Source organism: Oncorhynchus clarkii, chromosome 4, assembly GCF_045791955.1.
Source record: "Oncorhynchus clarkii lewisi isolate Uvic-CL-2024 chromosome 4, UVic_Ocla_1.0, whole genome shotgun sequence".
NCBI classification, from domain to species: Eukaryota; Metazoa; Chordata; class Actinopteri; order Salmoniformes; family Salmonidae; genus Oncorhynchus; species Oncorhynchus clarkii.
The window spans coordinates 82,298,304-82,370,392 of record NC_092150.1 but is presented as its reverse complement, the minus strand read 5'-3'; the positions used below and the strand labels follow the sequence as shown (position 1 = coordinate 82,370,392).

General features: G+C 44.8%; 2 protein-coding genes across 2 annotated transcripts; one reads left to right on the top strand and one right to left on the bottom strand.

Annotated features, from left to right (window-relative positions):
- Positions 1–11,550: 11,550 nt before the first annotated feature.
- On the top strand, positions 11,551–13,297 carry LOC139407875 (transmembrane protein 121-like). The gene has a single exon (XM_071151748.1). It carries the CDS (start codon positions 11,614–11,616, stop codon positions 12,577–12,579), a length of 966 nt encoding a protein of 321 aa, XP_071007849.1. The 5' UTR covers positions 11,551–11,613; the 3' UTR covers positions 12,580–13,297.
- A 15,342-nt stretch (positions 13,298–28,639) lies between these two features.
- LOC139407370 (sodium/potassium/calcium exchanger 4-like) lies at positions 28,640–71,143 on the bottom strand. The gene is made up of 17 exons (XM_071151090.1): positions 70,324–71,143; positions 66,650–66,766; positions 50,337–50,413; positions 49,543–49,617; positions 49,115–49,199; positions 48,534–48,637; positions 44,733–44,807; positions 44,590–44,615; positions 44,391–44,444; positions 39,878–39,975; positions 36,632–36,801; positions 36,036–36,180; positions 35,077–35,243; positions 34,873–34,987; positions 34,562–34,674; positions 33,456–33,521; positions 28,640–32,948 (listed from the first exon to the last, which is right to left on the bottom strand). Exons 1-17 carry the CDS (start codon positions 70,478–70,480, stop codon positions 32,799–32,801), a joined length of 1,794 nt encoding a protein of 597 aa, XP_071007191.1. The 5' UTR covers positions 70,481–71,143; the 3' UTR covers positions 28,640–32,798.
- Between the last annotated feature and the right edge of the window lie 946 nt (positions 71,144–72,089).

Sequence of the window (72,089 nt, the reverse complement as noted above, 5' to 3'; positions counted from 1 at the left end):
GGTTACACCTGTCCTCTCTTCCCTTCTCCAGGCTGTAGGGTTACACCTGTCCTCTCTTCCCTTCTCCAGGCTGTAGGGTTACACCTGTCCTCTCTTCCCTTCTCCAGGCTGTAGGGTTACACCTGTCCTCTCTTCCCTTCTCCAGGCTGTGGTGTTACACCTGTCCTCTCTTCCCTTCTCCAGGCTGTGGTGTTACACCTGTCCTCTCTTCCCTTCTCCAGGCTGTAGGAATACACCTGTCCTCTCTTCCCTTCTCCAGGCTGTGGGGTTACACCTGTCCTCTCTTCCCTTCTCCAGGCTGTGGGGTTACACCTGTCCTCTCTTCCCTTCTCCAGGCTGTGGGGTTACACCTGTCCTCTCTTCCCTTCTCCAGGCTGTGGTGTTACAGCTGTCCTCTCTTCCCTTCTCCAGGCTGTGGGGTTTTATAGCAGTTGGCAAAGCAACAAATTGGTGCATTACTGCCACTGCCTTCCCCGACCTCTGTCCTTGGTGTGATTCATGGCTGGGCCTGACGGAAAGTCTGGATAGAACCCTGGACGTCTAGAACAACAAGACAGCAAGACTGCCATATAAATATAATAGGTAGAGTAGATATTATGGTCCATAGTGTTGTTGTTGCATGTAGAACGTGTCATTCTGAGATGTTAAGTGATAAGCAGAGAGATAATTGATTGCATATCAATTCCTAAAGTGACAAGGGTTAATTCATCACACACTGTAAACAGTACATCCAGTATGACTGCCAATCCACTTAATGGATCATTGTCCTGGAATGTCCATTATACTTAGTCTAACTCTATGCTAAACCCCAACGTGGATCTACAGAGGATGAGCTACACATTACGGATGTGCTAATAGAATTGATATGCAAAGCGCTGCAACGCACTCCAGGTTTCCGCTTACTAAGGCGATTTCACAGGAAACCTGACAGAATGGATTAACAATCATCCCTTACTGGCAAAATGAGTCACATCTTTCAGTCTTCACTTCACCACGTGCTACGTAGCACTGAACCATTGATGACATCTCACGATTCCCCATTTTACGGCTAAAGTTTTCATTCCCGAAGAGGTCCAAGTTGTCCAATTTACTGGGCTCATGTTATCACGGGTGTAAAGCCACTAATCCATTCATTAGCGAAACCATCTCTGACGACATTTATAATTCATGTCATTTAAATTATGATGTGATGTATATGTGGGTACATTCCTCTGTATACCATGCTAATGATCCACAGCCTTCAGCTAATCAGTCAATTAATCACCATCTCATGAATGTAATCTCTCACTTAGGCCCTGTTCTACATAATAGGTTTTAACCATTCCAATATTCAACGGGATTATGAAAGAGGCTCATGGTGCCACCTCTAAAAACTCATAGATGGTTTTTGCTATAAATTCTGTTGTCCAAAATCTATCGTGTTCCATTCCTTCTCGTACCACGTTCCATTCCATCTCTTACCACGTTCCATTCCATCTCTTACCATGTTCCAGTCCTTCTCTTAACACGTTCCATTCCATCTCTTACCATGTTCCAGTCCTTCTCTTAACACGTTCCATTCCATCTCTTACCATGTTCCAGTCCTTCTCTTACCACGTTCCAGTCCTTCTCGTACCACGTTCCATTCCATCTCTTACCATGTTCCAGTCCTTCTCTTACCACGTTCCATTCCTCTCTTACCACGTTCCATTCCTTCTCTTACTACGTTCCATTCCTTCTCTTACCACGTTCCATTCCTCTCTTACCACGTTCCATTCCTTCTCTTACTACGTTCCATTCCTTCTCTTACCACGTTCCATTCCTCTCTTACCACGTTCCATTCCTTCTCTTACCACGCGGTATTTGAGTCATAAAAAAACTGACCCTGTTCATGGTTTCCTCACGCATGAAGGTGGTGGAATTGTGAGTGAATTAAGTCAAGGTCATAATATGGAGTTTCTGTAGACACACCTTCATTTCTTTGATCTACACCCTGAACAAATAGCAGGTGAATAACATGATATTATCATGCATAATTCAAGGTCAGAATACGTGTAGAGAGAAATGTGCAGAAATGTTTACTTACGTTCCATTTAGGAGCTCTTAACTCGGGTCGGAATCAGGCCCTTGTGAATAGTACTGTCAGAGCCAGCTTTCCAAAGAGCAAATCCACAAGGTAAATGGTCCTACCAGAACCTCTGGTTGAGTCTTCGGGTCCAATGAAAATGGAAAAAAGATTAATTAACATGTCTCGTTTACTTTTTCCCTTTATCCTTTCATGGCAACATGATACAGAGTCAGCTCCATAAAGCACAAATCTGTCTGACGCAATGTGTCCCTCATGATTTACAGATCAATGTTGATTAATGCTGCTCATTTGTACCAAATCCCTTCAGCATTAACATGAGGCTATTGAAAAGGGACATGGCAGTGTGGTCTTGTGTTCCCTCTTCAACAGAAGTGAAACAGTCTGTATAACTATGTGTATGTTCAGTGCACCTCTGAGTCTCAGTGGCCTTGGCATACATCTCATACATACATCTCATACATACATCTCAACATACATCTCATACATACATCTCAACATACATCTCATACATATATCTCATACATACATCTCAACATACATCTCATACATACATCTCATACATACATCTCATACATACAGCTCAACATACATCTCATACATACATCTCAACATACATCTCATACATACATCTCATACATAAATCTCAACATACAGAGCATTCGGAAAGTTTTCAGACCCTTTCACTTTTTCTACATTTTGTTATGTTGCAACCTTATTCTAAAATGGGATTAAATCGGGGGGTTTTCCCTGATCAATCTACATACACCCAATACCGCATAATGACAAAGCTAAAACAGGTTTTTAGATTGTTTTTTTTACAAAAAAATGAAATGTCACATTTACATCAGTATTCAGACCCTTTACTCAGTACTTTGTTGAATCAAATCAAATCAAATGTCACATGCTCCAAATACAACCTTACAGTGAAATGCTAATGTACAGGCCCTTAACCAACAATGCTTTAAAAAGTGTTCTTTTTTATTAAGTGTTAAGTGAAAAATAGATAAGTAAAAAATAGAAAATAAAAGTGACAAATAATTCAACAGCATCAGTAAAATAATAATAATGAGACTATATACAGGGGGTACCGGTGCAGAGTTAATGTGGAGGCTATATACAGGGGGTACCGGTGCAGAGTCAATGTGGAGGCTATATACAGGGGGTACCGGTGCAGAGTTAATGTGGAGGCTGTATACAGGGGGTACCGGTACAGAGTCAATGTGGAGGCTATATACAGGGGGTACCGGTGCAGAGTCAATGTGGAGGCTATATACAGGGGGTACTGATACAGAGTCAATGTGGAGGCTATATACAGGGGGTACCGGTGCAGAGTCAATGTGGAGACTATATACAGGGGGTACCGGTGCAGAGTTAATGTGGAGGCTGTATACAGGGGGTACCGGTACAGAGTCAATGTGGAGGCTATATACAGGGGGTACCGGTGCAGAGTTAATGTGGAGGCTGTATACAGGGGGTACCGGTACAGAGTCAATGTGGAGGCTATATACAGGGAGTACTGGTACAGAGTCAATGTGGAGGCTGTATACAGGGGGTACCGGTACAGAGTCAATGTGGAGGCTATATACAGGGAGTACTGGTACAGAGTCAATGTGGAGGCTGTATACAGGGGGTACCGGTACAGAGTCAATGTGGAGGCTATATACAGGGGGTACCGGTGCAGAGTCAATGTGGAGGCTATATACAGGGGGTACTGATACAGAGTCAATGTGGAGGCTATATACAGGGGGTACCGGTACAGAGTCAATGTGGAGGCTATATACAGGGGGTACTGGTACAGAATCAATGTGGAGGCTATATACAGGGGGTACCGGTACAGAGTCAATGTGGAGGCTATATACAGGGGGTACCGGTACAGAGTCAATGTGGAGGCTATATACAGGGGGTACCGGTGCAGAGTCAATGTGGAGGCTATATACAGGGGGTACCGGTACAGAGTTAATGTGGAGGCTATATACAGGCAGAGGTGGAGGCCGGTACCGGCAGAGTCAATGTGGAGGCTATATACAGGGGCTGTATACAGGGGGTACCGGTACAGAGTCAATGTGGAGGCTATATACGGTAGGCTATATACAGGGGGTACTGATACAGAGTCAATGTGGAGGCTATATACAGGGGGTACCGGTACAGTCAATGTGGAGGCTATATAAGGGGGTACTGGTACAGAATCAATGTGGAGGCTATATACAGGGGGTGGAGGCTATATACAGGGGGTACCGGTACACCGGTGCAGAGTCAATGTGGAGGCTATATACAGGGGGTCAATGTGGAGGCTATATACAGGGGGTACGTGGAGGCTATATACAGGGGGTACCGGTACAGAGTCAATGTGGAGGCTATATACAGGGGGTACCGGTGCAGAGTCAATGTGGAGGCTAAATACAGGGGGTACCGGTGCAGAGTTAATGTGGAGGCTGTATACAGGGGGTACCGGTACAGAGTCAATGTGGAGGCTATATACAGGGGGTACCGGTGCAGAGTCAATGTGGAGGCTATATACAGGGGGTACTGATACAGAGTCAATGTGGAGGCTATATACAGTACCGGTGCAGAGTCAATGTGGAGACTATATACAGGGGGAGGCTATATACAGGGAGTACTGGTACAGAGTCAATGGAGGTGGAGGCTGTATACAGGGGGTACCGGTACAGAGTCAATGTGGAGGCTATATACAGGGAGTACTGGTACAGAGTCAATGTGGAGGCTGTATACAGGGGGTACCGGTACAGAGTCAATGTGGAGGCTATATACAGGGGGTACCGGTGCAGAGTCAATGTGGAGGCTATATACAGGGGGTACTGATACAGAGTCAATGTGGAGGCTATATACAGGGGGTACCGGTACAGAGTCAATGTGGAGGCTATATACAGGGGGTACTGGTACAGAATCAATGTGGAGGCTATATACAGGGGGTACCGGTACAGAGTCAATGTGGAGGCTATATACAGGGGGTACCGGTACAGAGTCAATGTGGAGGCTATATACAGGGGGTACCGGTGCAGAGTCAATGTGGAGGCTATATACAGGGGGTACCGGTACAGAGTTAATGTGGAGGCTATATACAGGGGGTACCGGTGCAGAGTCAATGTGGAGGCTATATACAGGGGGTACCGGTACAGAGTTAATGTGGAGGCTATATACAGGGGGTACCGGTGCAGAGTCAATGTGGAAGCTATATACAGGGGGTACCGGTACAGAGTCAACGTGGAGGCTATATACAGGGGGTACCGGTACAGAGTCAATGTGGAGGCTATATACAGGGGGTACCGGTGCAGAGTCAATGTGGAGGCTAAATACAGGGGGTACCGGTACAGAATCAATGTGGAGGCTGTATACAGGGGGTACCGGTACAGAGTTAATATGGAGGCTATATACAGGGGGTACCGGTACAGAGTCAATGTGGAGGCTATATACAGGGGGTACCGGTGCAGAGTTAATGTGGAGGCTGTATACAGGGGGTACCGGTACAGAGTCAATGTGGAGGCTATATACAGGGGGTACCGGTGCAGAGTCAATGTGGAGGCTATATACAGGGGGTACCGGTACAGAGTCAATGTGGAGGCTATATACAGGGGGTACCGGTACAGAGTCAATGTGGAGGCTATATACAGGGGGTACCGGTACAGAGTCAATGTGGAGGCTATATACAGGGGGTACCGGTGCAGAGTCAATGTGGAGGCTATATACAGGGGGTACCGGTACAGAGTCAATGTGGAGGCTGTATACAGGGGGTACCGGTGCAGAGTCAATGTGGAGGCTATATACAGGGGGGTACCGGTACAGAGTCAATGTGGAGGCTATATACAGGGGGTACTGGTACAGAATCAATGTGGAGGCTATATACAGGGGGTACCGGTACAGAGTCAATGTGGAGGCTATATACAGGGGGTACCAATGTGGAGGCTATATACAGGGGGAGTGCAGAATGTGGAGGCTATATACAGGGGGTACCGGTGCAGAGTCAATGTGGAGGCTATATACAGGGGGTACCGGTGCAGAGTCAATGTGGAGGCTATATACACAGAATCAATGTGGAGGCTATATACAGGGGGTACCGGTACAGAGTCAATGTGGAGGCTATATACAGGGGGTACCGGTACAGAGTCAATGTGGAGGCTATATACAGGGGGTACCGGTGCAGAGTCAATGTGGAGGCTATATACAGGGGGTACCGGTGCAGAGTCAATGTGGAGGCTATATACAGGGGTACCGGTACAGAATCAATGTGGAGGCTATATACAGGGGGTACCGGTGCAGAGTCAATGTGGAGGCTATATACAGGGGGTACCGGTACAGAGTCAATGTGGAGGCTATATACAGGGGGTACCGGTGCAGAGTCAATGTGGAGGCTATATACAGGGGGTACCGGTGCAGAGTCAATGTGGAGGCTATATACAGGGGGTACCGGTGCAGAGTCAATGTGGAGGCTATATACAGGGGGTACCGGTGCAGAGTCAATGTGGAGACTATATACAGGGGGTACCGGTGCAGAGTCAATGTGGAGACTATATACAGGGGGTACCGGTACAGAATCAATGTGGAGGCTATATACAGGGGGTACCGGTACAGAGTCAATGTGGAGGCTATATACAGGGGGTACCGGTACAGAATCAATGTGCGGGGGCACCGGTTAGTTGAGGTAATTCAGGTAATATGTACATGTAGGTAGATTTAAAGTGACTATGCATAGATAATAAACAGAGAGTATCAGCAGCGTAAAAGAGGGGTCTGGGTAGCCATTTGATTAGCTGTTCAGGAGTCTTATGGCTTGGTGGTAGAACCTGTTAAGAACCTGTTAGACTTGGAGCTCCGGTACCGCTTGCTGTGCGGTAGCAGAGAGAACAGTCTATGACTAGGGTGGCTGGAGTCTTTGAACATTTTTAGAGCCTTCCTCTGACACCGCCTGGTATAGAGGTCTTGGATGGCAGGAAGCTTGGCTCCAGTGATGTACTGGGCCGTACGCACTACCCTCTGTATATTGAAGCAACATCTCATTACATCAGTCAGTAAGTTAAAGCTTGGTCGGGGTCAGGGTCCAGAGTAACGCCGAGGTCCTTCACAGTTTTATTTGAGACGACTGTACAACCATTAAGATTAATTGTCAGATTCAACAGAAGATCAAGAGAAGGTCAAACCATTTGAAGGCACTGCTACCAAATACTAATTGAGTGTATGTAAACTTCTGACCCACTGGGAATGTGATGAAAGAAATATGAGATGAAATAAATAATTCTCTCTACAATTAATCTGACATTTCACATTCTTCAAATAAAGTGGTGATCCTAACTGACCTAAAACAGGGAATTTGTACTAGGATTAAATGTCAGGAATTGTGAAAAAAATCATTTAAATGTATTTGGCTAAGGTGTATGTAAACTTCAACTGTACGTATATAAGGTTTCTGTTTTTTATTTTTAATACATTTGCAAAGATTTTGAAAAACTTGTTATTACGGAGTATTGTGTGGAGATTGCTGAGGATCTTTCTTTATTTACTACATTTTAGAATAAGGCTGTAACAACAGAATGTGGAAAAAGTCAAGGGGTCTGAATACTATCCGAATGCACTGTATTTGTAGCTCAGTGGCCTCGGCAAACATCTCAACATATATTTAGCTCTGAGTCTTCTTGGGTCCGGGAACAATGGTGGACATCTTGAAGCAAGTGAGGACAGCAGATTGGGATAGGGTGAGATTGAATATGTCCGTAAACACTCCATGCAGCTGGTCTGCGCATGCTCTGAGGACGCGGCTAGGGATGCCGCCTTGCGAGGGTTAACATGCTTAAATGTCTTACTCACGTCGGCCACGGAGAAAGAGAGCCCACAGTCCTTGGGAGCGGGCCTCGTCGGTGATATTGTGTTATCCTCAAAGCGGGTGAAGAAGGTGTTTAGCTTCTCTGGGAGCAGGACGTCGGTGTCCGTAATGTGGCTGCTTTTCCCTTTGTAATCCCTGATTGTCTATAGACTTGTCTGTAGACCCTGCCACATATGTCTCGTGTCTGAGCCATTGAATTGCGACTCCACTTTGTCTCTGTACTGACGTTTTGCTTGTTTGATTGCCTTGCGGAGGGCAACATATCTCTGAGACAAAAAGAGTATGCAGTATGCTCTCTCGTGATTAGTGGTACAGTTGGGCTATGTGTGGTTGTTGATGGATGAAAAATATAAAAATATTTACAGTACATAGTACATATAGTCACTATATTCACTTTATTCATTTTCTTGATAGTTTGAAAACCAAATAATTTAGGATGGTCACTAGCGGGCTGAGACTTCAATGTTAAACAGCTTTGTGCAAGAGCAGTCAGGTACATTTGAAATGCTCCATGGTACATGAAATTCAAATGCTACATAACCTGATATGTTGATTGACAACATAAATTGATATGCTGACATTTCAATGTTAAACAATGTATTTCTTTAATATTTAATGCATATTTTAAGTTCTGCATGCTGCATAACGACAGGTAGTGGGGTGGCAGGTAGCCCAGTGGGGCGGCAGGTAGCCCAGTGGGGCGGCAGGTAGCCCAATGGGGCGGCAGGTAGCCCAATGGGGCAGCAGGTAGCCCAGTGGGGCGGCAGGTAGCCCAGTGGGGCGGCAGGTAGCCTAATGTGGTGGCAGATAGCCTAATGGGGTGGCAGATAGCCTAGTGGTTCGAGCAGCAGTTAACCCACTGTTCCAAGGCCTTCGTAGAATAAGAATTTGTTTCTAAACCGACTTGCCTAGTTAAATAAAAAAACATATAAATGTATATATAGATTTTAGAATGTAGACGAGGTGACAGGGTTAATGCGTGATTCATTCTCTCTCTTTATGACTGATCCCAACGACTGTCTATAGTGACAGATAGGCCAACCTACTATGACAGGATGTACGGCAGAAAGTTAGCCCTCATGGCTGTCGAATGTGAGAACTTGACATTGTGATGACTGATGCTCAAATTACAATTGAAGGTGACATTTCTGCTCATTTAACTCCTTTCACTTCCCCTCTGTTTTGTTCCTTCTCCGTGCTAATATGTATACGTAGGGTGTGAAACGTGCTGGGTGTGAAACGTGTTATTTATGGATGACGCGAGCGAGTGACGTGTGGCTGGAGCCTGCGGGCACCGTTTCACACCCAGCATCCATTATATATAACAAAGTGCAGCAAATGTCGGAGCAGAAGCTTGAGGAGTGCGCCCGTGAATTCACCTGTCATAGCGCTCAACATGCACGTCAACATGAATACTCAGCAGGTCAAACCTCACGCACCTTGAAACACCATTCAAGAGTCAGAGAGGAAACCTGACACCTAATCGATGGTGTCTACTGTAAGAGAACTAACGTTCTCTGTAGGACGGGTAGATGCTCCATCTTTATTGACTGATGTTGAGACTTCCGTTTTTATTGAGAATATATGTTGTCTCCCACCTGTGGAGACATTATTGGACATACAGTAGATAGACTGTCTGATATAGGAGTGAATGTACTGTAGGAGTAAATGAGGAAAACGTCCAAACAGTTGAAGTTATTCTAGTACGAGCCACCATCTTTTACTGGCATGCTAGGTTAACATGGACCAAGTCTTCTGCTACTCCCCATTACACAGTGAGATAGGGATGACAGACGGTTTAAAACGGTCCTGAGTGGTGCAACGTATTCCTCCTTCCCTAAAGTGTAAGAGACAAGACTACAGCTTAACCACACTGACACATTGCCTGGCTCCTGGCACGAGGACTGCCTGCTGCCTTTGGCAATGAGCACAGAGTTATAAAGTCCAGTTATGCTGACAGTTCTCTTTCTGTATCCCTCCCTCCCTCTCTCCCTCCCTTCCCCGCTCTTGTTTTCTCCCCCAGGCCGTGACGAAGCCCAGCACGTGGCAGAGGGGAGAGAGGATGCTGGGTCTCTGGTCCAGTGTTAGAACCTCCCCCTTGGGAAGCCGGCATTGGACGCAGGGCCCCACGGGGCGCTGATCCCTCTTCCGTGTCTCTGTGATTTATGGCTACTGGGGATCTGGCCATTGCAGACTCCTCTCTCACTTTCACATTCACAAATACACACACACTGCACCACTGGACAAAGCCACACACACTGTACACCATAGAGTGACTCCAACACACACTGAACAAAATAATCTCTCTCAGCCTCCACACTCACTGAGGGACTGAGCCACACACACTGAGGGACTGAGTCACACACACTGAGGGACTGAGTCACACACACTGAGGGACTGAGTCACACACACTGAGGGACTGAGCCACACACACTGAGGGACTGAGTCACACACACTGAGGGACTGAGTCACACACACTGAGGGACTGAGCCACACACACTGAGGGACTGAGCCACACACACTGAGGGACTGAGCCACACACACTGAGGGACTGAGTCACACACACTGAGGGACTGAGTCACACACACTGAGGGACTGAGCCACACACACTGAGGGACTGAGTTCTCACACACTGAGGGACTGAGTCACACACACTGAGGGACTGAGCCACACACACTGAGGGACTGAGTCACATACACTGAGGGACTGAGTCACACACACTGAGGGACTGAGCCACACACACTGAGGGACAGAGCCACACACACTGCTTTTCTCTGCCCCATATAACCTCCCATTGCACCACTGTGTCCTTTACACACCCCTCTGTGTATCCTCCACTCCCCCTGAGTGTGTAGATTAGCATCCCAGTATGAGTCATGGATTGTCAGCCTAAGAGGCGCCTGCTTTACTAGCAGAGGTGGATCAATGGAACTGCACTGAGTGATGAGATGATATTCCTGAATTCGCATGGCTTGAGAAAAATCACCTGACAGCAGCCGTGCAAAGACTGACCCCCCCTAACTTCACTGTTTTTAATCACTGGACTGACTCTCACAGAACTGACTCTCACAGAACTGACTCTTCCTGGACTGACTCTCACAGAACTGACTCTTCCTGGACTGTCTCTCACTGGACTGACTCTCACAGAACTGACTCTTCCTGGACTGACTCTCACAGAACTGACTCTTCCTGGACTGTCTCTCCCTGGACTGTCTCTCACTGGACTGTCTCTCACAGAACTGACTCTCACAGAACTGACTCTCACAGAACTGACTCTTCCTGGACTGACTCTCACAGAACTGACTCTTCCTGGACTGACTCTCACAGAACTGACTCTCTCTGGACTGTCTCTCACTGGACTGACTCACACAGAACTGACTCTTCCTGGACTGACTCTCACAGAACTGACTCTTCCTGGACTGACTCTCACAGAACGGACTCTCCCTGGACTGTCTCTCCCTGGACTGACTCTCCCTGGACTGACTCTCCCTGGACTGACTCTTCCTGGACTGACACTCACTGGACTGACTCTCAAAGGACTGACTATGACTCACTGGCATCCCCCAGGGATAACCGTCATCCCCCTTAACCGTCAACCGTCATCCCCCGACATTTACGACATGGCCATGTCCCTTTTTCTGAAGCCGTTCTTTTTCTAAACTCGGAAGCCGTGAACTGGAGGTGAGAGCCAGCGGGCGGTCAGCTCCTCACCATGGTGTTGCCGCCCCCTGACAAACGCCACGTGTGCCTGACCACCATCGTCATCATGACCAGTATGGCCTTCATGGACGCCTACCTGGTGGAGCAGAACCAGGGGCCCAGGAAGATTGGCGTGTGCATCATTGTGCTGGTCGGGGACATCTGCTTCCTCATCGTGCTGCGCTACGTGGCCGTGTGGGTGGGCGCCGAGGTGCGCACGGCCCGCCGCGGCTACGCAATGATTCTCTGGTTCCTCTACATCTTTGTACTGGAGATCAAGCTCTACTTCATCTTCCAGAACTGCAAGGCCGATAGGAAGTCCCTGGAGACGGTGGCCCGGAAAGCCTTGACTCTGCTACTGTCTGTGTGTGTCCCGGGGCTTTACTTGGTTCTAGTGGCTCTGGACAGCATGGAGTATGTGAGGACCTTCAGGAAGAAGGAGGACATGCGGGGGAGGATCTTCTGGGTGGCTCTAGATCTTCTGGATCTTCTGGACATCCAGGCCAACCTGTGGGAGCCTCAGCGGACAGGCCTGCCCATCTGGGCCGAGGGGCTGATGTTCTTCTACTGCTACGTCCTCCTCCTCACCCTGCCCTGCGTCTCCCTCAGCGAGATCTCCACGCAAGGAGAACACGTGTCGCTCCAGAAGATGATGCTCTACCCTGTCCTCAGCCTGATTACCATCAACGTGGTCACTATCCTGATCCGCGGGGTCAACATGGTGCTGTTCCAGGACAGTAGAGTTTCCACCATCTTCGTCGGCAAGAACGTGGTGGCGATCGCCACAAAGGCATCCACCTTCCTGGAGTACCGACGTCAAGTGAAGGAGTTCCCTCAACCACAGAACGCCATGGCGTTGGAACTGCAGCAGAACTCTGTGGGCCACGGACATACACCCCACACGTCGCACTCGCAGCCTCTGGCCAACTCCACAAATCTGCCCCACGAACCCTCGCCAGCGCGACACATGGAAACATGACCGCCAGCACTGGACTGTCTGGACACCAGCGGAGCATCGCCACCACTGCCGTCAGTGACTAACTACAGTGACTAACCATAGTGACTCGTTCTGTCTATCCAGTCTCTGAGAGTTTGGTGTTAAGAGAGATGTGGGTTTCATGACAGGATGGTATTCTCCTGCCTATCAAGCCCACTTGAACAACAGAGGATATAACAACTAGAGGGATATTTTCAGCCTCTGTCTGCCTGTCTATTGGACAAGGATAAAAATTCACCTTCTTGATTCTGACAGGAGCGAACTGATGTGGTTTTATTTGTTTTTAAATGAACTATTTTATTCTGCAGCTGAGTAATGTATGTTGTGTAACAGTACATTTTACAATTTGTTCCTCTCTGAATATCTGTGATTTTCTAAAACCACTTTCGACTGTCCGTTGCGTGGCTTTTTTCTTTGTAGTCCTTAAAAAGGAGGTATACCACTCGCCCTACAGAAACACTAAGTTGAAGTGGTGAAAGAGAGGATGGAGAGGAAGGGAAGGAGAAAGGGTCAATAAGAAGGGTGGCAGTAGAAGATTGAAATTCAGCCTCTGCTTTAATTCTGCTGAGAAAGGAGCTAACTGAAGTCTGCTGCCTCGGCCTGTGTGAAGCTTTACGACCAAATGGTCTGCTGCCTCGGTCAGTGTGACGTTTTACGACCAAATGGTCTGCTGCCTCGGTCAGTGTGACGTTGTACGACCAAATGGTCTGCTGCCTCGGTCAGTGTGACGTTTTACGACCAAATGGTCTGCTGCCTCGGTCAGTGTGACGTTGTACGACCAAATGGTCTGCTGCCTCGAGTCAGTGTGATGCTTTATGACCAAATGGTCTGCTGCCTCGGTCAGTGTGACGTTGTACGACCAAATGGTCTGCTGCCTCGGTCAGTGTGACATTTTACGACCAAATTGTCTGCTGCCTCGGTCAGTGTGATGCTTTACGACCAAATGGTCTGCTGCCTCGGTCAGTGTGATGCTTTACGACCAAATGGTCTGCTGCCTCGGTCAGTGTGACATTTTACGAAGAAATGGTCTGCTGCCTCGGTCAGTGTGACGTTGTACGACCAAATGTATGCTAAAAGCACCAGAGCTCAGCACTATACACTCTATTTGAGGCAGCCAACCGTGTGTGTGATTCTGCGTGTGTGTGTGTGTGTGTGTGTGTGTGTGTGTGTGCACGTGTGAGGGGGCAGAGGGGTGCTCGTGTGAAACTGTATTTCAAGTTCAAGTCTTGTCACATGCACAAGTACAGTGAAATGCTTCACTTCCAAATGTACCCAGCAGCGCTGTAATCAATATCAAAATATTATAACTAAAAATAATTTTTTTTTAACAAATGATAATAATAATTATTATATAAATAAAACATGGGAAATAAGAAAGGAAGCTCTATACAGGGTCAGTGCCAATACCAAATGTACAATGTGCAGGATACTGAAGTATTTGAGGTAGATTTGTACATGTAGGTGGGGTTTAGGAAAAAGGTGACTGGTAGCAGGATTCGTAATAATAATAATAGTAATCAGTGGGTGTGAAAGAAACCTTCCTGTACTTTCCTCCACAAGTAAAGCCTTGAAGTCAAAGAATGCAGAGTGCAGACAGCCTCATTGACAAACGTATGTATAGAAATGTACAATCCAACCTGAAAACTATTTCTACTTAATTGATGAAGTGAGTATTAAAGTATTATTATTATTATCGTTATTACTACATGTACATTATTTATTAAATGTGTATGTTTTAATAAAAGTATTCAAAGAATGTGAGCGCTTTGTCTTACTCTTACCTCCACAATCTCTGATTGGAGGCTACATGACAGAGACTTGTCTTGTTGTAGGACTCAGCATTATACGGAAGAGGAATGGAACTTTAAAAAACCCAAGTTCAAATGGTTGACAGAATATTTATCCATTCTGAGCAGATTGTACTTCCGTCTACAACAAAATGGCTTCCCTCTCATTTCTCTCTTTCTAAAGAAAATGGATTTACATTTTTTTTGCAGACCAACTCACTTGAATCCACTTTTTTCCAAAGACACCTTTTTTTATTTTCTCTTGTCTGAACACTTCCATGGTGGTTGGTGGGCTATTTGCTGTTGCCATGGAAACATTGTTTCATTGGCCAACCCTGGCATTATGGAGAGAGAAGAAAAGTTCAGCCACGTGAACAATGTACCATTGTGTACCCAGAATGACCCATGCAAAGATCAACCACAGGTACCAGCATTCTGATGATTCTCCAGTGTGTTTCAGTGGCACCATCAACATCAACTGACTGGTCTGAAGGTGACAGTAACCTTTAACCTAACATAATAAAACACAGAGAGAGAGAGAAATAGAGACAGATGGGAAGAGAGAATGTGAGAGAGCAAGACCGAGAGTGGGCGAGAGAGAGAAGAGAAGAGGGAGAGAGAGATGTGAGAGAGAGAGAGAGATGAGAGTTATGAGAAACATCAGCGCCACAGGTAACTTCCACAAAGCTGTGAACGATCTGAGAGACAAGGCAAGAAGGGCATTCTATCAAAAGGAACATAAAATTCAACATACCAATTAGGATCTGGCTAAAAATACTTGAATCAGTCATAGAGCCCATTGCCCTTTATGGTTGTGAGGTCTGGGGTCCGCTCACCAACCAAGATTTAACAAAATGGGAGAAACACCAAATTGAGACTCTGCATGCAGAATTCTGCAAATATATCCTCCGTGTACAACGTAGAACACCAAATAATGCATGCAGAGCAGAATTAGGCCGACTAATTATCAAAATCCAGAAAAGAGACGTTAAATTCTATAACCACCTAAAAGGAAGCGATTCCCAAACCTTCCACAACAAAGCCATCACCTACAGAGAGATGAACCTGAAGAAGAGTCCCCTAAGCAAGCTGGTCCTGGGGCTCTGTTCACAAACACAAACACACCCCACAGAGCCCCAGGACAGCTGCACAATTAGACCCAATCAAATCATGAGAAAACAAAAAGATAATTACTTGACACATTGGAAAGAATTGACAAAAAAACAGAGCAAACTAGAATGTTTTTGGCCCTAAACAGAGAGGACACAGCGGCAGAATACCTGACCACTGTGACTGACCCAAACTTAAGGAAAGCTTTGAGTATGTACAGACTCAGTGAGCATAGCTTTGCTATTGAGAAAGGCCGCCGTAGGCAGACATGGCTCTCAAGAGAAGACAGGCTATGTGCACACTGCCCACAAAATGAGATGGAAACTGAGCTGCACTTCCTAACCTCCTGTCCAATGTATGGCCATATTAGAGACACATAATTCCCTCAGATTACACAGATCCACAAAGAATTCGAAAACAAACCCAATTTTGATAAACTCCCATATCTACTGGGTGAAATTCCACAGTGTGCGATCACAGCAGCAAGATTTGTGATCTGTTACCACAAGAAAAGGGCAACCAGTGAAGAACAAACACCATTGTAAATACAACCCATATTTATGCTTATTTATTTTATCTTGTGTCCTTTAAACATGTGTACATTGTTACAACACTGTATATATATAATATGACATTTGTAATGTTTACTGTTAATTTTTATTTCACTTTTGTATATAATCTACCTCACTTGCTTTGGCAATGTTAACATATTTTCCCGACGTCCACAGGTGGGGGTTGTGCTTACAGCCCAACACCGTGCAGGACGTTTGGCATTTGCCAGAGAACAACAAGATTGGCAAATTCGCCACTGGCGCCCTGTACTCTTCACAGATGAAAGCTGGTTCACGCTGAGCACATGTGACAGACGTGACAGAGTCTGGAGACGCAGTGGAGAACGTTCTGCTGCCTGCAACGTCCTCCAGCATGACCGGTTTGGCGGTGGGTCAGTCATGGTGTGGGGTGGCATTACTTTGGGGGGCCGCACAGCCCTCCATGTGCTCGCAAGAGGTAGCCTGATTGCCATTAGGTACCGAGATGAGATCCTCAGACCCCTTGTGAGACCATATGCTGGTGCGGTTGGCACTGGGTTCCTCCTAATGCAAGACAATGCTAGACCTCATGTGGCTGGAGTGTGTCAGCAGTTCCTGCAAGAGGAAGGCATTGATGCTATGAACTGGCCCGCCCGTTCCCCAGACCTGAATCCAATTGAGCACATCTGCATCCACCACAGACTGTCCAGGAGTTGGCGGATGCTTTAGTCCAGGTCTGGAAGGAGATCCCTCAGGAGACCATCCGCCACCTCATCAGGTGCATGCCCAGGCGTTGTAGGGAGGTCATACAAGCACGTGGAGGCCACACACACTACTGAGCCTCATTTTGACTTGTTTTAAGGACATTACATCAAAGTTGGATCAGCCTGTAGTGTGGTTTTCCACTTTAATTTTGAGTGTGACTCCAAATCCAGACCTCCATGGGTTGATAAATTAGATTTCCATTGATAATTTTTGTGTGATTTTGTTGTCAGCACATTCAACTATGTAAAGACAAAAGTATTTAATAAGAATATTTCATTCATTCAGATCTAGGATGTGTTATTTTAGTGTTCCCTTTATTTTTTTGTGCAGTGTAAGAGAGAGAGAGAGATATGAGAGAGAGAGAGAGAGAGAGATATGAGAGAGAGGGCGAGAGATATGACAGAGAGATATGACAGAGAGAGAGAGAGATATGACAGAGAGAGAGAGATATGACAGAGAGAGCAAGAGAGAGAGATATGACAGAGAGAGCAAGCGAGAGAGAGATATGAGAGAGAGAGATATGACAGAGAGAGAGAGACATGACACAAAGAGAGAGAGAGAGAGAGAGAGAGAGAGAGAGAGATGACAGAGAGAGCAAGAGAGAGAACCAGATAACAGCAATTGGAAGAATGCCAATTCTCTTTTTAGCAGTGGCCTTTCAAATGTAGACTTTAGCTTTAGGATTAGAGAGGAAACATGCCAGACTACCATTGTCAAGATCACTGGCCTTACTAGATGGCATAAATATGGGTTTGTTACATCTAAGCCTTGCTCTCGGTAGGTCTCTATCTCACGACCCAGCTGTCCCGATAAGACACCACGGTGTTAGATGAACACTTTTGTTTGAATAAATCTTGCCAGCCCAGTGGATAAAGGAGAGAGGAAGTAAATGGCAAACTTGGGAAAGGGAATAAATTACCTGTAGCCGCCTCAGCAGGAGCTCACCTTAGCGAGACCCCTTCTCAGCGCCAGACACATTCATAAATCAACCAGAGCTTGTGCATCAGGAAGTTAATTGTGCTCTCTCCATACGTAATAGGGTCGTGAAAGCGCTTTCCTCTCTCCACCTACCTGTGATTTATTTAGCATCTCTAACTTTTGTGAAATATTCAATTTCGACAACATTAATTCAGCACGGCATGCATAGAGGTGCCTCAGGAGAGTGAGCAAGTGCGGGTGTTGTGGGTGTTGACCAACCTGCTGACTTGACGGCTTCTCTGATCTCCATCCGGCTGCTCCATCCTCTGCTCTACCCTGAGCACAATACTACTTCCCAACGTGAGCATCCTCTACTCTACTACGCTCCAAACCTTTAAATCACTTAGTTAGCCACGCTAGCTGCCCTGAGCACAATACCACTTCCCAACGTGAGCAAGAGTCCCATCTATATGAACATACAGGTACTGGAGCGCTGCCTTTGGTGGGTACATGTCATTCACACCTTCGCCACTAGAGGCCTCGTCAACAACGAGAGAGAGCGAGATGATCATCCCAAATGGCACCCTATTCCCGTCTTTGTGCACTACATTTGACCAGGGCCCGTAGGGCTTGAACACGACTTCGTTATTATCCCAAAATGACTTTACAAATACAAAAGACACACTTACTGTGCACCGTTTTACTACAGATCTCTACAGAGGTTTTTTGTGGTGTAACAACATTTTAGTTCAGGAAGTGTCATAGCCTCGTTCAGGTAAATGTGCAACACAAAACGCCTCAGTGGGAATCTGTGTTAAAATGGTGTATCTTTTGTATTTGTAAAACTATTTTGGGTGGTGTGAAAGCAGAGTTTGAACAAGGATAATTAACGGTTAGACAGAGCGTTGGGACTGTTGCAGGCCTACACGTTGGCTGCACTGTGACCAGTAGTCGACTAGGGACGGCCCATTGGATTCTCAACACTAGACACAACCCAGTAACAGGTCTCGGCATTACAATATGAAGCTAATATAACAGTGTTAACAGGTCTCTCTCTAAAGCAGTAAAACACTTTGTCTAAATTATGGATCATATCATGACAGTGCCAAAATATCCATTGAGACCTATGCCATCCATTTAGGCCTCTCGCTCCCAAATTCAGTTTTTGCCTTACCATTTCTCTCTCTCTAAGACAGAGTCGAAGACACAATGCTCTGAGCACACAATTCATTAATCTATATTTCAGCAGCAAATGTATGTCTTGGACCCTGACCAACACTTATGCGTCTGTGTGCTTGGTCATTACTCATGACTGAGGTGTGTGGCCCTATTAAACCGAACAAACCCGAAGCGTGCTAAAAGCATCCTGCCCGGACATCCCATCTACCCGCTGGGATTCATGGTTTAAGATGAGTTTTTCTTTCTTGTTTCCCAACTCCATACCCAGTGACTTGGTGAAGTGCTGTGGTCCTATAGCAGTGAGACTCATCAATCCTCACCTCTACAGCTCATTGTAAAGCTTTCCTGACCAAATAACTGTCTAGATATGGGTTGTGTTTATTAGTCACCAAAAGGAAGAAAATGGACTGAAACAGGGACTACAAGGACTAGCCAACAAGAAAGGCTGATTTGTTTTATAATGGTCAGTCAGGACTAAACCCATTACAAAAACATGGGAGGGAACGAACGTCATATAAAACATATATATATAATCACAAATGAATCAGATGTCATGCAGTATCAAACTGGAATCCTCCTAACTCAACTACAAAAGGCGTACTCTCTGAAACACAGATGGAAATGCAAAATAACTTCTCCGTCCTTTAACGTAGAGCAATAACGTCTCCGTCCTTTAACGTAGAGCAATAACGTCTCCGTCCTTTAACGTAGAGCAATAACGTCTCCGTCCTTTAACGTAGAGCAATAACGTCTCCGTCCTTTAACGTAGAGCAATAACGTCTCAGTCCTTTAACGTAGAGCAATAACGTCTCCGTCCTTTAACGTAGAGCAATAACGTCTCAGTCCTTTAACGTAGAGCAATAACGTCTCCTTCCTTTAACGTAGAGCAATAACGTCTCAGTCCTTTAACGTAGAGCAATAGCGTCTCCTTCCTTTAACGTAGAGCAATAACGTCTCAGTCCTTTAACGTAGAGCAATAACGTCTCAGTCCTTTAACGTAGAGCAATAACGTCTCCGTCCTTTAACGTAGAGCAATAACGTCTCAGTCCTTTAACGTAGAGCAATAACGTCTCCGTCCTTTAACGTAGAGCAATAACGTCTCCTTCCTTTAACGTAGAGCAATAACGTCTCAGTCCTTTAACGTAGAGCAATAACGTCTCAGTCCTTTAACGTAGAGCAATAACGTCTCAGTCCTTTAACGTAGAGCAATAACGTCTCAGTCCTTTAACGTAGAGCAATAACGTCTCCGTCCTTTAACGTAGAGCAATAACGTCTCAGTCCTTTAACGTAGAGCAATAACGTCTCAGTCCTTTAACGTAGAGCAATAACGTCTCAGTCCTTTAACGTAGAGCAATAACGTATTAGTCCTTGAACGTAGAGCAATAACGTCTCAGTCCTTTAACGTAGAGCAATAACGTCTCCGTCCTTTAACGTAGAGCAATAACGTCTCAGTCCTTTAACGTAGAGCAATAACGTCTCCGTCCTTTAACGTAGAGCAATAACGTCTCCTTCCTTTAACGTAGAGCAATAACGTCTCCTTCCTTTAACGTAGAGCAATAACGTCTCCGTCCTTTAACGTAGAGCTTTAACGTAGAGCAATAACGTCTCCGTCCTTTAACGTAGAGCAATAACGTCTCAGTCCTTTAACGTAGAGCAATAACGTCGGTCCTTTAACGTAGAGCAATAACGTCTCCGACCTTTAACGTAGAGCAATAACGTCTCTGACCTTTAACGTAGAGCAATAACGTCTCAGTCCTTTAACGTAGAGCAATAACGTCTCCGTCCTTTAACGTAGAGCAATAACGTCTCAGTCCTTTAACGTAGAGCAATAACGTCTCCTTCCTTTAACGTAGAGCAATAACGTCTCAGTCCTTTAACGTAGAGCAATAACGTCTCCTTCCTTTAACGTAGAGCAATAACGTCTCAGTCCTTTAACGTAGAGCAATAACGTCTCCTTCCTTTAACGTAGAGCAATAACGTCTCAGTCCTTTAACGTAGAGCAATAACGTCTCCTTCCTTTAACGTTGAGCAATAACGTCTCAGTCCTTTAACGTAGAGCAATAACGTCTCCATCCTTTAACGTTGAGCAATAACGTCTCGTTCCTTTAACATAGATCAATAACGTCTCCGTCCTTTAACGTAGAGCAATAACGTCTCCTTCCTTTAACGTTGGCAATAACGTCTCCTTCCTTTAACGTAGAGCAATAACGTCTCCGTCCTTTAACGTAGAGCAATAACGTCTCTGTCCTTTAACGTAGAGCAATAACGTCTCCGTCCTTTAACGTAGAGCAATAACGTCTCCTTCCTTTAACGTAGAGCAATAACGTCTCCTTCCTTTAACGTAGAGCAATAACGTCTCCGTCCTTTAACGTAGAGCAATTACTTCTCCTTCCTTTAACGTAGAGCAATAACGTCTCAGTCCTTTAACGTAGAGCAATAACGTCTCAGTCCTTTAACGTAGAGCAATAACGTCTCAGTCCTTTAACGTAGAGCAATAACGTCTCCTTCCTTTAACGTAGAGCAATAACGTCTCAGTCCTTTAAAGAAAGAGCAATAACGTCTCCGTCCTTTAAAGGACAGAGTGATTAACTAATATAGTCTGTGTAATAATCCAAGACGGAAATAGTCCAAAGACATCAAAAGTGTATAACTTTTGCATTATAGCTAGCCCTAACCCTTTCCCTAACCTAACTATCCTAACCTGCTACAAAAAGTCCATTTTTACCTAAATTGTGTTCTATCTAGTCAAAACCACTAGGGAGTGACCGGGGTGGAGACTATGCACATCACAATGAACCATGGAACATGTTTTTTGTTGCAAAACTTAATAAAACGTTTTCTGTTCCCATGCCCTAATTTAAACGACCCTGGAAAGTCACATTGCAGTCTCTGAAAGTCTATTAATTCAGAGACATGGTCATTTCTCCATGCATGTCAAATCTAAATGCTAAAATAGGAATGTCATAAACACAAATAAGAATCAATATGATGGTGCGTGTCTCTGGAAATCTATCTTTAATAAATCTGCTTTTCAGAATGGGTGACAATCACTGACCTCCAATTTTTTTGCAATTGCTTTTTAATGTAATCTAAATGCAAGGTTCACAGAGAGTTTTAGAAGACACATTAAATGAAACAGTATTCAGACCTTGTCTGGCTACCCAGACACATCACTCCGGCCAAACGCCACGCCCACTCTAACGTTTCTTCTCCACGATGAATCTGGGTTCGGGTTCCCCTGACACTGCATTGCATCAACCAATGGTTGCTCAGATTTTGCATTGCATCAACCAATGGTTGCTGCCACGTCCTGAACTGTGCAGTCAGGCACAAGATTGCTATAACATACTGTATGTTGTTAGCTGATATGTAAAATATATATTCAGGCACTGTAAGATCTGTCATGTGTCAGAAACGTCTGAGCAGGGGAACACGACCTGAATTTGATCACCTCTCACCTACATCTCGAACGTGAACATATTCAAGCCATTCTGATTGGTCACAGAAAACTTTGGGTGTGGCCAGAGCCAGGACACACCTGGGTAAAGCGGCGTTTCGGAAATAGTAATTAGCTTTGATGCTCTCGATTGGTTGGAGACAATCCATTCGCTAATGACTTGTTTTGTACAACGCTCCTCACTTTGACGTCAGCAGAAAGGACTTCTAGGACGCCAGTCTGACTGAATGGATCAGGAGAAAGGACTTCTAGGATGGCAGTCTGACTGAATGGATCAGCAGAAAAGACTTCTAGAATGGCAGTCTGACTGAATGGATCAGCAGAAGGGACTTCTAGAATGGCAGTCTGACTGAATGGATCAGCAGAAAAGACTTCTAGAATGGCAGTCTGACTGAATGGATCAGCAGAAGGGACTTCTAGAATGGCAGTCTGACTGAATGGATCAGCAGAAAAGACTTATAGAATGGCAGTCTGACTGAATGGATCAGCAGAAAAGACTTCTAGAATGGCAGTCTGACTGAATGGATCAGGAGAAAGGACTTCTAGGATGGCAGTCTGACTGAATGGATCAGGAGAAAGGACTTCTAGGATGGCAGTCTGACTGAATTGATCAGGAGAAAGGACTTCTAGGACGCCAGTCTGACTGAATGGATCAGGAGAAAGGACTTCTAGGACGCCAGTCTGACTGAATGGGTCAGGAGAAAGGACTTCTAGAATGGCAGTCTGACTATATATGTACCAATGGATAGAGCAGGGGAATTAAATTCAGTACGAGTCATCAGGCAAATTCTGACCCAGATACACTTTTTTTTCGAGGTAGTCGAGGGACATTTCCATTTGAGTTATTTAGCAGACACTCAAATCAAATCAAATTTTATTTGTCACATACACATGGTTAGCAGATGTTAATGCGAGTGTAGCGAAATGCTTGTGCTTCTAGTTCCGACAATGCAGTAATAACAAGTAATCTAACTAACAATTCCAAAACTACTGTCTTGTACACAGTGTAAGGGGATAAAGAATATGTACATAAGGATGTATGAATGAGTGATGGTACAGAGCAGCATAGGCAAGATACAGTAGATGGTAACGAGTACAGTATGTACAAATGAGATGAGTATGTAAACAAAGTGGCATAGTTTAAAGTGGCTAGTGATACATGTATTACATAAGGATACAGTCGATGATATAGAGTACAGTATATACGTATGCATATGAGATGAATAATGTAGGGTAAGTAACATTATATAAGGTAGCATTGTTTAAAGTGGCTAGTGATATATTTACATAATTTCCCATCAATTCCCATTATTAAAGTGGCTGGAGTTGAGTCAGTGTCAGTGTGTTGGCAGCAGCCACTCAGTGTTAGTGGTGGCTGTTTAACAGTCTGATGGCCTTGAGATAGAAGCTGTTTTTCAGTCTCTCGGTCCCAGCTTTGATGCACCTGTACTGACCTCGCCTTCTGGATGATAGCGGGGTGAACAGGCAGTGGCTCGGGTGGTTGATGTCCTTGATGATCTTTATGGCCTTCCTGTGACATCGGGTGGTGTAGGTGTCCTGTCCTGTTTGCCCCCGGTGATGCGTTGTGCAGACCTCACTACCCTCTGGAGAGCCTTACGGTTGAGGGCGGTGCAGTTGCCATACCAGGCGGTGATACAGCCCGCCAGGATGCTCTCGATTGTGCATCTGTAGAAGTTTGTGAGTGCTTTTGGTGACAAGCCGAATTTCTTCAGCCTCCTGAGGTTGAAGAGGCGCTGCTGCGCCTTCTTCACGATGCTGTCTGTGTGAGTGGACCAATTCAGTTTGTCTGTGATGTGTATGCCGAGGAACTTAAAACTTGCTACCCTCTCCACTACTGTTCCATCGATGTGGATAGGGGGGTGTTCCCTCTGCTGTTTCCTGAAGTCCACAATCATCTCCTTAGTTTTGTTGACGTTGAGTGTGAGGTTATTTTCCTGACACCACACTCCGAGGGCCCTCACCTCCTCCCTGTAGGCCGTCTCGTTGTTGTTGGTAATCAAGCCTACCACTGTTGTGTCGTCCGCAAACTTGATGATTGAGTTGGAGGCGTGCGTGGCCACGCAGTCGTGGGTGAACAGGGAGTACAGGAGAGGGCTCAGAACGCACCCTTGTGGGGCCCCAGTGTTGAGGATCAGCGGGAAGGAGATGTTGTTGCCTACCCTCACCACCTGGGGGCGGCCCGCCAGAGCGACTTAAAGGAGCAATTATTGTTGAGTGCCTTGCTCAAGGGCTCATCAACATTTCTTACTTACTCAGCTCAGGGATTCGAACCAGTGACCTTTCAGTTACTGGCCCAACACTAGCCAGAAAGACTACTTTTCAGAATACTCAGTAAGATATTGGAGGAACACTTTACTTGAATGTCAGAAAATAATAGTTCAAAGTCTGTTCTGTAAAATCCTTTTTTGGTTTGGCATTTACAATCTGTTCCGTACGAATCTGTATAGAGCTTCAGATTTATAGAAAACCAGAAACATATTGAACACAAGGTGTCCTTTAAAAAAGAAACATCAGGATTGAGGAAAGATTCAAAAGATATGCTTTGAGAATAAAAACCTTTTTGTTTTCTAAATATATTTATGTATGTTTAATTTTGTTAAACAGATACCTGGAGGTTATGTGACACCTTCCCTTTATCTTGGTGACATCATTTTACAAGGTAAAACCAAGGAATTAGGTAATGTTGACATTAACTTTTTGTACATATTTTCTCTGAGGCACTCAAAGTACACTACAACAGGCAACAGCAGCCCAGTATGCCCACCATCCATCACTTTGAGCAGAGCAATTTGTAGAAACAGCAGGACCATGTCAAAAATAACAGAGAACAAACAAAAACAAAATGTCCCCAAAATACTACCACAGAGCTGGCTGGAAGAACAACATTTTTCTCCAGAAGCGCAGTTGGATTGCTAGATCTATATAGGCCAAACTTCTAAACAGTCTAGGCCATTCTCTCAGGATTTAGACGGGAGACAAATAGGAGAGAGCGAGAGCAGAGAGAGATATTCATGAGATAAAGCAGTCCAAACGGAACGCTTGTTAGGGGCCATTGAGAAGAAGAGGATCTTCAGAGCACAAGATCACGGTAGAGAGAAGAGGGGACCAGAAGAGAGAGAGAGTGAGAAAAGCTTGTTAACAGTAAAATACTAGCCAAGAGGATGTCTCGTTAGAGGAAGACACATCACTGGCTACATTGGGCCAAACATGCTGCAAGATCCAGATAGTCAGATCCCTGACGTGATGCGCGTGGATGGAACAAGAGATGGTCACCCATCTTGGAGAAAAAGATTAGATTTAACAAAGTTAATATTAAAATGGAAAGGCAGTTGGAATGGAAACGGAGCTATGCTTTGGCATTAGAGTTTCACTTAAAGGGATAGTCCAACCATATTACAAAAGTATATACTAGTTTCCTTACCCTTTAAGCAGTCTGTCCTTTTGTAATTCAGGATAACTATCCCTTTAAGTGAAACGAATAGTCTGCCAAAACTAAAAAAGTTTCCATTAGGTTAGTGTAAATCAATTGAAGTATACTGCTCAAAAAAATAAAGGGAACACTTAAACAACACAATGTAACTCAAAGTCAATCACACTTCTGTGAAATCAAACTGTCCACTTAGGAAGCAACACTGATTGACAATAAATTTCACATAATGTTGTGCAAATGGAATAGACAACAGGTGGAAATTATAGGCAATTAGCAAGACACCCCCAATAAAGGAGTGGTTCTGCAGGTGATGACCACAGACCACTTCTCAGTTCCTTTGCTTCCTGGCTGATGTTTTGGTCACTTTTGAATGCTGGCGGTGCTTTCACTCTAGTGGTAGCATGAGACAGAGTCTACAACCCACACAAGTGGCTCAGGTAGTGCAGCTCATCCAGGATGGCACATCAATGCGAGCTGTGGCAAGAAGGTTTGCTGTGTCTGTCAGCGTAGTGTCCAGAGCATAGAGGCACTCCAGGAGACAGGCCAGTACATCAGGAGACGTGGAGGCGGCCGTAGGAGGGCAACAACACAGCAGCAGGACCGCTACCTCCGCCTTTGTGCAAGGAGGAGCAGGAGGAGCACTGCCAGAGCCCTGCAAAATGACCTCCAGCCGGCCACAAATGTGCATGTGTCTGCTCAAACGGTCAGAAACAGACTCCATGAGGGTGGTATGAGGGCCCGACGTCCACAGGTGGGGGTTGTGCTTACAGTCCAACACCGTGCAGGACGTTTGGCATTTGCCAGAGAACACCAAGATTGGCAAATTTGCCACTGGCGCCCTGTGCTCTTCACAGATAAAAGCAGGTTCACACTGAGCACGTGACAGACGTGACAGAGTCTGGAGACGCCGTGGAGAACGTTCTGCTGCCTGCAACATCCTCCAGCATGACCGGTTTGGCGGTGGGTCAGTCATGGTGTGGGGTGGCATTTCTTTGGGGGGCCGCACAGCCCTCCATGTGCTCGCCAGAGGTAGCCTGATTGCCATTAGGTACCGAGATGAGATCCTCAGACCCCTTGTGAGACCATATGCTGGTGCGGTTGGCACTGGGTTCCTCCTAATGCAAGACAATGCTAGACCTCATTTGGCTGGAGTGTGTCAGCAGTTCCTGCAAGAGGAAGGCATTGTTGCTATGGACTGGCCCGCCCGTTCCCCAGACCTGAATCCAATTGAGCACATCTGGGACATCATGTCTCGCTCCATCCACCACAGACTGTCCAGGAGTTGGCTGATGCTTTAGTCCAGGTCTGGGAGGAGATCCCTCAGGAGACCATCTGCCTCATCAGGAGCATGCCCAGGCGTTGTAGGGAGGTCATACAGGCACGTGGAGGCCACACACACTGAGCCTCATTTTGACTTTTAAGGACATTACATCAAAGTTGGATCAGCCTGTAGTGTGGTTTTCCACTTTAATTTTGAGTGTGACTCCAAATCCAGACCTCCATAGGTTGACACATTTTATTTCCATTGATTATTGTGTGATTTTGTTGTCAGCACATTAAACTATGTAAAGAAAAAAGTATTTATTAAGAATATTTCATTCATTCAGATCTAGGATGTGTTATTTTAGTGTTCCCTTTATTCTTTTGAGCAGTGTAGTTAAGTTATGGGAAAATGGAAGGCAGTGATGGTCAGGCAGCTCTTACATGATGCTCACGCTTCATTTCTGGACAGAAATTCCTCGAGTGCTTCCTCCTGGACATGACTGTTTTCAGTTAGACACCAGCAGACCACTAGGTCTGAAATTTCTATGCCTCGAGTGCTTCCTCCTGGACATGACTGTTTTCAGTTAGACACCAGCAGACCACTAGGTCTGAAATTACTATGCCTCGAGTGCTTCCTTCTGGGCAGGACTGTAAAACCTCTTCGCTGGGTGAACCCAAGTACTGTAGCAGTTCACATGAAAATTCTGAAACGGTTTGACTGCTGATATGTATTTAGTATGCCTCGATCAAATACTAGTTTCTACAAATGTCTGCCCTGCTAGAGCTGCCCTGGTCAACTGTAATTTCTGTTATTGTGAAGTGGAAACGTGGTAGGCCATACAAGCTCACAGAACGGGACTGCCTGTCCTCGGTTGCACTCACTACAGAGTTCCAAACAGCTTTGGGAAATGGGTTTCTATGGCTGAGCAGCCGCACACAAGCCTAAAATCACAAATGTGAGTTTGGCGGATGCCAGGAGAACGCTACCTGTCCAAATGCAGTGCCAACTGTAAAGTTTGGAGGAGGAATAATGGTCTGGGGCTGTTTTTCATGGTTCGGGCCCCTTAGTTCCAGCGAAAGGAAATCTTAACGCTACAGCATAAAATGACATTCTAGACGATTTTGTGCTTCAAACTTTGTGGCAACAGTTTGGGGAAGGCCCTTTTCTGTTTCAGCATGACAATAACCCTGTGCACAAAGTGAGGTCCATACAGACATGGTTTGTCGAGATCTGTGTGGAAGAACTTGACTGGCCTGCACAGAGCCCTGACTTCAACCCCATCGAACACCTTTGGAACGCAGACTGCGAGCCAGACCTAATCACCCAACATCAGTGCCCGACCTCACTAATGCTCGTGGCTGAACGGAAGCAAGTCCCTGCATCAATGTTCCAACATCTAGTGGAAATTAGTAGAGGCTGTTATAGCAGGAAGGGGGGGGGGCAACTCCATATTAATGCCCATGTATGTAGACACACACTACAGCTGAGAAATTTAAGTCAAAGCACAGTTATCAAAATCCATACTAAATTTCTACATTTAATAAGTGACTTAAAAATCTGGTATTCAAGGAGAGACAAATGTTCAGGAATTCTTTTTGCAATTTAATTTTTTCACGTTATTGCTTTACAGTAAAATGCATCGTTTGGATATGTCCAGTATAGCGAGACAATACATTCATATAAGTTATACAGATGTTTTCGATAATGTTTCATATTAACTAACTTTACATTAAATATATTATCATTATGTTTTATGTCTCATTTTTATTGGTTGACAAATGACTCTCACATCACATTGAGCTCACAGTGCATCAGGTCGTTTCATTCATTCAATAGAATTACATACGGCTCCACTCTGGCGTTGAGAAGTCATAGTTATTGAACGTGTGTGTGTGTGTGTGTGTGTGTGTGTGTGTGTGTGTGTATGGGCAACATTTTCATAGTGCAAACAAATTGGTTGCTGAGTGCAAAAAAATTCAGTAAACCTCTATAATCTATTAGTTTGACAATTAACTTTTCTTCAACAAGGTGTGCTATAAAGAGATGATTTAACTATAGTTTAGTACACAGAGCAATACAGTCTTAACACACACTGAGGAAAAGTTCAATTAAAATCACACTACTAGATTATAAATGAGGTTCATGGTCATTTTTGCCATAGGGGGGAGGGTGTGTGTAGATTTGGCCACTTTTATTTTGTACAACATGGTTTCCATACAATCTGTATTTTCGATGCAGAGCTATGCCATTTATGACATTGATGGCATCTGAATTATTTTTCTTTTTAAAAAGTGATAACGTTGTGGCAGGTTGCCCAGATAATTATTACACGGTGCCATGTGTGGGTGTTAGACGAGTTAGGATAAGCAGTAAGAGCAGTGTGACCTGCTGTGGTGAGGTGTATTCATTAGGTGCAGACCGTTGCAAAACATTTCTTTAAAACGCAAACCGTTTACTCTAGGAACCAAACAGGGAGGGACCTACCTGAATTTGTCCAATAGAAACTCTCGTTTTCGTTGCAAAACATTATCCGTTTAAAGTAAACAGTTTCAAAACATTTTGCAGCAGTCCAACTAATGAATACACCCGTTGTCACCTCTCAGGACCTGGCACCGAGGGCCCAATTTAAAGCAACCCTAGACCCTATACACTAGTGGAGATCTGAGAGGATTTGACTGGTATTAGCGCAATATGGTGAAACTTCTGAGCAATGTGGAGCGATTACTGACAGCTGTTAAACACTCAACTCTCCACAAGTACCTAGGGCGTAGGGTCTAGGGGTCCATTGGGGATTGGACCAAGGACATGACCACACAGGTGTTGTACACAGACCCAAACCCACCGCTCAAAACCAAGACAAACAAAGGGAAATGTACAAAGGAAATCAGGTATACTCTTGACCCAAAAAGCTAGCATCATATGTTCAAAAAATATCTATGTATGTACAGTTAAGAGGAACCAGTGAAAAGATTGAGAATGCAGTGATCGTTGCAAAGACAACAATGAGAGTCAGAATGGCACTAGCAGAGAACACTTTTCTTCTATGGGGAAAAGACCCACTGGGGTATATACAGAGCAGTGGGGGTAACTGCTATAAACTGATGGTCGAGAAGGGTGGGGGGGGGTCAGAGAGAGCATCGGGGTGTGATGAGAAGGGAGGATAAAGAAGGGGGGGGGGGCAGTAGAGTCTTGAACACAGCGAGTCTACCCCCCAGGGTATCAGTTTAGGGGTCCTGCTACTAAAATGTCTGCTCCTCAGGTCCTTCATACAGAGTGGAGATCTCATCTCACAAAGTTCTTTCATGGAGAAGGAAAACTTCCAGAAAGTTCAGAGGATTCTGGACTAAACCATCTGTAGCCAGCCTGGGGGGGGGGGGGGGGGGGGAGTTGTTTCCCCGCAGGAGTCCTTCCCCTCCGCTCCTCAGGTAGAGTTGGTGATTGAGTAATGCCCTTGTACCAGAGGGTCGGACTCCCCCGCACACACAGAATCTCCAGTTCCAGAACCTTTCCTCCATGTCCTCTGGCTCGGTCCTTTAGCAGGTCATTCAGACCAGTGAGCTCAAATGTTCCACTAATATTATGGCAACACCAATGTAGTTCCTCCAGAGTCCAACACACATTACGTTGAGATTGCATATACAAGTACCTGCTGCCAACACAAAGGGAAAGATAAGTCCTCATCTTTAACAGTCCCCTATCAATGCAAGTCTCTCCAGCTTATTGTAGACTAAGTTCCTGCAGGTGTTTTTGCATGATGTCAAATGTCTTAGATTGCAGTAGCATGTAGCTGCCGTTTATTTATAAAGTGGGTGCCGGGTGGGGTCGTGCCATGGAGGAGCCTGCATTTATTGTCCCAACATGCATTGCACTGCAGACAGAAATGGGTATGTGCTCACGATGTTAGAGGTTCAAGTCTATAGGGGATTAGGAAAGGGGAGGCGGTGAGACCAAGCTGAGCGCGAGCCTGCAAGTCAGCACACACCCTCGTCATTCTCTCACACAAACACACAGTACAGTACAGACACAAACACCCCCCCCCCCCCCCCCACCCCCACACACACAGGAAGCACTATTTGATTCAGAAAGAGAGGACAGCTTGGCTTGTTTTAAAGTGCAATATCTACAAGTAATTCAGAGAGAGAACACCTATGTCGCCCCCTACTGGATCTGGCTCCAGATATTCCCTGATAACCAAACAGATGTGGTTGCTTGAGACCCCTGCCATGCAGATAGATCAGAGTGAGGGGACATTGCCCCCTGGTGGTCAAAGGGGGTCGAGCAGACAGAAGAACAGACCGAATCCCATCTGTAACACTATACATATACATGCTACTGTCCAAAGACGTCCGAATATCGAATATGGACACCGTCCAAAAGATATCTCCCAACTCTGGAGCAGGTGTTTTTTCTCTTCAGTGTTGTGCAGTCTGAGGGGGTGTGTGTGATATCTCAGAACAAGAAAAAAAAAAAACAGCTGAATTTCAGCACCACGGATTTGAGTTGCCGCCATGAGCCAGACACCTCCCTTCGAGGGAGAGCCAAATGTCCTGACAATAAAAGTATTTTCTCTGTGTGCTAATTCATTACTGTGAAACAGGCAATGTCCTTTGTGATTGCAACAAGCTCTCAAAAGTATTTTGTAGTAATTTTTAAACTATAAAACAAAAACACGATACAAAAACAAGAAAAAACATGTTCACAAGTTATCCATTGTGCTGCAAATATACATGAAACTCTTCTGGTAGTCAGAGACACAAAGCTTCCTGACAAAATGTCTTTAAGAGTTGATGGAGAGAAGAGAAAAGTTAGGAGTAGATAGGAGTGAAAGATGAGTGTCTGCTGCAGAGGGGTGGGACGAAGCAATCTGGAAAAAGTCAAAGTTCGGACTATGTCAGAGGGGTCCAGGTCTGAAAGAGGAGGAGGAGAGTTCCCCCTCGAAAGGTTGAGGGTACAAGCAGGATTCGGGGGAGAGGTAGAGTTTTAGGGCGAGGTTGTGTATTCTCTGTAGGGTCTTTGGGTGGATCGGTGGGGTGGGGATGAGAAGAGGAGAAGTTTGGATGGGGGAAGAGTAGGAGAAGGGGTGAGGGTCAATGTTGAGGGTTAGGACTAACCCTAACTTGGACAGAGGTATGTTTGGGTTGTTTGTAAGAGGCAGACTACTGTAGGGTTGATTCTAGGGCCTGTGGGGGAAGGCTAAGGAAAGCCAGTCAGACTACTGTAGGGTTGATTCTAGGGCCTGCAGGGGAAGGCTAAGGAAAGCCAGTCAGACTACTGTAGGGTTGATTCTAGGGCCTGTGGGGGAAGGCTAAGGAAAGCCAGTCAGACTACTGTAGGGTTGATTCTAGGGCCTGCAGGGGAAGGCTAAGGAAAGCCAGTCAGACTACTGTAGGGTTGATTCTAGGGCCTGCAGGGGAAGGCTAAGGAAAGCCAATCAGACTACAGATCGTGTGGATGGGGGAATGGAAAATGGAATAGTCTGAAAATGGGTCCAGTTCGTTTAATGCGTCTGTCCACTCCTCAGAACAAAGCCTCATGGGAAAGTGAGTCCAAGCACAGGGAAAGAAAATATTTAAAGACCAGGATCAGATCAAGAGGTCAGTTCTGAAAATGACAGGTGACCTGTCAGACAGGAGATAACCAGGTTTAGTAACGTGGTGGAGGATGGGGAAAGTTGATTGTGATTGGTTGCCGTTAGGGGTTGAGGGAGTGGAGCTTCCTGGTTGAGGTGGGTGTGGTCCAGCTACTCCTCCATGCACATGGGCAGGTTGACGAAGGTGAACACGTTGTACTCGATCATGATGGAGAAACACAGGAAGACCGCGTAGAGGACCAGCGTGTAGATACCCAGCTTCAGATCCAGCTTCCAGTGGTTCACATGAATCCCCCCCACCTGCAGAGAGGAAAACACACATTGTATATAGTCCCTCTGCAGAGGGGAACACAGTACATCCTATATATAGTCCCTCTGCAGAGGGGAACACAGTACATCCTATATATAGTCCCTCTGCAGAGGGGAACACAGTACATTAAAGGGACATAAACAACTACTACAGTGCAACAGCATGCATGTTGTGTACCTTATCAGCAAATTCATCTAATGACCCTTTCCATTAGCGCAATTCAGCTTATTGCACTTTTTTCAAACGCACACAATCTCTGGCCACAGCCTGATAAATACACTGTCAGATTGGTCAGCAGCAGTCATAGATATTACACTACTGACCAGTGTGTGTGTGTAGAGACTACAATACATGTATAAAATATGCCATATAGCAGAAATGTTTATCCAAGTGACTTAGTCATTCGTGCATACATGTTTTACGTATGGGTGGTCCCATCGAACCCACTACCCTGGCATTACAAGCATCCTGCTCTACAAAAGAGGGTATCTGCTCACCGTCAAAGCCACAGATCCCAGTAGCAACACCACAGAGTAGACCAGTCCTCGACTGTTGATCATGACCTAGAGGGGGAAGGCATAGTGCACGTTAGTTAGACGGGGAATATTTCAATCATGTTTTCTAACTGATAGTTTAGAATTAGAACAATATTCAACATTCTAAAAGTTGTTCCCAACTCCGTAAAGACAGCCACAGTCAACCTCCGTAAAGACAGCCACAGTCAACCTCCGTAAAGACAGCCACAGTCAACCTCCGTAAAGACAGCCACAGTCAACCTCCGTAAAGACAGCCACAGTCAACCTCCGTAAAGACAGCCACAGTCAACCTCCGTAAAGACAGCCACAGTCAACCTCCGTAAAGACAGCCACAGTCAACCTCCGTAAAGACAGCCACAGTCAACCTCCGTAAAGACAGCCACAGTCAACCTCCGTAAAGACAGCCACAGTCAACCTCCGTAAAGACAGTAACAGTCAACCCCTGTAAACACACGGCTCCAGGTCATAGTCAACCCCTGTAAACACACGGCTCCAGGTCACAGTCAACCCCTGTAAACACACGGCTCCAGGTCATAGTCAGCCCCTGTAAACACACTGCTCCAGGTCATAGTCAGCCCCTGTAAACACACGGCTCCAGGTCATAGTCAGCCCCTGTATTAGTTAACTCAAGGGGCGTATCTCTACAGTCTTAAGTGGCTTCCTCCAGCCATGATGAGCAGAGAACATCTTTACTATTGAGATGCACTCCTAGTAGACAGGTGGGAGAGAGCTGGAGCGACAATAAGGTCAAGGACTCACACAGTACTGAAACAGTCCTTAAAAAGGTTTTATTCCCCTCTTCAAAACATGAGTGATGAACACTTGAATTAATTTGAGTGTATTCACTTCCAGAAAGATGACTACTATACTACAAATATTTTGTGCATATTGAGCTAAAGTTGTACATCTCTCAGCAGTGGGCTCTCAGCAGTGGGCTCTGTTCCCTATGCTCCAGGGTGAAGGCATCAGCTTCCACTCCCCCCCATCCTAACTAAAAAGCTAAACTGATCCAAGATCAGTGTCCGGGGTCAACCTCACCCTACTCCGTTCCCTATAGCTGTTCTTACCTCGGAGCCATAGTTGACCGCCATGGTCTGTAGTGCCCAAGGAACGCCCAGCCCAACCAGGATATCAAACACATTACTGCCGATGGTGTTGGACACTGCCATGTCACCCAATCCTAAACACAAATAGCTGTCGTTCAAATATAAGCATTTTACATAAAAAAACAACCTCCAGAATTAACTTGGAAAAGCCTTAAAGAGTATCGCTAAAGATGGTACAGTCCGAAGACCCCCCCACCCACCCAATGAAAAAAAGCCAATGACTAGATGTCCTATCAAACAGTTCAGGGAAATGACAGAAACTAGAGCTGTACCTTGCCGAGCAACAATGAGACTGGCGATGCAGTCTGGAACGCTGGTGCCGGCTGCCAGGAAGGTGATGCCCATAATGACATCTGGGATGCCAAGGGTGTAGCCGATGATGGTAACCTGTGACCCACCCCCCCACACACACGTTACGGCTGATAATTGACCAGAATGACCCCACACACACACACACGCTCTACCCTGAGACTCACCATCCAGACCATGAAGTAGGAGAAGACAGCGATCCAGACGGTAGAAAGGAAGAAGGAGACCATGAAGAACTTCTCCCAGCGAGGCTTCGCACAGTTGGGGATGGTGAAGAACAGGAGGAGCAGCAGGGGCCACGAGATCAGCCACTTGCACTTGCTGCCGATGCCATCTGCAGAACAGCAGTGGCAGATACATTTGATAGATTTGTATGTATTTATAAAGCCCTTTTTACATCCAGTCAAAGTGCTTTACAGTAAACCAAGGGGCTAAGTCTGGAAAAGCAGTCTGGAAAAGCATGCAGAAGCACAGTGGTGACAAACTCCCTGGATGAACCTACTACTCTACAACATTCTAGAACAGTGTTCTGGTCCTGGAGATCCACAGAGGAATGAAGGTATTTGTTCCAGCCCACACAACTTACAGAACTAATTTAACTCAGCTACTTTAATCATTAAGCACTTGACAGCTGAAACAAGTCTGTTTCATACACACACTTGGCAGTGTTTGCCATGCACATAACAGTGTCAGAGATCATTAGAGTTTGTCATGCACATAACAGTGTCAGAGATCATTAGAGTTTGTCATGCACATAACAGTGTCAGAGATCATTAGAGTTTGCCATGCACATAAGTGTCAGAGATCATTAGAGTTTGCCATGCACATAAGTGTCAGAGATCATTAGTTTGTCATGCACATAACAGTGTCCGAGATCATTAGAGTTTGCCATGCACATAACAGTGTCAGAGATCATTAGAGTTTGCCATGCACATAACAGTGTCAGAGATCATTAGAGTCATGATATGATAAAGTCACTGGATCATTTGGGTAATGGCAACACGTCTACTGAAGTGGAAGCAAATGGCACCAATCTTGTCGACAAAACATTTCCTATCGACAGTCATGTTAGACTGTCTGGATAAACATCACGCTAATACACACACACACACACACACACACACACCAGGGATATGAAAGGGGGAGATGGTTTCATTCTCCTGCTCCTCCTCTGCTGGTTTGTCTTCAGGCACGTTGCCATTCTCAATGTCCACCTTCCCCTCCAGAACCTGGGTCTCCACCCCGTTGGCACCCTGGACTAGCTTCTGACGCTGTGAGGAAGAGGCAAAACAGTTCATTACGGTACACATCCGAAAACGTCCAGGGGTGAATTCATTACTCGCAGACCGTAGAAAAACTTTTGGCCTGTTGCAAAACGTTTTTCAACTGAAACACTTTACCGTTTACTCTAGCAACCAAATGGAAACAGAGCGAAACAGGGAGGGACCTACCTGAATTAATCCAATAGAACCTACATTTGTTGTTGTAAAACTTATTCCGTTTGGAGTTAAGTTGCAGAGCGCAAAACGTTTCGCAACAGACCAAACGTTTTGCTACGGTCTGCGACTAGTGAACACACCCCAAGTAGATCCCCGCTGTTTCAGTCAGATTCTTTCTGTCTGGTGTCTAATGAACACTATAAAATCTATATCTGAGACGATTGCATTTTTTAACATCTGCTCCTCATCTCGTTCCTGTAGTTGCATCCCTATCTATCCATACCTCAGTGATGATGAGGCGACTGGCCATGCGCAGCCGGGTCTTTGGTCCAAAATGGCTGGTGACCATGACGCGGAGGCCGGCCTCTGGGAAGCGTAACTTGGGAGGGCTGGCGTGCATAATCTCATCGACCATGACCACAGAGCCACGACTGTAAGCCTTACTGGGCTTAACTGGAGATGGACAGACACATTAGTCCTTCAAACTGACATGCACACAGACGCTAACACACAAACATGCTAGCAAAAAACACACAAAAAAAAAACACTGAAGTAATTATCCAGTGTAAATCACTTAAAAAAAAACTCATACCCACAAGTTGTTGTTGTCTCATCCTGTACTCGTATGTGGCCAAAACATAAATTGGAGAACAAAACACTTCATAACTCTACCTCAAACTTGTATCTCAGACAGTTGTTTGCTATTTCCTCAGGGGATAAGGTCATTCCCTTAGTCATTTTTGGCCTAAGGAGCTCTATTTTGGTGGACTCTTGTAGAAAAGACATGACTTGACATTCATTTCAACATGTATGTGTTGAGTGTATTGTTAGTTGTTTGAATGTCATCTAAATCTAGGCCAATATGAGCAGGATTTCTATTTTCTAGGAGAACATTTAACCCTTTAACGTTTAACTGGTCTTCTCATGAGATTAAAGTCTTCACAGTTTTACTGCAAAATATGTATTGCCACAATGTTTGTTCTTCAAATTATGTATTTTATTAGAACAGAAAAATGAAGTAAATTGCCCACATCTTGAAAAAAAAAAGAATATCAGTGAAGTGTATCTGTCAGATTTGACATAGCCTAAATGAATTAATAATCATTAGTTGGGGCCCTATAGAATATACAGTGAGCTCCAAAAGTATTGGGACAGTGACAGAGGTTCAGCAGCAGGCTGTCAGCTTTAAGGTTGTTTTAATCCATAACCCGGGGGCACCGTTCAGAAATTGCAGCAAAAGTATTGGGACAAATTCACACATGTATATTAATGTAGTCAAAAGCTTAGTATTTTGTCCCATATTCATAGCATGCAACGATTACGTCAAGGATTTGACTCTACAAACTTGTTGAATGCATTGGCTATTTGTTTTGGTTGTGTATCAGATAATTATTTGTATTATAAATAAAACTAGTCAACACTTGCTATTCAGTTGTCAATCAACGCACAGTAAAAAGCCCATGAGCCACGACTCCGCGTGGTGGCTACGTGAAAGAAAATAATATTAAAACAATACTTAGGCTAAATTGATTAACTCATTGTTACCACTTACATTACATAGGACGCGGAAATTCACCAGCATCATGCCCTCTCCCTCCTCTGTGTAAAGAAATTTGACTGCAATCAACCACAGAGTCGAGACAGAGCAGCCTGCGTTTCCCCGTCATCGCTTGCTTAGTGACTGACATGCACCTATTCTGTCAAAAGATGGCTAGAAGATGCATGTCAGTCATTCTAGAGGCAGAGGGGCTTGATGGACTAGCGAATTGAAACTTTTAAATGAAAAACAGTCTAGATAATATGAAGTGGAAAAAGTAGCCGTGTGAAAATGACTAGCGGACGGCCGGTGCTAATGGAAAACACCAACACAGAAAACATGCTTTTTAACTTGTGGTTTTGGAAGGAAAACCTTTTTTCACTCACACTGTAACTAAATAGAGGTCATATCTAATATAAATCTGGAAACACTGGACAATTATTTTAAGGTGTAAAAACACCTTCTCGCGAAACGTTTTCACTTGTGTTTTAAACATACTCCTAGTATAATGATTGGCTGCAGGGTTTAAGTGTTCTATATTCAATTAGCAAGAGTATATTGATTATATAGAAATTGATATGCATACATTAAGTAAACAAAGCTGACAAACATTCCCTGTATTTGGATATTTAGTACCATAGGTCAGTGGGCTGAAACATCAAGAGACAAGCAGAGCAACACGCTGCAGAGAAACACTGCATTCTAGCACGCAGAAACAGTTACTACACACAATAAGCAACAGAAGGTTTTAGTAAGGCTAAACAGACAGGCGCTTTGACAGTGGAAAGAAACAGGAAGATATGGGTCGCATCTACACAAGTTACAAGCCACTTATGACATTAATACCAAAGATAAGGTGTCTAGGCTGAGAGAGAGGCAGTGAGAGAAAGAGAGAGAGGCAGTGAGAGAAAGAGAGCGCATTGTGGTTGAGCAGAAGGGTACCTCTTATCCAGTGTTAGTCAGCGTAGTAGAATGGAGACTGTTGAACTGCAACACCTTCACCACACTGACAGAGGAAGTCCTACCCAAATCCCAGAAGTCCATATTCCAACTTCCCTTCCACAACCCAACGCAATTGAAAAAAACAGCCATTCCCTCAAAAAAAAACAGCCATTCCCTCAAAAAAAAACAGCCATTCCCTCTACAAAACAGCCATTCCCTCAAAAAAAAACAGCCATTCCCTCAAAAAAGCCATTCCCTCAAAAAAAAACAGCCATTCCCTCAAAAAAAAACAGCCATTCCCTCAAAAAAAAACAGCCATTCCCTCAAAAAAAAACAGCCATTCCCTCAAAAAAAAACAGCCATTCCCTCAAAAAAAAACAGCCATTCCCTCAAAAAAAAACAGCCATTCCCTCAAAAAAAAACAGCCATTCCCTCAAAAAAAAACAGCCATTCCCTCAAAAAAAAACAGCCATTCCCTCAAAAAAAAAAACAGCCATTCCCTCAAAAAAAAAACAGCCATTCCCTCAAAAAAAAACAGCCATTCCCTCAAAAAAAAACAGCCAAGCCATTCCCTCAAAAAAAAACAGCCATTCCCTCAAAAAAAAACAGCCATTCCCTCAAAAAAAAACAGCCATTCCCTCAAAAAAAAACAGCCATTCCCTCAAAAAAAAACAGCCATTCCCTCAAAAAAAAACAGCCATTCCCTCAAAAAAAAACAGCCATTCCCTCAAAAAAAAACAGCCATTCCCTCAAAAAAAAACAGCCATTCCCTCAAAAAAAAACAGCCATTCCCTCAAAAAAAAACAGCCATTCCCTCAAAAAAAAACAGCCATTCCCTCAAAAAAAAACAGCCATTCCCTCAAAAAAAAACAGCCATTCCCTCAAAAAAAAACAGCCATTAGTCAATTTTGGGAATTTCAAAGAAGACCAGTTGAGAATATGTCTTTGAGAAGCCTTGGTGTGTACTACAGCCTGTCTGGTCAGCCTTACCTGCTGCTGTGCTGAGTATAGGTAATGAGGGGTCAGCAGCCCCATAACAAGCTGTATTACCATCCTCCATCTCGCTGCTGGCCGCAGCGTTACCGTTGGCCTGGTTCTTGTCTTTACCCCCTTTCCCCGTGAACAACTTCTGCAAGCTCTGGTTAAACCTGGGAGAAGAGGGGAGAGGGACACTGGTCAATGGCTCCCTTGTTCATCAACAGCCAATAACTCAATTGTATGCAGTGCTGTGTGAACTCTAGGGACCAGTTTCCTGGACACAGATGAATAAATTCACTTAATTCTCCATTGAAAAAAACAACATTTTAGGACTAGGATTAATAGGTTTAATCTGGATCCTGTAAACTGGCCGTGTGTATACAGTAAACTGCATCAACATTGTTACAACTGGTCATATTTACAAAAACTGTGGAAAACTCAGTTCTGCAACTTCTGGGGAATGTGAACCATGTTATATATTTGACATCCTATGTATGCACACTTCTAATGATACAGCAACCCCTATGGACGGAAAAGTCTGAAATAGTCCGTGAGTAGGCTATTTTCCGAGTGGCTTTCATAATGGGTCATAGAAGGGCAGTCAGAAGTCCTTTCCTCCAAACTAGACAGGAGACAAGTGATATCCAGTTAAGTCTGGTGCTCTTTAGCCACTGCAGAGGGTGGATTAAAGTGTTATGGCTGGGCTGGGAGTGAGCAGGCTGGGGCTGAGAGACAGATTACTGGCAGCAGAAAGTGTCCTGGATGAACCAAGGCAGAAACAGACAGAAAAATAAAATAAAAAACTCCCATCCCCCCAAAAATCAAATTCAAATTCAATATCTTTGCATTCAGTCTTTGTACATTTCTTAGAAATATATACACAACATCTTAAAAGAGATGTTACAGAAAATGTAAACCTCTTTGGGCTGGATGTGTCAATGTGTAGTTTGTATTTATTATGGATCCCCTTTAGTTCCTGCCAAGGCAGAATCTACTCTTCCTGGGGTTTATTATGGATCCCCATTAGTTCCTGCCAAGGCAGCAGCTACTCTTCCTGGGGTTTATTATGGATCCCCATTAGTTCCTGCCAAAGCAGCAGCTACTCTTCCTGGGGTCCAGCGAAATTAAGGCATTTTATACCATTTTAAAAACATTCACAGATTTCACAACACACTGTGTGCCCTCAGGCCCCTACTCCACCACTACCACATATCTACAGTACTAAATCCATGTGTATGTATAGTGAGTATGTATAGTGAGTATGTATAGTGAGTATGTATAGTGAGTATGTATAGTGCGTATGTATAGTGCGTATGTATAGTGCGTATGTATAGTGCGTATGTATAGTGCGTATGTATAGTGCGTATGTATAGTGCGTATGTATAGTGCGTATGTATAGTGCGTGTGTATAGTGCGTGTGTATAGTGCGTGTGTATAGTGCGTGTGTTAATGTTTGTGTTGCTTCACATGTTCAATCTATCACCAGAATTACAGTCTTAACTCAATTAGCCACCAAATCTCTAGGGTGTTTTCTGGTAGCTGTGCTTCACCAATTTCCCTACATTTTCCCCCCACGTGGGCCAGCCCCCTAGCAATCAAGTTCTAGCCAGTGAGCTTCACCCCCTCGCCATTTGAGTGACAGCTAGCAAGATGAACACACAGAGAGACAGAGAGACAGAGAGAGAAGAAGTAGAGAGAGAAGGAGAGAGAGAAGGAGAGACAGACACAGAGACAGAGAGAGACAGAGAGAGACAGAGAGAGAGCAATGACGCGGTGCACATATAATAAAAGGCCCAAAGTATGTGGACATCCCTTCAAAAGGAGTGAATTTGGCCATTTCAGCCACACCTGTTGCTGACAGGTGTATAAAATCGAGCACACAGCCATGCAATCTCCATAGACAAACATTGGCAGTAGAATGGTCCATACTGAAGAGCTCAGTGACTTAACGTGGCACCGTTATAGGATGCCATCTTTCCAACAAGTCAAAATGCTGCCCTGCTAGAGCTGCCCCAGTGAACTGGAAGTGCTGTTGTGAAGTGGAAACGTCTAAGAGGAAAAACGGCTCAGCCACGAAGTGGTAGGTCACCCAAGCTCACAGAACAGGACCACCGAGTGCTGAAGCACATAGCATGTAATAAGCATCTGTCCTCGGTTGCAACACTCACTACAGAGTTCCAAACAAACCTCTGGGAGCAACGGCAGCACAAGACCTGTTCGTCGGGAGATTAATGAAATGGGTTTCTATGTCAGAGCAGCCGCACACAAGCCTAAGATCACCATACGCAATGCCAAGCGTCGGCTGTAGTGGTGTAAAGCTCGTCGCCATTGGACTCCGGAGCAGTGGAAACGCGTTCTCTGGAACGATGAATCACACGTCACCACCTAGCAGTTCGATGGGCGAATCAGGGTTTGGCGGATGCCAGGCGAACGCTACCTACCAGAATGCATAGTGCCAACTGTAAAGTTTGGTGGAGGAGGAATAATGGTCTAAGTTCCACTGCGTAGACGTCACTGACAAACTGAAATGGTCCACCCACACAAACAGTGTGGTGAAGGCGGCGCAACAGCGCCTCTTCAACCTCAGGAGGCTGAGGAAATGTGTCTTGTCACCCAAAACGCTCACACTTTCACAGCTGCACAATCGAGAGCATTCTGTCGGGCTGTATCACCGCCTGGTACAGCAACTGCTCCGCGCACAACCACAAGGCTCTCCAGAGGGTGGTGTGGTCTGCACAACGCATCACCGGGGGCCAACTACCTGCCCTCCATGACACCCGATGTCACAGGAAGGCCAAAAAGATCATCAAGGACCTCAACCACCTGAGCAACTGCCTGTTCACCCTGCTATCATCCAGAATTTGAGGTCAGTAAAGGGGCACCAAAGCTCGGACTGACAGACTGAAAAACAGCTTCTATCTCAAGGCCATCAGACTGTTAAACATCAATCACTAACTCAGAGGCTGCTGCCTACATTGAGACCCAATCACTGGCCACTTGAATAAATGGATCACTAGTCACTTTATACAATGCCACTCTAAATAATGGTTTACATGTCTATACTGCATTTTATACCATCTATTGCACCTTGCCTATGCCGCTCGGCCATATACTTATATGTACATATTCTCATTCACCCCTTTATATTTGTATGTATTAGGTGGTTGTTAGGGAATTGTTAGATATTACTGCACTGTCAGAACTAGAAGCACAAGCATTTCGCAACACTCACATTAACATATGCCAACTATGTGTATGTGACAAATAAAATGTGATTTGATTGTTTGGGCTAGCACCCTTAGTTCAAGTGAAGGGACATTTTAAACGATACAGCATACAATAACATTCTAGACGAGTCTGTGCTTCCAACTTTGTGGCAACAGTTTGGGGAGGGCCCTTTCCTGTTTCAGCATGACAATGCCCCTATGCACACAGCGAGGTCCATAGAGAAATGTTTTTTTTGAGATTGGTGTGGAAGTTGACTGGCCTGCACAGAGCCCTGATCTCAACCCTATTGAACACCTTTGGGATGAATTGGAACACCGACTGCGAGCCAGACCTAATCACCCAACATCAGTTCCCAACCTCACTAATGCTCTTCTGGCTGAATGGAACAAGTCCCTGCAGCAATGTTCCAACATCTAGTGGAAAGCCTTCCCAGAAGAGTGGAGGCTGTTATAGCAGCAATGTTCCAACATCTAGTGGAAAGCCTTCCCAGAAGAGTGGAGGCTGTTATAGCAGCAATGTTCCAACATCTAGTGGAAAGCCTTCCCAGAAGAGTGGAGGCTGTTATAGCAGCAATGTTCCAACATCTAGTGGAAAGCCTTCCCAGAAGAGTGGAGGCTGTTATAGCAGCAAAGGGGCGACCAACTCCATATTACTTACAATGATTTTGGAATGAGATGTTCAACGGGGCGACAGGGTAGCCTAGTGGTTAGAGCGTTGGACTAGTAACTGGAAGGTTGCAAGTTCAAATCCCAGAGCTGACAAGGTACAAATCTGTCGTTCTGCCCCTGAACAGGCAGTCAACCCACTGTTCCTAGGCCGTCATTGAAAATAAGAATTTGTTCTTAACTGACTTGCCTGGTTAAATAAATAAAAACAAGCAGGTGTCCACATACTTTTCACATATCTGCATATAGAGAACCAGTCAAAAAAGTTGACACACCTACTCATTTCAGGGTTTCTTTATTTTTACTATTTTCTACATTGTAGAATAATAGTGAAGACAAACTATGAATCATGTAGTAACCAAACAAGGTGTTAAAAAAATATATTTTAAATTTGAGATTCTTCAAAGTAGCCACCCTTGATGACAGCTTTGCACATTCTTGGCATTCTACAATGTAGAAAACAGTCAAAATAAAGAAATACCCTTGAATGAGTAGGGGTGTCCAAACTTTTGACTGGTACTGCATATGAAGTAGTACACCATTTTTTTATTTATTTTTTCCGGGGACCACTTTTGGCTCGCTAGCTCTATTTTTAGAACTACTGGCTAAAAAGTACAGGAGAAGATATCCACCCTCAGTTTCATTGGCCGCCCTGAGTTGCGTGATGTCAGACTTAGTAGTGCAGCACTTACTTCATGATGAGGATGTATCCACAGTACATGAGCACCAACACCAGGCTCTCCCACCTGAGACGGACAGAGGAGCACAGACCAATGAAATCACATCACAGTAACCCGATAAAATCACATATCGCCCAATAAGGAGCAGAGTTCAGGTACATAACCAATGAAATATCAAAGGTCATATTTAAAAAAAGGGCAGATCACTTACCACACCACCTTCTCATCGTAAATGAACTGGGGAAAAAGATCACGGGAAGAAATCAAAACAATGACAGTTAGGAAGTATTCAATAAATATATTGTTTATGGTGGCATACAGTACATGTTAAGATCAATTTAATGTCAGACTTACTGCAATAAGAGCTAGGATAGACAAGATGTAGTAGAATGAATCTCGGAAAACAGACCACCAACCCAACATTACGACCTAGAAAGAGAAAGAGTCAGGAAAGAGATCCGTTCTGGTATTCAGCAACTAAAGTGTCTCAGACTAGACGTTCTGATCTAGGATCCCCTTTTCTACGTATAGCGCATTCAGAACGTATTCAGAAACCCAGACTTTTTCCACATGTTAGGTTAAAGCCTGATAATATTGATTCAATAGTTTTCACACACAATACCTCATAACAGCGAAGCAAAAACAGGTTTACACATTTTTGCTACTTTATAAAAATAAACTGAAATATCACATATACATAAGTATTCAAACCCTTTACTCAGTACATTGTTGAAGCACCTTTGGCAGCGATTACAGCCTCGAGTCTTCTTGGGTATGACGCTACAAGCTTGGCACACCTGTACTGGGGGAATTTCTCCCATTCTTCTCTGCAGATCCTCTCAAGCTCGTGTCATGTTGGGTGGAGAGTGTTGCGGTTGTTCAAATCAGGTTCAAGTCCAGGCTCTGGGACACTCAAGGATGTTCAGAGACTTGTCCCGAAGCCACTTCTGTCATCTTGGCTATGTGCTTAGGGTTGTTGTCCTGTTGGAAGGTAAACTGCTGCCACTACCACGCTTCCCAGCACGGATGCTGCCACTACCACGCTTCCCAGCACGGATGCTGCCACTACCACGCTTCCCAGCACGGATGCTGCCACTACCACGCTTCCCAGCACGGATGCTGCCACTACCACGCTTCCCAGCACGGATGCTGCCACTACCACGCTTCCCAGCACGGATGCTGCCACTACCACGCTTCCCAGCACGGATGCTGCCACTACCACGCTTCCCAGCACGGATGCTGCCACTACCACGCTTCCCAGCACGGATGCTGCCACTACCACGCTTCCCAGCACGGATGCTGCCACTACCACGCTTCCCAGCACGGATGCTGCCACTACCACGCTTCCCAGCACGGATGCTGCCACTACCACGCTTCCCAGCACGGATGCTGCCACTACCACGCTTCCCAGCACGGATGCTGCCACTACCACGCTTCCCAGCACGGATGCTGCCACTACCACGCTTCCCAGCACGGATGCTGCCACTACCACGCTTCCCAGCACGGATGCTGCCACTACCACGCTTCCCAGCACGGATGCTGCCACTACCACGCTTCCCAGCACGGATGCTGCCACTACCACGCTTCCCAGCACGGATGCTGCCACTACCACGCTTCCCAGCACGGATGCTGCCACTACCACGCTTCCCAGCATGGATGCTGCCACTACCACGCTTCCCAGCATGGATGCTGCCACTACCACGCTTCCCAGCATGGATGCTGCCACTACCATGCTTCCCAGCATGGATGCTGCCACTACCACGCTTCCCAGCATGGATGCTGCCACTACCACGCTTCCCAGCATGGATGCTGCCACTACCACGCTTCCCAGCATGGATGCTGCCACTACCACGCTTCCCAGCATGGATGCTGCCACTACCACGCTTCCCAGCATGATGCTGCCACTACCACGCTTCACAGCAGGGATGGTGCCATGTTTTCTCCAGATGTGATGCTTGGCATTCAGGCCAGAATAAAATATTGGTTTCATCAGACCAGAGAATCTCGTTTCTCATGGTCTGAGAGTCCATTAGGGGGCTTTTGGCAAACTCCAAGCGGGCTGGCCACTCTACCATAAAGGCTAGATTTGTGGAGTGCTGCAGAGATGTTTGTCCTTCTGGAAGGATCTCCCATCTCCACAGAGGAACTCTGAAGCACTGTCAGAGTGACCATTGTGTTCTCGGTCACCTCCCTGACCAAGGCCCTTCTCCCCCGTTTGCTCTGTATGGCCGGGTAGTCAGCTCTAGGAAGTCTTGGTGAATCTAAACTTCTTCCATTTAGAATGGAGGCCACTGTGTTCTCGGGGACCTTCATTGCTGCAGAAATGTTTTGGTACCCTTCCCCAGATCTGTGCCTCGAAACAATCCTGTCTCGGAACTATACGGACAATTCCTTCGACCTCATGGCTTTGTTTTTGCTCTGACATGCACTGTCAACTGTGGGGCCTTATATAGACAGGTGTGTGCTTTTCCAAATCATGTCCAATCACCTGAATTTACCACAGGTGGACACCAAATAACTTGTACAAACATAAAGGATCAATTTAGGGTCTCAAAGCAAAGGGTCTGAATACGTACAGTTGAAGCCCGGAAGTTTACAGACACTTAGATTGGAGTCATTAAAGCTCGTTTTTCAACCACTCCACAAATGTCTTGTTAACAAACTATAGTTTTGGCAAGTCGGTTAGGACATCTACTTTGTGCATGACATGTAATCTTTCCAACAATTGTTTACAGACAGATTATTTCACTGTATCACAACTCCAGTGGGTCAGAAGTTAACGTTGACTGACTGTGCCTTTAAACAGCTTGGAAAATTCCAGAAAATTATGTCATGGCTTTAGAAGCTTCTGATAGGCTAATTGACATCAGTTGAGTCAATTGGAGGTGTACCTGTGGATGAAGAAAGTTACTTTCTTCAACACTTTGTTTTTGCATTATTTATTTGAGGCTAAATTGATTTTATTGATGTATTATATTAAGTTACAATAAGTGTTCATTCAGTATTGTTGTAATTGTCATTATTACAAAATATATATATATAGTTATTAAATCGGCATCGGCTTTTTTTGGTCCTCCAATAATCGGTATAGGCGTTAAAATCATAGTCGGTCGACCTCTACTACAGTTTGCAACTGCACATGGGGACAAAGATCGTACTTTTTGGAGAAATGTCCTCTGGTCTGATGAAACAAAAATAAAACTGTTTGGCCATAATGACCATCGTTATGTTTGAAGGAAAAGGGGGAGGCTTGCAAGCTGACTGTGAAGCACGGGGGTGGCAGCATCATGTTGTGGGGGTGCTTTGCTGCAGGAGAGACTGGGGCACTTCACAAAATAGATGGCATCATGAGGAAGTAAACTTGTGTGGATATATTGAAGCAACATCTCAAGACATCAGTCAGGAAGTTATCCTGATCGCAAATGGGTCTTCCAAATGGACAATGACCCCAAGCATACTTCCAAAGTTGTGGCAAAATGGCTCAAGGACAACAAAGTCAAGGTATTGGAGTGGCCATCACAAAGCCCTGACCTCAATCCTATAGAAAATGTGTGGGCAGAACTGAAAAAGCGTGTGTGAGCAAAGAGGCCTTCAAACCTGACAGTTACACCAGCTCTGTCAGGAGGAATGGAAGGCTACTCAAAACATTTAACCCAAGTTAAACCATTTAAAAAGGCACTGCTACCAAATACTAATTGAGTGTATGTAAACTTCTGACCCACTGGGAATGTGATGAAAGAAATAAAAGGTGAACTAAATCAGGTGTATGTAAACTTCCGACTTCAACTGTACATATAAGGTATTTGTTTATTTTTAATACATTTGCAAAAATGTCAAAATAAATCTGTTTTCACTTTGTCATTATGGAGTATTGTGTGCAGATTGCTGATGATTTTGTTTTAATGGGTCTGAATACTTTCTGAAGGCTCTGTAATCCTATTCATTATCATCTAAAAGAGGCTAAACTGATCCTAGATCAGCACTCCTGCTCTTTCTGAATACAGGCCCAGAAATATGCTTTCCAAGACAAACATCAACAGTCATCTGGACATGGTTCCCCTTAGGGGAACTCAATCTTCCCATTTACTTCTCAGCCCATAAGTGATCTAAACGCAAATGCTGCACTAAACGAGACCTGCACGCACACACACACACCTGTCCGGCGAAGATTCCGCACACACCGATGATGCACAGGATATTAAAGACGGCTGAGCCAACGATTGTCCCAACCCCCACGTCACCGTGGGTGATGAAGACACCTGCACAGAGGGAGGGAGCCATCCACAATCAGTCCTGACAACAGCCATCTGGGAGAGTGTGTGTGTGTGTGTGTATTTTTTATATTTGGATATATTGGTGTGTGTGTGTCTGTGTGTGCGCGTGTTAAATCTGGTGAACAGACACACGTAGTGTCTGTCAGAAGACTGTGGGATGTGATGATTAAGTCACTTTTTTCCAGTACGCAGATTTTTTTTAGACACTGATCATTTGGACAAATCACAGTTTCCCAGGAGTTGACATCTTTCACATTTCAGAATGGGGAGGGGACATTTGGTTCATGCTTTGTCTGAAAGTTTACGTTTAGGGGAGGAGGGGGGGGTGGAGACTTCTCTAGTGTGGTTAGTATTTTATCCCATACATCTCTCCACAAAACATAATCCAGCATCTGACGCAAATACACAAGATTTTACTTCTGGGTATCAGAGATGTGTTGGTGTGTGTGTGTCATATCTTACCAATGACAGAGGCAAACAGCTCTGGAGCAGAACTCCCAGCTGCCATAAAAGTGGCTCCGGCAACATCCTCACTTAGGTCTAGTTTCTGACGGACAGAAAGAGACGAGAGAGGAGACCAGAGAGGAGACCAGAGAGGAGACCAGAGAGCTTACTCAAGGTGAGCTTCCAAAAAGCTTTGCATTTAAAATGTGGCACTTCATGTATCTTCACACGCAAATCAATCATAGAATAGAGAAGTACTTCATTAGGAACATTTGATTCAGTTCAAAGAATATTGATTAGTGAAAGTTTTACTCGAGAAATAAAGTGCCAACCTAGCTACTATGTTAGCAGAAAACTTACCTGTGTTAAGAACATAAGGCCTAATATCTCTGACCACTTTCACCAGATTGTGTTCCTAACAAGGGTGGGGGGAAACTGTCCCTCACCTCACAGATCTTCTCCAGCGATGTCACAAAGTAGTCGTCACAGATTATAGCCAGGGCCAGGAACATATAGAGGGCCTGTGGAGAGACGGGAGAGAAGTCATGGTGTGTGTGCGAGCATACGCGTCAAACATTAACTCAACAGAAATTGGCTTAACTGATAGGGAACTTGGCAGATCAAGGAAGGAAGGAAGGACCTAGAGAGCACTATCGACCAATCCCAAAATGGAGCCCTAACACATAGCTGCTAGGTATGACGTAGATCTGAGAGGATTAGAAACATCTAGGATTACATACCTAAGGTAATAAATGTGGGGAACATTCTACCTAACATATCTGAAGATGGAACTACTACTACCACCTAGTAGAATGATATCAATCTCAGATCAGATGGCTACAATCACGTTGAAAATTTTTGTATATTGCTTAGACATTAACTGCAGTGGATACTGCACAATATCCACCTAGCCTGGTCCCAGATCTATTTGTGCTGTATAGCCAACTATTGTGATCATTTTCATGCCAAATAACCATAGCAGTTGGCAAGACAGCACAAAGATGTGAGCAGGCAATTGTTCCTTAGCATTGTGGGAGTGAGAGAAAAAAAAACTATTCTATTTCAGTACAGCTGACGTGATAGATATATAAATTATAGATCAAGACAGACACTGGGTCCAGAGGGTGCTGTGCTCCAGCCCAGCCACAGGGGGCACTGTAGGACCAGCGGTTGATTTTGGACTGGACCAGTGATGAAAGCATCATAATTAGTAATAGATACATTCAAAGAGCTGCCTTACCGCCACTATGTGCAGCAGGACGGCCCCACTCTTACGCTCGTTGTTGGTGAAAAGGTCTTCAGGGAACTCCTTGATCGCTGAGGAGAGAAAACATCACCGCATGTCAGTAATGTGACTGATGTGCCAGATGTCCAAACTCCAAGGACGAGGTCACCTTGTGACGTGGTGGCAGCACTGACCAAGAGGTTTGTAAAGACTTTGAAAATGTTCCAGTCAACTCCGAAACACATTACTTAATTTCTGTGGTGACGTGATTGACAGAAGTTTGTAAAGATACAATGCGTGTACAAATACATGTCAACTCCGAAACACGACTTCATTTCTGTTTGCATTATGTCACCAATGGACCCATCCGCATCACCTAAAATAATGACAATGAGGTCGTTCTCATAGGGCATGAACTGGTTTGTGTGTTCAGTAGGGAGAAACAGTTTAAAACCACATATACACTACCTGAACTTGTCCAATATGAAACCCTTGTTTTTCATAGCAAACATTTCAAAGAGCTTTCTTTACAGTGTGCCCTACTGAACACGGACCTGATAGAGTGCAAGGAAGCTAGGTGGCGACACAGACACAAGGCTCATTCACCACCTCTAAACCTGGCCAGAACACAGGTTGACCCCTGACTCTACTGATCCCTGTACTGCCCAAAAACGTGGTCACTCTGCTGAGAATCTGGCCACAGCAGTGAGCAACAGACTGGCCCTCCATGGGACCCAGCTAGTGTCTGGAGTAGGAATGATGTTGTATCCACCAGAAGTCAGATATACTCCCACCTGCATGTACCTTCTCTTCCCATTACTTCCATCGTGTAGAATAATATCACAGGCAATCAGGATACCAGACCATGAAGTTATATGATTCTAGATTGTCCAAAAGCCCCCATAGGCTACGTGTAGATCAGCTCTCCTGCATTTGCACATGCCTTGATACAATAGTCATGCAAACAATCATGCATTACGGTTCAAAAACCAACAGAAGTACTAAGCACAGTTTCATACTAAGTACCCACCAATAACCTACATTTGATCTTCTGCGGCATATAGACTCATGAAATGGCCATGATCACCTGAGACCCTATACCAGTGCACCTGTCACACACCTAGTGCAATACACCGTCTATATACATTAGATGGCGCTCATGACTGATTCACTAACCCAAGTTCTAAATCCTCCTTGGCAACATTGCTTTGGCCCAACTCTTCCAAGGGATATGATATTACAGTGGCCTATGACATCCCTTCCCCAGTAGACATGCAGGTAGGGACGAGGAAAGAGAGCGTTTAAATGTCAGATCGGGGATTCCCGTTGGTCGCTGTCCATGGTGCTTAATCTCCGCTAGCAGCATGAATTGTTTATATTAGCGCAGTGTCGGTACTTTGCCACGTGACAAAGTCCCCACAGAGAAATATCTGAGTCCTCCCAAGGTCGGATGCTGCATGTCACAACAGATAGTCAACAAAGGCAATATGTGAAATTCAGTGCGGAAAAATATTACACCATTGACTAGATGTTGCCTATTGTATTTATGAAGACAGTCATTGTGGCGAAAGCTTCGTGTAGACTACTGTTCTGGAGATCACAGGTGCAATAAATTAAAACGACAGCTGCGCACGAGGAGGCTTTGTACTCGAGTGGCATTATGTAACACAACAATAACATTAATAGCCCAATTCGGGAAATACCATAGGCATCATTAACTTGACTAATTTGGCAATGACGACTACAAAGCTTAGAGGAATCAAATAGAGCTGCCATCCAAGTAAATAACATACGTTTCCCCTAGAGTGGCTTTAACCCGCTCTCTGTATAGTCCACGTTTGCCCGTTATGTCTTCCAATACCGACTGATGTGTTCTGTGAGTCAATCAATAATTGAATGGCTCTACCAGCCATCACCATCTCTCCCTCTTTGCAGTTAATGGCACAATCCCTTGGTGCCACGATGCAATCAGATCTGGCTGTGCGCGTGGTATAAATAGGTGCGATAGCAAAAAAGTACTTAGGAGGACCCGACCGGGAGCTAGCGCACAGTTGAGCGGACGGAGGGGGTCGCCTCTCGCTCACCGCGTTGTAAACAGTGAACCGGACACCGTTTGCGCAGGGTTTGCCCGTGTCCTTCCCTGCGGAGGTCAGTCCGGACACGAACATGCTTCAACAGCCCGTTGCCACACGGGGATAGGCGGGGAGTTCGCTAGGCTACTGCTACAGCAGACAGAAAGGGGAGCAGCCCTTAGGCGTGAGCGTGCTGCTTGATTAAATGACGCGTCTCAAACCTGGCCCAAGAATAGCATCATATAGACTAGCTAGATTAACACCCTCACATAACCTTGGCCTATCTATATGCTCGCTTTCTGCCAAATGTCTCGCTATTAATTGGAACAGTCATCATGCATCGATATATAGTTGCTCCGACAGTGTTGATGTTTAAACATTGGCAATCTGCGGTTTCTACATCCATTTTTAGACGTTTAAAATTAATATATATGCTTTGATTGTTGAATAATAAAACTTGTTTTACTTTTGTTTACAAACGTAATTGTAAACAAACACTATAGCATTAAAGCATGGTTAAAACTTTCATTTTGATTTCATGGATGGTCATGCATCGATATATAGCTCTGTCCATATAGATATATAGCTCTGTCCATGAGTTTGAGAGGGGTTACATTAATCCAGTCCCATCCCTCAGCTGTTCACCAAATCAGTGGTGGGGTTGCCGATTTATTTTTCGAAATGCAGATTCACCCTTTAAAAAAAGGCGGCACACAAGTGGGATCCAGAGGTGACGGCAGTTGCACTGACAACCCGCTGCTGTGTGCCGCAGGTTGTTGCAGCTGGTCAATGTGAAACAGTGTGTGGAACCCTTTTGGGGGATATGTCTTTGGAGTAGGCTGTGTATCATTTCGTTTCAACCCGAGTCAACTTTGAAATAATGTTCTTGGTGGATATTTGTTTATATATCAAATCAACATTCCTGAACATGGTAAGCACAAATTGATACACAGGCTCTCACCACCCTTCCTACCCATGCATAAGAGAGGTATATCTGTGTACCAGCTAAATGTGTAAAATGGACACGGCACCACTTTGATATGAATGAAGTGGCACACCATACATTAATGCACTGCCATAATGTAACTTCAAAATCACATGCAGTGATACACCTTGGCCCCGGTATAGACACTCAAGTTGTACAACTGATGCACGACACAATGGTTGTGATCCAACGGAGAGTTTCCACAAAGTCGGCATTTATTATTGTTTAGAAAAACTCTTTCTGTTATGAATCACATCTCTTGTGCCAAATGTGTTGCACATCAGTTGTACAACTTCAGTGTACAGGACCCTAATCCACAAAGTCATACTAAAAGCATGCCAATGTGAATCAATTTCAACTAGAATACCTTTAGCTATGACAAAACAACGTACAAAGTAGTAGGCTAAGATAAAGTCTGAGTGACATATTGCACACATGCAAGGTTAAAATAGTTTGGTGCCCTTAAATAATATGTTAACTTCTATCATATTAGATTCTGTGCCAACGATAGTAGCAGTGAATGCTGTCACCGCAGCTTTACGTCACTTGAGCTGAGCCATCTGACTCAGCCAAAATACAATGTTAAAAATGATTTTATTTCCACCGATGACCTTTTTAAATGCCCAAGTAGTATTTTAGTCGGTCTACAAAATGTACATTCTATCGATATTGTTTTCCACAACGGCAGTTAGTGTAAACCGGCACTAATGTGTGACATTAACAAGCTACATTTTGTACCACGTAAATACATAGTGTGCTCAATGGACCTTGTGAAAAGGACAACAGCAGAATAACCTCCTTTGTCACATTGTTGTTGAATTTGTTTGGGATTGTTTCATTGGGAAGTCTAACTGGGAAGGCAGAGAGAAACGTCTATTAATAAATCACTGGATTTTCTGTTTGGACACCTGACGAGTAGCGGCTGCTTATGCAAGAAAATGCTGGCAACACTTTTGTTTATCCGTCTCCTCCACACCCACACACACACCCCCGCCCCAGGAGTAATCTAAGTCCAGAGCTCTGTTGGAGGGTTTACCAGCACAAGCCTTTGCCCTGCTAGTGCGAACCACTGGTTGGTCAATGAGATTCTTATCCAATCATCTCCTGCCACATACCAGATCCTATAGGCCACAACTGTCTGGACATTAGGCCTGTGATCATAAGTAGCCCTAGTGCTCTCCTCGCCACGTCTCTCTCTCACACACTAAATACATTTGTTAAGCTTGGACTTGACATGCACATCTCCATATGTATTGGTACATCAACATGACTGAATAGGCTGTGTGTGTGTGTGTGTGTGTGTAGTACATGGATATGGTCTGCCATCTCTGCCAAATGTTATGCATGCATTTCATGTTCTTATCCGGGTGCACCTAGGACTGTGGCAGTCACAAAATTGCATCAGCTGGTGATTGTCATGCAAATGAATGTCGGTCTCACGGTAATTGAACGTTAATGAACAAACTAATTTAGCATCTTCTGGCTTCCACACAGCCACTGATTCAGACCTTTGGAACATCTACATTTTTAAAAAAAGTCTAAAAAAATCCATGTAATAGTCTACACCGTCATAATAAATCCATTATTTTAGACAGGTCTAAAGCAACATGATATGAAGAAAATGTAGTCTATTTCAGAAGAACAGAATAACATGCTCTGAGTTGTCCTTATGTTAGGTCCTGATCTGGCTATGCCAAATGGCTGTGGGATACACTAGTTCATTTAGCAGACAAGATTTGCTTAAAATTCCGTGGCATTATTTTATAGTATTAAGAATATAAATTGAACAAAGCTGAATTGAATAGAACGGATATTTTCTCTAAAGGATTTGCGGGAGCGCGCATATGCGGCTATTCTGTGTTGAGGACTTAACATAGAAATAGGTACTCCTAGATGCTTAAATTAGTTAATGTAACTTTAGTTGTTCTACAAACGTTGGGCTATATGTTTTGATTTGTAATACATTGTAAGTCAGCATGATGCGACTCTAATGATGATTTTTTATTTGTTTATTTAATTCACAATTTGACAAGCAATGCCTTGAATTTCCCGGCGGCATCCCCTTTGTGTGGCCATAATGCACCCTAAAATAATCCATGACTTTTGTGACCAGTGGCCATTGTGTCCGTGACCCGTAGTGCTGCGTTGTGCCCTTCTCCCCGAGAACTGCGCGCTGGGAAGCACCTCACGTGGCTCTCCATCACGTGATTGGGTCTTTCTCACGGGCTACAAGCGAATCCTGATACATCGGGGTATGCATTATTATCCAATTCCGAGGTGCATAATTGAAGGTCCCCCATAGTACAAAAGTTGACCTATTTTTTTGTGAGAAATAAATATTCCAAACATAGTCTGGGACAGTTGTGGGATAGATACGATAGATCCCAAATTAATTAATATGCTATTTATTCACATAAGCACAGCAATGAGCACATGCCAGTACGCTATAAGCAAATATTCCATTACCGGGAAAACACCATTATCAAAAGTGACCTTAAATGCAAATATGCATGTAATGCTTTTACTACAAAAGGTGCATTTTCATGGCGAAAATGATCTTCCCCAAAATTGAAACGTGCTGCTTATGTTGGGCTCTACAATCTTTGTAAAGTACGTAGATGAATGTGCTTAATTTTAAGTAGTTATTTGGCCACTTTCGTTGTGATACAAACCTTATCAAAACATATAGGCGACTAAGATTTTAAAAAGTCAGTGAAAATATATAATTCACAAGTGATTGGCTAATATTGTCACGCATCAGACTTTTGATTTAACCCTCCTGTTGTGTTCGTTTCATGTTGATTAATTCTGTGTACCTGGTCCAAAATGAACGCCCCGTTTTAGCTGATTATAAAATCCATAATACATATATTATCACCTAATGTTGTGTTAGATCTTTTTATCAATTTAAGTTCTTGTGAACATTACAAGTTTGAACTTATATTTGCTATTTATAGGCCTCAACTCGTTTTTGAGTTTAAAAAAGCATTACTGTATGGATTATTTTGACTATAACAAATAGTCAGATTAAACATATGGTGCTATTTATCACAGACTTTGTGTCCAAGTTTAACAAGGACTCTCTCCTCACCAGTGTCATGATCAAAGATATGATCACGAGCCTCACATACAGTATATCATTTGGTCATTGTGCTGCCACAGAATGGATTGTGAGCAAGGCCTCAAAATAGCATTATATACACCGGAGCTGCGAGAGAAGTTCTATATATTATTGAAACAATGTTGCGATTGTTTGTGAGAATGCCAACAGGTGTGGTTCCCGTGGTGGAAAGATTCTATTGGGGAAAGGGGGTTGTCATGGAAGCCAAAAAGGGGAGTGAGGTGTGTGTGCTCAAACACACATGTATGTGGGGGCCTGGGAGAGGAAGAGTGTCCATCTGATGAATGGGCATGTGCCTGAACTCAATTTTCTACACTAATTGTAGTCTCACCCATTCGTTTCTAATGACCGGTCACAGGTGAACAAAAGGTATATAAAACACGCAAAATGTAATGAAAATCATCCAAATGTATTTTGTGTGTTCAGATGCCCTGTGTGGACAAAGTCATGGAACCTTATATGACAATCAGATTAAATGAGCTACATTTTTTCAGAGAGAAAACCAAAATCAGTCCATTTTGACCAGAACACAGCAGGAGGGTTAATCTTGTCTTTACATATAAATTCAGCATAAAAAGAAAAAGGTCCTCAGTCAACTGCGTTTATTTTCAGAAAATTTAACGTGTAAATATTTGTATGAACATAAGATTCAACAACAGACAAACTGAACAAGTTCTACAGACATGTGACTAACATAAATGAAATAATGTGTCCCTGAACAAAGGGGGGAGGGGGTCAAAATCAAAAGTACCTCAGTATCTGGCCACATATCAGCTGCATTAAGTACTGCAGTGCATCTCCTCCTCATGGACTGCACCAGATTTGCCAGTTCTTGCTGTGAAATGATACCCCACTCTTCCACCAAGGCACCTGCAAGTTCCTGGACATTTCAGGGGGGAATGGCCCTAGCCCTCACCCTCCAATCCAACAGGTCCCCGGCGTGCTCAATTGGATTGAGATCTGGGCTTGTCGCTGGTCATGGCAGAACAATGAAATCACACACAGAACGAGCAGTACGGCTGCTGGCATTGTCATGCTGGAGGGTCGTGTCAGGATGAGCCTGCAGGAAGGGTACCACATGAGGGAGGAGGATGTCTTCCCTGTAACGCACAACATTGAGATTTCCTGCAATGAGAACAAGCTCAGTCCGATGATGCTGTGACACACCGCCTCAAACCATGACGGAAACTCCACCTCCAGAGTACAGGCCTCGGGGTTAAGCTCGTTCCTTCAATGATAAACGTAAATCTGACCATCATCCCTGGTGAGACAAAACTGCAACTGGTCAGTGAAGAGCACTTTTTGCCAGTCCTGTCTGGTCCAGTGACAGTGGGTTTGTGCCGATAAGCGACGTTGTTGCCGGTGAGGTCTGGTGAGGACCTGCCTTACAACAGGCATACAAGCCTGCAGTCCAGCCTTTCTCAGCCTATTGCAGACAGTCTGAGCACTGATGGAGGGATTGTGTGTTCCTGGTGTAGCTCGGGCAGATGTTGCCATCCTGTACCTGTCCCGCAAGTGTGATGTTCGGATCTACCGATCCTGTGCAGGTGTTGTTACACGTGGTCTGCCACTGCGAGGACAATCAGCTGTCAATCCTGTCTCCCTGTAGCGCTGTCTTAGGCATCTCTCAGTACGGACATTGTAATTTATTGCCCTGGCCACATCTGCAGTCCTCATGCCTCCTTGCAGCATGCCTAAGGCACATTCACACAGATGAGCAGGGACCCTGGGCATCTTTCTTCTGGTGTTTTTCAGTCAGTAGATATGAAAACATAGGCCTCTTTAGTGTCCTAACTGTGACCTTAAGACACTAACAGCTTACAGAGGGTAGGTAATTAACGACCGTTCCACAGGTGCATGTTCATTATTTGTTTATGGTTCATTGAACAAGCATGGGAAACAGTGTTTAAACCCTTTACAGTGAAGATCTGTGAAGTTATTTAGATTTTTACGAATTATAATTGAAAAGACAGGGTCCTGAAGAAGGGATGTTTATTTTTTTGTTGAGTTTATTAAATAAGATGTGTGAAATTAGTTTTGATTTAGAATGGACCATTATCATGCATTTATTTTCATGCCAGCCAGATAGCACATTGCTTCTCTTTACAACAGGAGTATAGCCTAAATATTATAAAAGTTGATAAATAAATAGTAAGCCTATAGAAAGCTGATGGGATCCTCATTTTTTAAAATAGAGGCCATCACTCTGTTCTACAATTGCATAGCCTACAGAAATGTTGGGCAACATGAGCTCATGGGCTTTCATTAAGTGTTTGATTAGATGTTCAAGTACATTTGCATTGATGTCAGAGTGATTAGAGGGACAATAGAGTGCTGAGTACCAGGCAGTTAGCAAGTTTGGTAGGCTACTAATGACCATCAGCAACATCAGAGCTTGAAGAAGCCTAATTACCGTAACTGAACGGTCACGTGGAATTTGACTGCCTTCATGACCACCGGTGTGGCGTTAATACGGTCACAGCAAAAGCCCTAGGTGCACCTTTCAAAAAGTCCATTCACTTATCAGCCATAATCAAACAGAACACATTAACTATGCTGTAATTTAATGCATTTAGTCTGTAATCTGACTGATAGATGTATGCTGAGGCCTTACATAACAGGGCTCAGTATAGGGGTTCGTCTATCTGTTGTCCTGGACCCATATCAGGACAGACCAACCACTCATCACACTAGCCAGTTCTGATACCATTCTGCCAAGGACTAAACCAGATCAATAAGGTTCCCCACAAGAAATTCCATTACTAAAATTCATACCATAGCATGACAGAATATTACATTCTGATTGGTCAAGAGGGTGTTGACTATTTTCTGAAATACATACTGCAAAACATAATATTCAACTGGAAAATGTAAATTATGAAAGTTGCAAGTAACAAATCGTAATTCATTATTTGTAGATAAATACTCATTTGCATGACCAGATTGTCATTCGTTATGCCTGCCAATGATGTCTTAGGTACACAAGAATTATGTGACATCAATGGAGGCCCACATTATACCGTCTGCTCTGGGGAGCTGGTCAGGGTCAGGCTGAACATCTGAGCATGTTGCCGTGGCACCTAGAAACCATGTCAACACTGCAAATCCCACTGTTGGCATGTGGCGGTTGACGTACCAGTCCAAGCTGTGCCTCCCCGTCACATGGCTGGGTAAACCCACTCCACAACACCCACACACACACACACACACACACACACACACTTGATGTGCACATACAGAGACACACAGAAATGTCATTGACACACACACATACACCTTCTGCTCCAGTAGATTGACAACACACAAGTCCCTTCAGACATCATATGTCAGTGTAGTAGACAGGGCAGAAGAGTGACGGGGCCGCAGAGTGACGGGGCCGCAGAGTGACGGGGCAGCAGAGTGACGGGGCAGCAGAGTGACGGGGCAGCAGAGTGACGGGGCAGCAGAGTGACGGGGCAGCAGAGTGACGGGGCAGCAGAGTGACGGGGCAGCAGAGTGACGGGGCAGCAGAGTGACGGGGCAGCAGAGTGACGGGGCAGCAGAGTGACGGGGCAGCAGAGTGACGGGGCAGCAGAGTGACGGGGCAGCAGAGTGACGGGGCAGCAGAGTGACGGGGCAGCAGAGTGACGGGGCAGCAGAGTGACGGGGCAGCAGAGTGACGGGGCAGCAGAGTGACGGGGCAGCAGAGTGACGGGGCAGCAGAGTGACGGGGCAGCAGAGTGACGGGGCAGCAGAGTGACAGGGCAGCAGAGTGACAGGGCAGCAGAGTGACAGGGCAGCAGAGTGACAGGGCAGCAGAGTGACAGGGCAGCAGAGTGACAGGGCAGCAGAGTGACAGGGCAGCAGAGTGACAGGGCAGCAGAGTGACAGGGCAGCAGAGTGACAGGGCAGGCTAGTTGTAGAGGTGGGAGGGGAAGCAGACTTGTTGGACCAGTAGATTGCTGCTTCAATAACCTAAAGGGGGTAACCGCTGTGGAATGTATATATTCAGTTGTGTAATGGGGGTGATAGGTAAAACAAGTCCCCCTAAAGCATCACTCCATGGACATGCAACAAACGTTTATAGCAGTGGGTCCTATTCAGAATGTACTTAGTGGCCAAATCAATGCATGGCTGAATTATAAAATTGCTGCATTGCTCTAAACAGCTAATTGATGTAAATACCATACACTCATGAATAATATACAAAAGTGTTGAGTCAAACCTCTCAATGGTGAGCGAGAAGGGGACTTGAATACAAATACATGAATAAATGGGAGTCTGATGTGGGCGTGTTGGACAAGATAGATATGAACATATAGACATGAACGAGAGAAGCTGCTGCATGCAGCACAGGACAGTCACTCACCCATTCTACTGGGTCCTGGGCAGCACAGGACAGTCACTCACCCATTCTACTGGGTCCTGGGCAGCACAGGACAGTCACTCACCCATTCTACTGGGTCCTGGGCAGCAGAGGACAGGCACTCACCCATTCTACTGGGTCCTGGGCAGCACAGGACAGTCACTCACCCATTCTACTGGGTCCTGGGCAGCACAGGACAGTCACTCACCCATTCTACTGGGTCCTGGGCAGCAGAGGACAGTCACTCACCCATTCTACTGGGTCCTGGGCAGCACAGGACAGTCACTCACCCATTCTACTGGATTCTGTTCATTTAGTGCCTGCAACGTTTTAAAAACATATTGCAATGGAAAACGGAAATGCCCGTCTCTTGTTGGACCCATTTCAGTCCGCTTTCATCCGTTTGGTGCCAAATGAACAGGGCCCTGTATAGCTCTTCCTGTTGGCATGCGAGCAAGAAAGAGGCAAGAAGGTCATGTTCCAATATGCGGAAGCTGCAGCAGCATAATCTCCTGCTTGTGTAATTCCCCTTTTAAAATGCTTCCTTCTGGTGTTTCCCCAGAGTTGATTAACCTGCTTGACTCACCACCGAAAGATGGCAAGCAGGGAGGGCGGGCTGGAGAGCAGGGCGGGCTGGAGAGCAGGGCGGGCTGGAGAGCAGGGCGGGCTGGAGAGCAGGGCGGGCTGGAGAGCAGGGCGGGCTGGAGAGCAGGGCGGGCTGCAACAACCGGCAGGCTACCGTTTCTAACGGGTCACCCGCTCGCTCCACATCTGCCCAACCATCGCCCCTTAAATCAATTTTCCCAACACTACAGCCTTTAATGTACCGCACTTTCTCCAGCCCTCTCTCCCTCACAGACACACACACACACACACACACACACCAACACTGCAGTTTCAAGGCTGCCAGTGTCATGATGTTTCAGCTGTGGGCAGTGTGACTCACCTTCCAATATCACCCCTGCCAAATCATGCAACATGTACACACACACCTCCACCTCTCTCCTGCAGATTAATGTGATGGAGTATCTAAAAACAATGTAATCAAAATCCCCCCAGGGATTATTACATACTACAAACAAGGCTATACTAAAACCTTTGCTTTAAGGTTCAGTTTCACTTAGCTTTTTTTCTGTTCTAATACACCATAAGCATATTAATTATGCTACTGGAATAAGTCAATGTATTCCTCCTATGATTTAACCTTGCAATCGAGTAAGTGCCTGTAAAAGTACAATTCAAAAGCAAGTTGTTCACTCGCCAATTTGGTTCACTTCCCCCTGTACGGGCTAATAAAACACTCAAGTTTTGCAATAAAACAGAACTGCTTTCACTCAGAATTATTATATGCTGTCAAATTAGGCAGAACTACAGTTCCAGCAGAACTACAGTTCCAGCAGAACTACAGTTCCAGCAGAACCATTTAGAGCAGAACTACAGTTCCAGCAGAACCATTTAGAGCAGAACTACAGTTCCAGCAGAACTACAGTTCCAGCAGAACTACAGTTCCAGCAGAACTACAGTTCCAGCAGAACTACAGTTCTCATTCATCATTGGGCCAGTCAAAGGGGAATTGAGATCTCTAAACACACATTTTAATTATATAAAAGGGGGTAATGATGACTCAAGAAAATAAAAGAATACAGAAGCATTCCAGTTGATATGATACTGTGAATGAAGTCAAATATCAAACATTCATTTAATGCCTGTGTTTCATAGTCTAGTGTACCAGCGACATAATTCTTAGCTTTTTTAATAAAGTCTATTTCTAAGAACGTAATATTGCTAAAACGCCCAATAAACCTCATTTACGATAATGGTCTTCATCAAGCGTCCTCCGCCTCTGATCAACATTAGCACCTCTGGTGAACCCAGGAAAGGACTTTCTCCTACTGAGCAGAGATTATGATGTTAAAGAAAGAGAAGACCAAAGCAAGTGGAAGACAATAACAGCATAAAAAAGGCCTTGGATAATAATCATTCTTAACCATTCAGTTTACCCTGGTGCCATCCCCAACCCAACTCTCCCTGCTCTGTCCCAGGGGGCCGAGGGGGAGATGCCAGGATGCTACATGGTCGTCCCGGTCACACTTAGAGCACATTTCTGGAAACACAACCAGACTGTCAAATGAGCATATTTTCATATTAGAAAGACATCTGGTCGGCCAGGAGAATGTAGAACCAAAGAGGAGAGAAGGAATGAATGGGGCAGTCTGTCTGGAGTGGGCAAGAAGGCCTTGGATGAGAATAAAGGTAATCCCCCTCGGGATTAGAAGTACTACGATTTCCAGCTCATAATCTTGTCAACTGGCACTCGTCTCAAAAGGACCCTACTGCGTTTAAATAAAGTTAACAACAAAAATTCTATGCACTTGACAATGTAAATCCAATATACTTTGAGAGTAATACAACAACAAATTAACTCTACAAAATACATTTGTAGAGTAAAAGTGTTAACTCATTAGGTTTATGGAGGCTTTGCTTGAACAATTCAACACAAACCAAACTTCCTCTTATAATAACAGGATGCTTCAACCTTCAACACTTCCAGTGAGGCCCTCAAACGGTTGTGCTCTTTGTGGACAGTAATGAGAAACTGTCAATCTCCATTAGGTCAAACATGTCACAAAGGAGCTATATATATATACACACACACACTGCTCCAAAAAATAAAGGGAACACTTAAACAACACAATGTAACTCCAAGTCAATCACACTTCTGTGAAATCCAACTGTCCACTTAGGATGCAACACTGATTGACAATACATTTCACATGCTGTTGTGCAAATGGAATAGACAATAGGTGGAAATTATAGGCAATTAGCAAGACACCCCCAATAAAGGAGTGGTTCTGCAGGTGGTGACCACAGAACACTTCTCAGTTCCTATGCTTCCTGGCTGATGTTTTGGTCACTTGAATGCTGGCGGTGCTTTCACTCGTGGTAGCATGAGACGGAGTCTACAACCCACACAAGTGGTTCAGGTAGTGCAGCTCATCCAGGATGACACATCAATGCGAGCTGTGGCAAGAAGGTTTGCTGTGTCTGTCAGCGTAGTGTCCAGAGCATGGAGGCGCTACAAGGAGACAGGCCAGTACATCAGGAGACGTGGAGGAGGCCGTAGGAGGTAAACAACCCAGCAGCAGGACCGCTACTTCCGCCTTTGTGCAAGGAGGAGCAGGAGGAGCACTGCCAGAGCCCTGCAAAATGACCTCCAGCAGGCCAAAAATGTGCATGTGTCTGCTAAAACGGTCAGAAACAGACTCCATGCTTTAGTCCAGTACTGGGAGGAGATCCCTCAGGAGACCATCCGCCACCTCATCAGGAGCATGCCCAGGCGTTGTAGGGAGGTCATACAGGCACGTGGAGGCCACACACACTATTGAGCCTAATTTTGACTTGTTTTAAGGACATTACATCAAAGTTGGATCAGCCTGTTGTGTGGTTTTCCACTTTAATTTTGAGTGTGATTCCAAATCCAGACCTCCATGGGTTGATAAATTTGATTTCCATTGATAATTTGTGTGATTTTGTTGTCAGCACATTCAACTATGTAAAGAAAAAAGTATGTATTAAGAATATTTCATTCATTCAGATCTAGGATGTGTTATTTTAGTGTTCCCTTTATTTTTTTGAGCAGTGTATATAGCCAGTCATTACCTTCCAAAGTGTCTGTTACCTTGTGTCACCCTCTGAGTGTTTAAGGGACAACTCCCTATAACGTCATATAACATGTTTAGAAGATTTAATGATCGGAATCACAGCAATATCACAGTGGAACAGAAGCTGGAGTCTGCTCATACATAAACGATATACATTTAAAGGATATACCTAGTTGTCGTTACCAGTGTACTGTTAATGAGAATTCATGCACACCTGAGCATTCATCACAATTTATCAAGCCAAATGTGGAACACCCTTTCAGCAATGTCAGTGGTTTCTTCTGTGTACTGCACAAAAATATCTCCTTCCTAGGAGGACCAAGGCTGCTCTAACATATTCAACACCTAAACTTAGAATTGGTATTTTAGTGTGTATTGCAATGCAAATGATTTAAATGGCCTTGGAGCAAAACTAAACAACACAGAATGCAGGTCAATGGACCAGAAGAAAATCTCTGCATTGACCAATAAACCCTGTAACACTGATCAGTTACTCTTTGGGGGTTTAGGCTGGGTATCTAAAGTACTGCGAATATAAAATACATTTCATTGTTTAGTGTGAAAATAGTTTTCGTCTCAAATAAAACTGAAGGACCTTGGCGTTACTCTGGACCCTGATCTCTCTTTTAACAAACATATCAAGAATATTACAGCTTTTTTCCCCCATCTTCGTAACGTTGCAAAATTTAAAAAAAACTGTGTCCAAAAATGATGCAGAAAAGCTAATCCATGCTTTTGTCACTTCTAGATTAGACTACTGCAATGCTCTACTCTCCAGCTACCCGGATAAAGCACTAAATAAACCCCAAAATTTGATCATATTACTCCAGTGCTAGCCTCTCTACACTGGCTTCCCATTAAGGAAAGGGCTGATTTCAAGGTTTTACTGCTAACCTACAAAGCATTACATGGGCTTGCTCTTACCTATCTTTCCGATTTGGTCCTGCTGTACATAACAACACGTACACTACGGTCACAAGACACAGGCCTCCTTACTGTCCCTAGAATTTCTAAGCGAACAGCTGGAGGCAGGGCTTTCTCCTATTGAGCTCAATGTTTATGTAATGTCTGCCTATATCCTTGTGAGAGATGCAGAATCAGTCTCGACCTTTAAGTCTTTATTGAAGACTCATCTCTTCAGTAGGCAGCAGGTCCTATGATTGAGTGTAGTCTGGCCCAGGGGTGTGAAGGTGAACGGAAAGGTAATGGAGCAACTAACTACCCTTGCTGGCCGGTTCCCCTCTCTCCACTGGGATTCTCTGCCTCTAACCCTATTACGGGGGCTGCCGTTCCATGCCGTCCCTAGGAGGGGTGCGTCAGTTGAGTTGGTTGAGTCACTGACGTGGTCTTCCTGTCCAGGTTGGCGCCCCCCCTCGGGTTCGTGCCGTGGGGGAGATCTTCGTGGGCTATACTCGGCCTTGTCTCAGGGTAGTAGGTTGGTGGTTGAAGATATCCCTCTAGTGGTGTGGGGGCTGTTCTTTGGCAAAGTGGGTGGGGTTATATCCTGCCTGTATCGTCGGACAGGGCCACAGTGTCTCCCGACACTTTTTCTCTTTCTCGGAGGACCTGAGCCCTAGGACCATGCCTCAGACTACCTGGCCTGATGACTCCTTGCTGTCCCCAGACCACCTGGTCATGCTGCTGCTCCAGTTTCAACTGTTCTGCCTACTGCTATGGAACCCTGACCTGTTCACTGGACGTGCTACCGTGACTGCTACCCAGACTTGTTGTTTTGGACTCGCTCTCTACCGCACCTGCTGTCTCTGACTGATCGCTATGAAAAGCCAACTGACATTTACTCCTGAGGTGCTGTCCTGTTGCACCCTCTACAACCACTGTGATTATTATTATCTGACCCTACTGGTCATCTATGAACATCTTGGCCATGTTCTGTTATAATCTCCACCCGGCACCCTGAGTTTTTCCTAGCCACCGTGCTTCTACATCTGCATTGCTTGCTGTTTGGGGTTTTAGGCTGGGTTTCTGTACAGCATTTTGTGACATTGGACAATGTAAAAAGGGCTTTCTAAATAAATTTGATTTTCAAATAATAAAATACAAAACTAGGGCCAATGTCATCCAATAGAAGACTAACTCATTAAGAACAATGACGACAGTAGTTTTCTCCAGTGATGGAGCATACCTGGCTCTGTGCAGTTCTTCGACTCGGTCTCATTGTCGTTGTCGGGTTCATGTCCCATGAGCCTCCTTCCCCAATGTTCGTGCTTCTCGTGTCCATTCTCCAGGATCATTCCATGGCCTGGAAGAACAAAACATATTATAAAAGGGGGGGTATCCTTGCTCATCATAAACCGTGTTACAAAGAAGCTGAGTAAACACTGAACCGAACATAACCAATGTATCTGTGAAAAAGATGCTCAAAATTCACTGAAGCATTCACAAATCATGTCAACCATCTTAAAATGTATATCTTTAAGATGCTTAACTGATAGATTTGAAACTAAATGTATATGCATTTCTACCACACTTGATAATTAATCACATTGTTGGATGGAGTGGATTTAGTTCATTTCCCCCTTCCATTCAGGTTTGAATGTGTCAAAGGGTTTTAAATGGGATGAATACAAAATGAGAACTGTTTAATTCCTGATTGCTGGATGCAAATCACCCATACACACGGCCAACTTCCAACGCTTGTGGCTTTTGTTCAGTCATTTCTCAAAGGTTTTCCAGAGCTTTTGAATGACATTTTAATGAGCAAATAACCCAGATTTGCAGGCATTCAGTGTTTGACCCCAGTTAGATTATAGGCTCACTGATTTCAACCACCAACACAAAATTATTACAGTCCTACCCAAATGACTAAGTAACCTTTCCCTTTGGGTAATGACTTTTGGTCAAGTCTTTGGAAGAACAGAACAGACCAACCAGACTTAAGCTTTGAGGTAAGACAATTAAGATGCGTTACAACGTCTGAATTCCATCGGAGATAAAAGCCTCAGGATGAATCCATGGAAATTGCAAGACAAAACAAGATGGGGTTTTTTAAGCCCCTTTCTCTGTGACCTAACTAATTTGCTGTCTTGAGTCAGAATACGAAGACGTTAACCAAGCAGAGGAGCATCCTAGCTACCTTTGACTGCATTATGCTGTGAGAGAGAGGGAAAGAAATGGAGGGGGAAATCATCCTGCAACTTGGTCCAATCAGCTGGCAAGGGAGACGGACCAAGGATGCCGATCAATCTCTGCCATGAGCAGCTCCCCTCCCTGCCCTGATGTCCCAGCCACCTCTCCATTCCATCGCATCAACATCACACACACACCTGTCAGACCGGGGCCCTGGCTCTGTAACCACAGTCAGCCGTACTCTACCTTGTCCATCATGGAGACATACACCTCCTCCAATCAGACTGGAGGTGAGAATTGATGGAGACTCCCTCCTTGACAGAACAGAGAAGCATAACCCTTAAGTAGTCCAGCACTCAATTCCCATCTATCTGGTCCATTCAGCTTGGCACTACATTAGTCCCAGAGTTAGAGAGGGGACAGAGACATAGTATGTCATGATGAATGCCTGGTTATTATTCTGATGGTGGTTCAAGAATGAGAGCAGCATGGAGTGCATTCAGATGAGTTGGGGGGGGGGGGGGGGGGGGGGGGGGGGGAAGAGTACAGGGGAGGTGAAGGATGAGTACAGGGGGAGGGGTGAGGGGTTATATTGTTCTCTGATCAAACACCTGCCTCACCTCACAAAAGGTGACCATCAAGCATGTACCATGTCCCAACATGGTTGGCGTTCACACAGCATGCCCCCTCATCAAATAACCTCTTAATGGCCGACAACCACGGCACACGTCAGCAACCTTGAATAAATGCTAAATAAAGCCAAACCATTACTTTGGTCCCCAGAGAGCCTTTTGGAGATGAGCTCATCTGCGTGATATCATTCCAGAATAATCTTTTAAGCCTTTTGTTGTTTGTAATGTAATTAATAAAAATTCCAATATATCCGTGAGCGCTGACATAAGCCTACACCACATTGTGTGCCGATGTATTTGTTTCTGAGTTCAAGGGTCAGAGTGATTGACATCAGATGGACATGTTCTGCTACTGGGTAGGAGGTGGAGGGTTAAAAGAATTGAGAACAAATCAGATTGTGCTCATTCCTTACCTACATGCCTACTGCAGGCAGAGAGGATGGCCTTCTATGCTGTCTCCCCTGTGTACGTTAATATTACTCTGAATGTAAATGTCAGGTGAATAGATTCATTTTGAAATTGGAGGATTATGTGGTGTGTGCGCGCTCCAAGCTTATGGTGTCCATCCTAAACATGGCTGCCTAATCACATTAGGCCGATTTTGACAGCCATTGATAATTGATCTCGGGTGAAATCTCCATTCGTGTCAGAACAAGATGAAGACAGTCTGAGGGACAGCACTTATCAGTCATACATATGATGTTCTGTTCAAAAGCCAATTTACAGGGATACTTGTCTGTGTGATAAAACACACACACACACACATCTAATTTCATTCATGTTTTGTTGTCACATACAGTGCATAGGTGCAGTGACATGTGTTGTTTTACAGGGTCAGTAGTACTACAGTGCCCCTGGAGCAAATCAGGGTTAAGTGCCTTGCTCAAATGCACATCTACCAATGTTTCACCTTGACAGCTCAGGTATACCTACATCATCCTAATTTGTGGGGAAATCTGATTCTGTGAGCCTGTAAATGTTCACACACACCTGAGGTGAGTCCTGCATGGGGGTACATGTCCTTTGGTTGTTGGGCATGTCACACACACAAACAAAAATCATGCATGGTAAGCCATCTGAAACTTAAGTTTACACAAAGCACACCTCTGAGCAGCTGCGAATAATGTATTAGCCATCGAGAGAGAGAGAGAGACACAGAGAACTCCTCATGTTTAACCAATGTCCCAAACGAGTGTAATCTTCTACGGCCTCTGCGTAATCGTATCTCTCCAACTCCTTGTGGAACCAAGGAGCAAGATGCTGGAGAGTGATTAAGGTGATCCAGTGTGCAATGGTGTGTGAAGCCCCGGGCGAGACGCGATGATGCCAGCATTACCACAAGCCTACGCTCACTCGCTCCCTTTCTCTCAACCGCTGGGTGACTGATGATGCGCCTGGCACAGGCACATTTTGCCATAGGTTGTCAACGCTCAACCCAAAATGTCGACCAACACATAAGCAACTTCCAAATATTTGTGGGGTTCCATGATTCATCCGAGGTGATGTAGGCTGCTACATGCTTGTCAATGTGTTAGCCACCGTGGCCGCTTCTCTTAGAAACGTGTCGTTGCCTCTGCGCACACTGCGGCATATGGACAGACCGACGCATACTCGACAACGAGGAAGAAAAATATATCAGTGTGGTTCCCTCACAATTAACAGGTACATGTGAATTATTTAATGACAGCGTGCGGAATGCCGAGCCAAACATAAGCTAGGCTACAGCCACTGCGTCGACAATGAAACTAGATGCCGTTTCTCTCGACACTGGTATAAAGCAAACGTTACGCATTTTGCACTGAATAATTAAGAGTAATAACCCTGCACTATCGGTGGTTCCATCTTCTCTCCATCGGTTTGATGCAGATAAATATATATGGAAAGGGGGGGGGCACCATAAATGATTTGGACTGAATGTTCCGCTTGCATGTCCTTGAAAATGTATTTTTATGACCGTGGCGAAATACAATTCTCGGTAGACTATATAGTTAATGGCTAGCTGGTTAAAGGGTGCACCATTACACTGCAGAATTCTCAGCTGTTCCGCTTCGTCCTCCCTGCCCCGCGTTTATCAGCAGTTTCCACGGCTCACACTCACCTGTCTTTGTCAGAAGTGCTGACATGCTCCACGCCATGAAGAGGACACTGCAGAGAAAACACACTTGCACGAAAAGCATCTCTCTCCTCTTGCGAACTTTGAAAATCTTTGCGATTATGGTCTTTTTCGAGACGCTCTTGTTCTCGTCCTGGTCCATGGCTGCAGCTCGGCCAAACCGTGACTTTTCGTCCTTGCCTCACTGCAGACGGGAGAGACCGAAGGAATTGCCCGTTTTCGCAGCTTCACATAGAATAGGCTCGGGACGCGGTCCTCATTTGAAGTGCCCGGAGCGCAGATGGGAAGTGGTGGAGCGGACGGTTTGCATGTGCCGCCGAGACAAGGCTGTTCAGCTGTTTGATTGCTAGAACAGCGCGTGAAAATTCCGTGCCTGCACAACAGGTAATGAATGACACAGGGCGGGCAATTCCGATGGTCTCCAATCAATTCAGCATTCCCTCGCAAATCCCAGATTCTGCCCTTTAAATTTTAGCAAATAAGCTTCCATTTCATTTGAAACGAATTATCACTGGTTGCCTTCAAATTAGCACAAAATCTACTACTGAATATCAATTTAAATCATCCTCTTCAATGAAATGATTAAACTGGATGTGGCTGCAGAACTAGGCTACACGCACCAACTGCGTTCTGCCGCCGCATATTAATTGCAACCAATCTGATTTCATCAAGGTTCGCCTAATTGTTACATTCGTGAAGCAAAGTCATGTCACCTCGGTATGGCACCTCCCCTTAACTTCCTAGTGCAGAAGAATAGACCCGCAGATGATGAAACAATCATTAACTCCGTCGTTCCAGGTGTAGTCCTCTTGTACAGTTTTTGGTTGTTATGATAACACTTCGCCGGATTCTGCCAACTGCAACTTTTCCGAGGGTGTCATGCGCAGACACGTGATAGTGTGCAACAATAGATCATTCTCTCGTAGAGAGCTCGGTTACAACTGAACTGAAAACAACTGGACCATCATGACAGCCGGGTATCGATCACTCTGAACGACAACGCCTCTTATTTGACCACACATTATTCGCAGGTTGCCGCTGAGGCAAAATAGGCTTGGATCAGTGCGGCTGAGGTGAGGCAAGCCATATCATGCTACGGAAGAGATACCCAGACCCTTAGAGTGCTGCAGTATTGGAGAAACGCAATCTAATATCTGTCTGCATCCTTCCTTAGCATACACCCTTTAAAAACTGACTGACCCTGCTTACTGGGATATTCACAGTTTGATATACCTGTATAAAATTGAGGTGAAAGATCCCATAGCTCCGAGGTACCAATATACCTGGTTGTGCCCTCACCTTGAGTTATATTCTCACAATCTCCAAATTTGGTCTACCCTTTGGGGCTTATACATGGCTCTATCCTGCTGAGCAAGAATGCATGCAAATCAGAATGCACAATTGAGTGCCTGGAGGAAAACGTTAACACTGACATTTCAATAGGCTTAATAATAGTGTCAAGTAGCCTATTTCATACAGTGGTTGTGTATATAGTTCTATGCCAGTGAAGTATGACGAATAAAAAGTATGGTTAGCTGCTTTAGCTATGGGCCTTTGTGACGATTGAGGTAAGGACAAGTCATTATCAGGTATCTATCGATGGATGTGTTATCACCTTATGCTCACCTTGTGCGAGAGGTGGCCCTAGTGCACCTACTTCCCATGTAAATAAATGGAGGTGTCAATATGTGTGACATTTAATCATTTGAAGAAAGTCTATATAAAGGGTTGTGTGTGTCTGTGGCTCTACT

Excerpts from the sequence above, each read along its gene's own strand:
- LOC139407875 (XM_071151748.1), top strand. The coding sequence starts at position 11,614 with ATGGTGTTGCCGCCCCCTGACAAACGCCACGTGTGCCTGACCACCATC.
- LOC139407370 (XM_071151090.1), bottom strand. The coding sequence starts at position 70,480 with ATGGACCAGGACGAGAACAAGAGCGTCTCGAAAAAGACCATAATCGCA. Across the intron at positions 50,414-66,649 it reads GAAGAACTGCACAGAGCCAG|CGATCAAGGAGTTCCCTGAA; the intron begins GTATGCTCCATC and ends TTCTCTCCTCAG. Across the intron at positions 36,802-39,877 it reads CAGCAGCGAGATGGAGGATG|TTAAGCCCAGTAAGGCTTAC; the intron begins GTAATACAGCTT and ends GTCCATCTCCAG.